This window comes from Musa acuminata, chromosome BXJ2-7 (assembly GCF_036884655.1).
Source record: "Musa acuminata AAA Group cultivar baxijiao chromosome BXJ2-7, Cavendish_Baxijiao_AAA, whole genome shotgun sequence".
Lineage (NCBI taxonomy): Eukaryota > Viridiplantae > Streptophyta > Magnoliopsida > Zingiberales > Musaceae > Musa > Musa acuminata.
In genome coordinates, this window is record NC_088344.1 from 1,154,586 (window position 1) to 1,224,350 (window position 69,765).

At 39.1% G+C, this 69,765-nt stretch overlaps 9 protein-coding genes, 1 long non-coding RNA gene and 2 other non-coding genes across 19 annotated transcripts in view; 7 read left to right on the plus strand and 5 right to left on the minus strand.

Moving 5' to 3' along the window:
* The first annotated feature begins 771 nt into the window (after window positions 1-771).
* Window positions 772-845, plus strand: TRNAN-GUU (transfer RNA asparagine (anticodon GUU)). The gene has a single exon. It is a non-coding gene; the product is annotated as a tRNA-Asn (tRNA).
* Window positions 846-5,904: 5,059 nt separating this feature from the next.
* Window positions 5,905-5,978, plus strand: TRNAN-GUU (transfer RNA asparagine (anticodon GUU)). The gene has a single exon. It is a non-coding gene; the product is annotated as a tRNA-Asn (tRNA).
* A 2,049-nt stretch (window positions 5,979-8,027) lies between these two features.
* LOC135616519 (uncharacterized) lies at window positions 8,028-8,670 on the plus strand. The gene has a single exon (XM_065115793.1). The coding sequence runs from the start codon at window positions 8,067-8,069 to the stop codon at window positions 8,592-8,594; it is 528 nt and encodes a 175-aa protein (XP_064971865.1). The 5' UTR covers window positions 8,028-8,066; the 3' UTR covers window positions 8,595-8,670.
* Window positions 8,671-17,132: 8,462 nt separating this feature from the next.
* Window positions 17,133-17,928, plus strand: LOC135616520 (uncharacterized). The gene has a single exon (XM_065115797.1). It carries the CDS (start codon window positions 17,423-17,425, stop codon window positions 17,780-17,782), a length of 360 nt encoding a protein of 119 aa, XP_064971869.1. The 5' UTR covers window positions 17,133-17,422; the 3' UTR covers window positions 17,783-17,928.
* A 934-nt stretch (window positions 17,929-18,862) lies between these two features.
* On the minus strand, window positions 18,863-22,592 carry LOC103990926 (uncharacterized). 2 transcript variants are annotated; one of them, XM_065115795.1, is made up of 5 exons: window positions 22,298-22,592; window positions 21,874-22,203; window positions 21,174-21,369; window positions 19,775-19,906; window positions 18,863-19,248 (listed from the first exon to the last, which is right to left on the minus strand). In XM_065115795.1, the coding sequence occupies exons 2-5, from the start codon at window positions 22,200-22,202 to the stop codon at window positions 19,126-19,128; spliced, it is 780 nt and encodes a 259-aa protein (XP_064971867.1). In that variant the 5' UTR covers window position 22,203; window positions 22,298-22,592; the 3' UTR covers window positions 18,863-19,125. The 2 variants fall into 2 exon arrangements, with proteins under 2 accessions (XP_064971867.1, XP_009408500.2); XM_009410225.3 differs by having other exon boundaries at window positions 21,874-22,592.
* Window positions 22,593-25,252: 2,660 nt separating this feature from the next.
* Window positions 25,253-26,902, minus strand: LOC103990925 (zinc finger A20 and AN1 domain-containing stress-associated protein 6). Of its 2 annotated transcripts, none has more exons than XM_065115796.1 (2): window positions 26,719-26,902; window positions 25,253-26,081 (listed from the first exon to the last, which is right to left on the minus strand). In XM_065115796.1, exon 2 carries the CDS (start codon window positions 25,982-25,984, stop codon window positions 25,475-25,477), a length of 510 nt encoding a protein of 169 aa, XP_064971868.1. In that variant the 5' UTR covers window positions 25,985-26,081; window positions 26,719-26,902; the 3' UTR covers window positions 25,253-25,474. The 2 variants fall into 2 exon arrangements, with proteins under 2 accessions (XP_064971868.1, XP_009408498.2); XM_009410223.3 differs by having other exon boundaries at window positions 25,253-26,143; window positions 26,719-26,901.
* An 8,649-nt stretch (window positions 26,903-35,551) lies between these two features.
* LOC103990924 (NADPH-dependent aldehyde reductase-like protein, chloroplastic) lies at window positions 35,552-36,521 on the plus strand. The gene has a single exon (XM_009410222.3). It carries the CDS (start codon window positions 35,585-35,587, stop codon window positions 36,377-36,379), a length of 795 nt encoding a protein of 264 aa, XP_009408497.2. The 5' UTR covers window positions 35,552-35,584; the 3' UTR covers window positions 36,380-36,521.
* A 653-nt stretch (window positions 36,522-37,174) lies between these two features.
* On the plus strand, window positions 37,175-44,996 carry LOC103990923 (TATA-box-binding protein). 2 transcript variants are annotated; one of them, XM_009410220.3, is made up of 9 exons: window positions 37,176-38,031; window positions 39,116-39,203; window positions 40,535-40,606; window positions 42,897-42,947; window positions 43,080-43,124; window positions 43,209-43,301; window positions 43,672-43,773; window positions 43,850-43,923; window positions 44,546-44,996. In XM_009410220.3, coding segments are annotated over exons 1-9 (603 nt in total). In that variant the 5' UTR covers window positions 37,176-37,954; the 3' UTR covers window positions 44,547-44,996. The 2 variants fall into 2 exon arrangements, with proteins under 2 accessions (XP_009408494.2, XP_009408495.2); XM_009410219.3 differs by lacking the exon at window positions 44,546-44,996 and having other exon boundaries at window positions 37,175-38,031; window positions 43,850-43,927.
* Window positions 44,997-45,364: 368 nt separating this feature from the next.
* On the minus strand, window positions 45,365-49,549 carry LOC103990922 (YTH domain-containing protein ECT2). 3 transcript variants are annotated; one of them, XM_065115799.1, is made up of 10 exons: window positions 49,386-49,549; window positions 48,851-48,924; window positions 48,566-48,722; window positions 48,273-48,349; window positions 47,518-48,105; window positions 46,607-47,179; window positions 46,309-46,521; window positions 46,089-46,235; window positions 45,647-45,805; window positions 45,365-45,549 (listed from the first exon to the last, which is right to left on the minus strand). In XM_065115799.1, the coding sequence occupies exons 1-10, from the start codon at window positions 49,417-49,419 to the stop codon at window positions 45,523-45,525; spliced, it is 2,049 nt and encodes a 682-aa protein (XP_064971871.1). In that variant the 5' UTR covers window positions 49,420-49,549; the 3' UTR covers window positions 45,365-45,522. The 3 variants fall into 3 exon arrangements, with proteins under 3 accessions (XP_064971871.1, XP_064971872.1, XP_064971870.1); XM_065115800.1 differs by having other exon boundaries at window positions 45,658-45,805; window positions 48,851-48,927; XM_065115798.1 differs by having other exon boundaries at window positions 48,851-48,927.
* A 5,028-nt stretch (window positions 49,550-54,577) lies between these two features.
* LOC103990920 (uncharacterized) lies at window positions 54,578-63,669 on the minus strand. Of its 3 annotated transcripts, none has more exons than XR_010488364.1 (4): window positions 62,551-63,553; window positions 57,682-57,982; window positions 55,086-55,214; window positions 54,578-54,986 (listed from the first exon to the last, which is right to left on the minus strand). It is a non-coding gene; the product is annotated as an uncharacterized LOC103990920 (long non-coding RNA). The 3 variants fall into 3 exon arrangements; XR_010488365.1 differs by having other exon boundaries at window positions 54,578-54,991; XR_010488363.1 differs by lacking the exons at window positions 54,578-54,986; window positions 55,086-55,214 and having other exon boundaries at window positions 57,422-57,982; window positions 62,551-63,669.
* Window positions 63,670-65,357: 1,688 nt separating this feature from the next.
* On the minus strand, window positions 65,358-67,847 carry LOC103990919 (small ribosomal subunit protein uS13z/uS13y/uS13x). Its single transcript, XM_009410215.3, has 4 exons — window positions 67,742-67,847; window positions 67,492-67,652; window positions 67,189-67,377; window positions 65,358-65,679 (listed from the first exon to the last, which is right to left on the minus strand). The coding sequence occupies exons 1-4, from the start codon at window positions 67,742-67,744 to the stop codon at window positions 65,574-65,576; spliced, it is 459 nt and encodes a 152-aa protein (XP_009408490.1). The 5' UTR covers window positions 67,745-67,847; the 3' UTR covers window positions 65,358-65,573.
* A 602-nt stretch (window positions 67,848-68,449) lies between these two features.
* Window positions 68,450-69,765, plus strand: part of LOC103990918 (FRIGIDA-like protein 4a) — a 4,247-nt gene continuing 2,931 nt past the window's right edge. Inside the window, exon 1 of the mRNA XM_009410214.3 lies at window positions 68,450-69,452. Coding sequence (XP_009408489.2) covers window positions 68,576-69,452 — 877 coding nt within the window. The 5' untranslated portion in view covers window positions 68,450-68,575. The remainder of the gene's footprint in view (window positions 69,453-69,765) is intronic.

A 69,765-nucleotide genomic window follows, 5' to 3' on the forward strand; every position in this document is an offset into this window, starting at 1 on the left:
ATTCTTCTATTTGCATCAATGTTGATTGGATGAACTGTTTGGTGATAGTGGCCTATTCTAATTGTCTGCAGACAATGCAACAAGTATTTCAAGGTTTACTTGGCAGAGTATTTTTGGTGCTGCATTCAGTTCTTATCATAAACTACTGCTGGTCAAAATTATCGGACCTTCAGAACCAAGTAAGTTTTGTGCATTCCATGGAAGCATCCTCTATCAAGTGTTGTCTGCCATAGCATACTTGGGTTTTTGTCTTTGGTTATTCTTTTATCCTTTCTTCTAAAGTTTAGTTGCCGTTGATTGCTTCAGGTCACCGTTTTAAGGAGTCACAATGTTCAATATTGTCATATGTCCAAACCTGAGGGAGATTCCATTTGAAAAAGAACTAAATGTTCAGAATTTTCCAGACTCAGTTGCTACATTTGTAGATAATTTATGTTACAGTAAGGTACTTCATGTGTCCATTTAAAATTATTTTTAACTGTCTACAGGTGTTACGAAACTAAACACTGAAGAATTTGGAACAAGCATTCAAGACTCAGTGCATCAATGTATGATTGTGATTGTTCCTGTCCAGCAAACCAGGTTAACCTTTCAGTTATCTGCAAGTAAACAAATATTTATACTTCTCCTGAAGTTGCATATGAACCTTTGCTCAGATCAGTGGTAGCTATTCTTCTCTTAAATAAGATTACTGGAATCTAATATATGGGAACCAAGACTTTGACATATAGAAAATGTATAAAAATATATTAATATCATTTTTATCAATAAGCTGGAATAGCTCAGTTGGTTAGAGCGTGTGGCTGTTAACCACAAGGTCGGAGGTTCAAGCCCTCCTTCTAGCGAATTTTTTTTTTCTACTTTTAGAAATAAATATTATGTTTAGTCTTCCATCGAATACTGCTCTTCCATTTTTTTTGTCCTTTTGAACAAATATTATTTTGAGTCTCTGATTTCTAGTTATGTTTTATATTTTAAGGCAACTTTATCTCTTAAATTTGATAAACATTATTATGTTTTTAATGCTTATTTTTAGTCGTTTTATCCTGGGACTATTTTCTAGCATTAATTTCTTCTAACAGATATATCTTAGTCTTTTCAGGATGTGATTTTCTGTCACCATCCTAATTATTTATTTATTATATAATTTTTTTCTAATTATTTATTTATTTTATATAATATTTTTCTAATTATTTATTTATTTTATATAATATTTTTCTAATTATTTATTTATTATAGAATATTTTTCTATTTTACATTTGATGCAGTTTTGGCAGCCTCCTGCAAGTGAGATTTCTACATTAAATTATTTCTAGCAGCCTTTCAGCATGGTAATCTTCTCACATGTTGATTTCTAATTATTTTGGGATCTTAGAGTTCTATCTTAAATTTGATTAGCTTGATTATGTTGTATTCATTTCTGTTTATTTTGGGATATAGAGTATGATTATCTTTTATTTTGCTCATTTCTATCTTAAATTTGATGAGCATGATTATCTTTTACTATGCTCATTAGTCATTTCTATATTAAATTTGTTGAGCATGATCATCTTTTATTAGGCTGTTTAAATACAGAGTATGATTATACGTTGTTCATTTATGTCTTAAATTTGATGAGCACTCTGTGATTTTAACTTGGGACTATTTTTCTATCATAAATTTCTTCTAGCCAGTGTTCTCTTTTAGTCTCTTAGCAGGGTGATCTTCTGATTTGGTCATTTCTACTTTCTTTTGGATTATAATGTATTTTTGTATGTTAATTTTTTTAGCATTATTGTCTTTCATGATGCTCTTTTTTAGTCATTTTGAGATTTTAACATGGGACTATTTTCTGTCATTAATTTCTTGTAACAAATTTTTATTTTTCTTTCAGTTTTTTAGCAGATCTATCTTCTCAAGTGCTCATTTCTAATTTAAAAATAATGAATGCATTTTTCTCATAATCATATACTACATCTTCATCTTCTTTTCTTACAATCCAGTCTTTATGTTTTGAAGTTAAAAATAATAATATTGAGAAGTCTTCTATTGACAATTAATGGGTTTGGCTCAATTTAGTGATAGATCCAATTGAAGTTGCATCTTTGAGTCTATTAGGGTTCAAAATTAGAAAAAAAAAAGAAGAAGAAGCTACATCTTTGAAGTTTAGTATGACCAAACTAATGATTATAAGACAGGAAGTAGACACAGTGATTCTCTTTATTCTTGTTTGGCTACAATTCTTATACATATTTCATTTGGCCGACACCTTCTATGGCTTATATATAAAAGAAAAGTATTCTTTTTTCATGAATAATATATTATTTAAAAATGGGCAGGACCATCTTTCCTAATGCAGCTGAAGCCAATCTGATAAGCTTTTCCCATCCTCCATATCTTCTCAATCACATCCAAAATTATCTTACAGTCAATGCTGATAGTAAAGCACTGCAAAATTGGTGATATTGACTGTCTGCTAGCATCTACTTTCACTGAAGGTGCAAGCTGGAGAGAAGGTGAAAGTTGTAAAGCCTTTTCTCCATGAATTTTTCTGGCAAAAGAAACAAATAATCATGTATTGACGTCAGTCAGTCAGTCAGTCTCTTGGCATACATTTTGTGCCAGTTATATATAAACAGTCCTCTCTTTTTATCTCTGATCTGGTTCCAAGCTTCAAGCATACAAATGGAACACCTCCTTATATCAGGTATTATGATAGTATAGAACACCTCAATCTATTTCAATTGTATATTTCTATACATGAATGTGGATTATTATTATTATTATTTTTTGTATAGCAGCAATATGACGTTTCTTGTTATGAAACATCTTTTGGTAGTTTTATATATTTGCTGTAGAAAGTTAATGATGGATGGATGGATGTAACTGATCGATCAATCATTGTCATAGTTATTTATTTATATAAAAAAACTATTTTATTTATTGTTATCATCATTACAATCATTTATCATCACCATCACCGGTTGTCATGCCACAAAGCAATCATGATCATCGTGGCAATCGTCATCAATTATCTCAATCATAGTTGTCGTTCTTGTTATCATGATCATCGGTCACTTCATTCGCTAAGTCTTATTTTCTACACTTATATGAGTGAAAGATGAGATGGAAATTAATTTAAACTTTCGATAGGAAAGTTGTGATCTTAGCTGGAGCGGCATCAAGCACGAATCTCAAAGACCACTCCCTCGTTTGACTTCCCGCCTCAACCCTCTTTTTTATCTTCTGATAACCCTCGTCTTCTTTTCCGGTTGTATTCTCTCTTTCCCGCCCCCTCTCTCGCTGGACCTCAACGAGGGGTAACTTCCTCTCTCCAATGGCGAATGATTGGTTCGAGGTAGCCTTCATACCCACCGTGGAGGAGTCTATAGGATCCGCATCTTCTCTCCAGTGGCGGCGATTCGTCGTGAGCTCCCTCATAAACCCTAATCTCGCTCCTCTTTTCGCCCAAGATTGATGCTAGTCGCCGATTCTGGATTCAGGTTCAATTGTGGTCCAAAAGCTTCCTCCATCGGCTAAGGTGATGGATATCGATGTGTGCTGCAGAGAGAGAGAGAGAGAGAGAGAGAGAGAGAGAGAGAACCTATCCTCTTTAAATCTTAGGTCATTTCGATACAATTGTTCAAAGTCTCGGATGTTATGGCTTATAATTATTACCATCTTCTTTATCCCCTCCCACCCTAATTATTTTCCATGCGTGAAGTTCCTTTATGCCGTAGGCAATACACGATTCACTATCTTGCAACATATTGATAATGTTTTAGATTGTCTCTTGCTTCTACACCTACAAAGCTTGTTAGATATGCATCCACATGCCCATGTGTCTGCCTCTTATTAGATTCTTCAGTTATGGTATTCCAATATCATGATATAATAATCATTGCAACTGGTTCTTATTTTACTATTCCATGCTTCTTTGAAAGAGAATTTCCAATGTTTCACCAGAACAACTCTAATCATATTTGTATCATTAATTTCTCCCTCTTGCTTTCCTCAGGATTCCCTCTCAAGGAATAAAAAGGTAGAAATTAAAAATTATGTCTTCCCTCCTTGTTTGAAGAAATATCCTATTGCCTAGGTGATAATTGCATGGTGACCTAAATCACTTTCTTGTGTCTTCTTATTAATTCTGTCTGCAGTATTATCGGCAGCAAATTATATGGTGAGATATTCTTTCTGCGACACATTTAACTCATTATCCACTTGCCCTTTTTCAGTCTTTTCCTTACTCTTCATTAAAACATGCTTGTTCTAAAGTTTTCCACTGGTCTTGTTCTAAAATTTTCTTTTGCTGATAGGAAAAAACATGCTTGATCTTGTAAGCTGACTCATATAATCATTTGTTGTACCTGCCATCAGTATGAATACGGAGCTTAGGTTAATTGTTTTAGATTTCTAATGTTGCTTGGAGCATGTTCTTAGGTCTATTAGCTTGCATATTAATGAATGTTTGATGTTTTTCATGCACTAATTTATTAGCTTTTAGTCTGCTGTATTTTTTTTATGAGGATCTGTACAGAAGGATCCTCAAATAACATCCATATTCAGAAAAGTAGTCAATTAGCTTTTCTTAAGAAATATTTTATATGCTATCTCATCAAGGAAGTACATCAAAAATGCCTTCATTGTTCACCCTTGTAGTGCCATGGATGATATGACTGAAGTTTTTCCAGAAGAATCAGTTTTTTCAGTGTTGACATTCTGCAGACTGGTGACATTGGAAGAGTTTTTGAAGATATGATTCTTTAGCTATGCAATTCTTCAGTATAGGCAATTCTGTATTGGATCAAGTTATTTGGTGATATTGCAAGAAGCACTGACCATTCAATATGGAAGCTTGAAAGTCTGGGTGGCTGTCGTTTGTAAGTAGCTTCTTGCTGTCCTTGTTCTAATGTTTACATAACAGTTTAATGTCCGTAGAAATCTCATTGCCACTATTCAGCTTATAGAAAATGAGATTGGTAGGCACTAATAGCTTCTTCTATTTCTTTGATGTTGATAGTATGAATTGTTTGGTGATAGTAGCCTGTTCCAGTTGTCTCCAGACAACATAAGTATTCCAAAGTTTACTTGGCACAGTATTTAAGGTGTTGGATTAAGTTTGCATAAACTACTGCTGGTCAAAAAGTTTGGAACTTCAGAAATAAGTTGTGTTTTCATGGAGACACCATCTATCAAGTATTGTTTGCCGTAGCTGAGTACTTCGGGTTTTGTCTATGGTTATTCTTTTATCCTTTTGTTAAAGTTTAGTTGTCATTGACTGTTTCAGGTCACCATTTTATGGATTCACAGTGTTCAATATTGTGGTAGGTTGAAACCCGGGGGAACTTCCATTTGGAATGTGTTTCAAGAACATAATTTCTGGGTTTTCAAGACTCACTCGCTATATTTGCAGATAAGGTACTTCATGTGTCCACTTTAATGTTGCCCCATTATTCATCACAACATCAAACTGTCTGTAGGTGATCTTTATCCTCGTAAGAACTTAAACACTAAAGAACATAGATCAAGCATTGAAGATTCTCGGTACATCATGCATGATTATGATTGCCCCTCTTTCCATCTCTTTAAGTGAGGAAATATATATACTTCTCTTGAACATACATATAAGCCTGTGTTTACGATCAGCTATAGCTATTCGTCTTCTCTTAAATGAGATTCTTGGACTCTAAATGATGGTAACCAGCACTAGAATGCTTTACCTTCTGAATAGGCAGATATAAGGTGCTTGCTTGGAATAGCTTTGTTCATCATTTCAGTTCAAATTTGTGTGATATGGAAGTTACTTTAAATTCTGCAGATCCTCTACCAAATGGTTCAGCCTCCACTCCAGTAACATGTGGTGTATGGTGTTCGGGGAACAATAGCTTAGATAAGAAATTAGTGTCACTAATTTAATAACAAGCTGGAATAGCTCAGTTGGTTAGAGCGTGTGGCTGTTAACCACAAGGTCGGAGGTTCAAGCCCTCCTTCTAGCGAATTGTTATTATATTTGATTTTCAATTTTAGCCTTTTCTGAGTCTTTTCATCATGGCTATGTTCTCACATTCTGATTTCTAACGATTTTAATATTTTAGAGTAATTTTCTGTCTTAAATTTGATGTTCAAGCCCTCCTAGTGAATTTTATTTTTAATTTCTAATTTTATCCTTTTTTAGTTTATCAGCATGGTGTAATTTATGGTGCTGGATTAAGTTCTTATCATAAACTCCTGCTGATAAAAAAGTTTGGACTTTCAGAGACCAGTAAGTTTTGTGTTTTCCAGGGAGACATCCTCTATCAAGTGTTCTCTGTCATAGCTAAATACTTGGATTTTGTCTTTGGTTATTCTTTTATCCCTTTTTTTCAAAAATTTAGTTGCTATTGACTGCTTCATGTCGACATTTTAGAGATTTACAATATTCAATATTGTGGTAGGTCGCAACCTGAGGGAGCTTCAGTTTGTAATGTGTTTCAAGAACTTAATGTTCAGGGTTTTCCAGACTCAAGTCACCACATTTGCAGATGACTTATCATCCTCCACATGAGGTGCTTCATGTGTCCATTTTGAGAATTTTGCCCCATTATTCATCACTATCAAACTCTGTCTACAGGAGATCTTCATCCTTAAAGGAAACTAAAGGACTGAAGAATGCAGAGCATGCAATGAAGATTCTCAGTGCATCAATGTACGTTGATTAAGAAAAAATTTCCAGAATTTTCTATGTTCTGCTGACTATGATTGTCCCTGTCCAGCAAACCAAGGCAACCTTTCAGTTGAGATGACTCCCCTTTCAATTTCTGCAAGTAAGAAAAATATTTATACTTCTCTTAAAGTTACATATGAACCTGTGCTCGGACGAGTGATAACTATTCATTGCTCTTCTGTTAAATGAGATTCCTGGAATCTAACAGACGAGAATCAGCACTAGAATTCTTTACTATGTTGATAGGCAGATATAAGGAGCTTCTTTGGAATACCTTTGTTCATCATTTCAGTTCAAATTTGCATGTTTTGGCAACCAAAATTCTGCAGGTCCTCTATGATGTGGTTGCCTCCATAGGAATTAACGTTGGTTTAATATTTAATTAGCTGGAATAGTTCAGTTGGTTAAGCCATTAAAACTTGTTTATTTTTTTTATTTTATTTTTAGACACATATGATTTTGATATTTTTGAGTAATTTATATTTGATATTTTAGAGAAATTTTTATTTGTAGATACATATTATTTTTTAGTCTGTCAGCATAGTGATCTTCTCATATTCTGAGTTATAATTATTTTGAAAATTTTAGAGTAATTTCTTGTCTTAAATTTGATGAGCACTATGTTGTTGTTATTTTGAGTTTTTAACCTGGGACTATTTTTCTATCATTGATTTCTTGTAATAGATAATGTATTTTTTTAGTCTTCTCGGCATGGTAATTTTCTGACATGCTTATTTCTAATCATCTTGGGATTACAAAGTAACTTTGGATTTTAAATTTGACGGAGTTTGAGGAAGCTACACGTGAGTGAGATATCTATTTGTTTTGATATTTTAGAGTAATTCTCTCTATATTGTAAATTTTGTGAGCATCGAGTATATTTTTCTATCTTAAATTTGATCAGCATGATTATGCTTCATTCATTTCTAATTATTTTGGTGTTGTAGATTTATTTTTTGTTTTCCATCTTAAAATTTGATCTTTTTAGTCGTTTTGTGCAAATATTACTTGTTAGTCTCTCAGCGGCGATTGATATCTAATAATTTAGAGATTTTAAAGTTTATTTGGCAAAAAAAAAAAAAAGACTAAGAAACAACAGGTGGGTCCACGGCCATGTTGTTTTGGTTGGCATGGGGTCAACCACCGACCCCCAAATGACTTGTTACTCAAGGCAATTGGACTAGTCTTGGGGTCAACCACTGACCAATCTTTATCCCTTCCGTTGAATCGGTCAAAGAAAGAAGGCTCAAATGAGTGATCCCCTAGGTTAGGTTAGGTTAGGTTAGGTTAGGTTAGGTTAGTGGGATCTGGGTTTCTAGAAGGGTCTATGAGGGCTAGATTTTAACAGTCAAAGCTAGCTTGTCGGATTGCAAGAGCCAAGATGGCGGAGGAGAGGGAGACGGAGATTACCCTGCGCCGGTTCGACCTCTCGGACCTCGACGACTACATGGTGTGGGCGTCCGACGACAGGGTGACCGCCTTCTGCCGGTGGGACAGCTACACCGACAAGGAGGACCTCCGCCGGTACATGCGGGAGACGGTGCTCCCCCACCCGTGGTTCAGGGCCATATGCCTCGGCGGGCGGCCCATCGGCGCCCTGTCGGTGGAGCTGGGCGTCGGCTGCGACCGCTGCAAGGGGGAGCTGGGCTACGTGCTGGCGACCGCCCACTGGGGCCGAGGCTACGCGACGGCGGCGGTGAAGATGGCGGTCCGATCCGTGTTCCAGGAGGTGGAAGGGTTGGAGCGGGTGGAGGCGCTGGTGGACGTGGACAACAAGGGGTCTCAGAGAGTGCTGGAGAAGGCGGGGTTTGTGAGGGAAGGGGTGCTGAGGAAGTCGACGGTGTTCAAGGGGAGGACGAGGGACTCGGTCATGTTTAGCTTCATCTCCACTGATGCTTCGGTGGATTGATTGATTGATGTGTGGATTGATTGTGTTGTGTTCTTCTCGATGCTTTCTTCTTATTTGCTTTCCGAGTTTGAATTCATCCTATGTACCAATTAATCTTCTGTAAGAAATAATAAATAAATAAATAAATAAATAAAAGACGAAGAGGAGGAGGCACAAATATCTATCTTCCTCCTAGTGGCCCAATCCATGATGAGCTCATGGATCATAAACGCCCTATATTTATGCTAGTCCCAATCCTTTTCGTAGGTGTAGGGATGTCCCATCCACTCTTGTAAAATCAGATTTTGATTGATCGTTTTAATGTCAAATTTGGATAGTCTGAATTGAGTGGAGTTATTTAGATCTAATCTAGATCATTTCTTTAAATCGATTTTAATTGAGTAGAGTGGAAAACATCACTAATGAGAGTGAAGTTCAAATTTTATTATTTTTATAATAAATACTAGAACATGATAACATGCAATTGACTATATCACATGACACCAATCCAATCAAATAGTGGAGAGTCAATAGTTATCACCTGAGGCTAGTGTTGCCAATATGGACTATCTAGTATCGAAGTGTTACTCATATAACACTAAGGTAGTGAAGTCTCAACCATGTATTGAAGTCTCAATCATATCATTATACTTTTATCACTTATCAAAATCCTATGACATTAGAATATAGGTAATCTTATTACATACTTAACTGATTTTACCTTAAGTCTTATGACATTCTTGTATATTTATCTATAAATAGTTAATCTTATCGAAACCTCTGGTCTCTCAAGGATATATAAAATAAAAGACGGATTAGAGGAAACATTTAACTCGATATCCTATAAGCAATTATTTTAGTAAACACTTGATAACCGATGCAAATTACAAATATAGAATTCATAAGCTCTAAACGATGATGTGACAAATAGTCCAGGGTAGCCGATTACGATCAAAAATCTCCACAAATGCCTATATGATATTACTATAGAATATGGTAACGAATCAGTCCTAAATACTATCCTAAAGGTTCATCCAACCATGTGTCACTTAAGTAGCTCTTATTAGTTACAAGTATCCTACAAATCAATCACGTGAGTGATGACACGTGTGACACACTATGCAGTCTTTTTTTGTTATTATTATTATTATATTTTTTCACTTTATATTACTTGATTAATATATTATGATGTTAATGGATTTATGCAATGAGAATTAGATCGTAATGAGATCATGATAATGAGACCAACTCGCCTATAAATACACTCTAAATATTCCTGATTAATATATAGTGATGTTAATGGATTTCTGTAATGAGAATTAGATCATGATGAGATCATGATAATGAGATCAACTCGCCTATAAATACACTCTAAATGTTCCTGATCATAGGTTACTCGAGAGGGACATCGAGATAGCCGGATAGACCGATTTACTATATACTCATCCATATGATGAAGTCAACTAGTCTCATAGTTGCTTGTGTCGGGACACTAGGTATATAGTGCAGGTACTCATTGGAGAATGAGTTCATTGAATGATCCGCTCACGGAATGCTAGATGGTTAACGATACATCATCATTAAATAATTGTTCCATAGTCCCAGTTGTATATTTGGTCCTTAGAATTGAGATATCAAGGATGTCTTGTATGAGTATTCCACTCTTTGATATTGGATTTATAGATCTAGAAGTTTCAAATCTAGCATAATTAGTTATCAGGAGTAGTAGCCAATCTTATGAGGGTAATTGAGTGTCAATAGAGGATCATCCACTCTCGATGCCATGAAAGGAATGTCTCATATATTCTCACTCAAACAAATCCTTAACTAGGGTCATTCAGATTGAGAGATAATGAGTTCTTTGGGAGAATCTAATTAAAGTAAAGCTCGAGTAGATTCTATATGGGTCTGATAGCATCATACCCAATATACGATCTTTGGGATATTAGATGGATGAAGGACTATAGATACATAGTAACTAAAGGTAGACAAGTTAAATATATTAGATTCTCCTATACAATTTGGGGACTATGGCGTAGTGGCATAGTACATCCAAAATCGATAAGTTGAGTGAATTATTATTGGATGATAATTCACTGAATCAGAAGAAGTTCTGAGAGATACAACTCATAGCCAACTCGATTTTAGGCCTAGAGAGTCATACAAATATGATGAATGACATGACAAATAGAGGATTAGATATATGATATCATATAAGTCCCTATTTTATTAGATCTATTGGGTGAGACACAATAAGAGCTCATAGTGAATAATTGGATAGAGATCCAATTTTTATTAAGCTAGGAAAAATTGGATGATGATTCAATATCCAATATGTTAGGAAAATTAAATTGAGATTCAATACCCAATAAGATATGATCCATTAGAGTTAACGATAGTAACTCTCTATAAAAATAGATATAGGACCAAAAGGGTTATAAGGCTAGACCCCTTAACTGTCACCTCCCTAACTTCTCTCATTCTTCTTTCTCAGCTGACTACCCCCTCTCTAGTGCAAGAGGGCAGCAAGAAGACTGCCCCCTGCTGCGTTGGTGGTGGTGCACGAAAGCAAGGAAAGAATACATTGTGAGAGAAGGTGTGTCGTCGCTTCATCCATCGTGTGAATCACCGCTAGAGAGGAGAACGAGAGATCTCCTTCATCCACGGACTGAGATTTGCAATCAAAGATATACGCCTTAAGTGAGATTGTCTCGCATTTTATGTAGTTTTAGATTTGACGAGTTTTTCGCTCTCAATCATCGTACGTGATTTGATATAAATTTACTTTTTTATTAACCCTATATTGCTCCATCTCCTAGGATCGTGGCTCCATATATGGAGTCATCCATTGAAGAGGGCTCTATCTCGCAACTGTCTCCGGCGAGGGAGGATCTTCGTGTAGCTTCTTCGGGCCCATATTTGGGTCCACCTATAGCGGTGTCGTCGTTTGAGAAGGCGACTATAGAGCCCTTCGCCCCTTGGGAGGATGACGCCACCAAAGGTCCATAGGTTATACCTATGCCTCATCCCTCTACTGATCCTTCGATAGATTGGAGCTTCATCACATTCGGATCGTTCGCTACTACTGTGCCCGACTGCATGACCTCGACCCCAAACGCCCCCCTGAAGTCGCGCTAGGTGGGGCTGATTGAGGACCAGCAACTATGGAAGGAGGCCGGCTGGTCGCCACCTACTGTTAGGGGTCGCTTAGCCCTGTCCTAGCTGGCTTGACATACCATTACCCACCAGAGATACTAGCTAATATTTGTTCTCGCAATGAAATCTTAGTCAAGCCCTTTCCTTGGGCATATCTATTATTTTCTTTGGTCTTCCTCTTTAACCACCTTACTTTTGCCTTTATACAACACTACCACTACATTATGACACTTGTCGACCATCTACGACATGCGAGAGCACTGATCAATCAGCTCTTTCAGGCCAACTCCATCCTATGGGCCTAAGCTAAGCGACCTGAAGAAGAGAGGAGTGCGATGGAGGCTCTGGTTGTAGAGTTATCCTCACAACTGACTCGGACCTACCTTCAAGTCGAGGAGGCGAAGCAGCACCTCATAGAGGCATGCAGGAGGGAGAGGTTGAGACCTTCGAATTACCCTTAGATTTGGGTTTGGCCATTCGTTATGCTAAAGAAGTCGAGGCATGAATGAAGGAGGCTCGGGATGCAGCGGTTGTCGGCTATAGAGAGTATGGCGGAGGCTGGGGAGCAGGTCAAAGTCCTATGCTGGAAGTTAAAAGATGCTCGCTAGTAATTGGGCAAGGCCATTGAGGAGGGTAGGTAGATGAGGGAGTAGTTGTCGACCAACTCTAACAAGCTAGTGGATGCTCGTCTGGCAACTGAGGAGGCCAAAGGGGCCTGGAAGGAGGAGAAGAACCAAGCCTCCGAGCGAGAGAGGAGGGTCGTGGCCTCCTATAAGGAATCCGAGGGGTTCTGATGCGGCCTTTAGTGCTCCAACCAAGCTGCATACGAGTTCGAGTACTAGATCACCACTGGTTGCTTCAAGGTAAGGTACCTCGAACTCAAGGTTGGCGTGGATCCTTATGTGAAGCTTCCCTTGAATGTCGAAATGCCTACTCCCATGAAGGTTCCATTAGACGATCGCTTGATGTCTCCTATAGCCTGATGCAGTTGGGCCATAGTGACCCTTTTTTATTTTTTGTTACCTCCCACTTTATAGCCTCTCCTTTGTGATGGTACTCACTTTTCCAACTCTTTTAGTCTAGTTTAATGAAAACCTCATTAAAATGTATTGTTCACCCTTGAAATGATTCTTGAGCAGGGTCCAGCATGTTTGGAATCTTTTTTTCTTGCTTTACCTTACTATTTCGTAGGGTAGCAGCCCCTAAGCCTCAGCTATCATTGGAACGTCCTCTAGGGAGTTGTCTTGGGTCTGGCTTTGGCTCTTCCACAAGCGGGGGAGGTTGGGTGCTGGCTTGAAGGGGTCATGGGGCGACATTGCTATAGGTGTGGTAGGAGTACAAAGTCATAAATGTCTGAACCCCTGATGTCAAAGCTTGAGTGGTGCTTGTTACAAGGTAAGCGTGAGGCTCGTCTTCGCATATTGGAAAAGGGAGCAAGGGCTCTCCTTATCTAAAGTGTGCTAGTCATAGATGCCCTACAAGCCAATCACGTCAGTAATAACATGTGTGACATAATACATTTTTTTTTATTATATTATTTGACATTTTATCACTTTATATTGCTTGTTACATATATATATACATATATATTATGATGTTAATGGATCTATGTAATGAGAATCAGATCATGATGAGATCACGATAATAAGACCGATTCACGTTTAAACACATACCCTAAATAATCTTGGTCATAGCTTACTCGATAGGAATATCGAGATAACTAAACATACTAGTGTGTTGTATACTCGTCCAGATAATGGAGATAGCTGGTCTTATAGCTGCTCGTGTGAGGACATTAGGGATACAATGCATGTGCTTATTGAATAATAAGTTCACTAATTGATCCACTTACGAAATGTTGGATGGTTGATGATATGTTATTGTTAGACAATGATTTCGTCATTCCGGTGGTATATCTGATCCTTAGACTTGATACATCAATAATGTCCTATATGAGTACTCTATTCTTTGATACCAGACTTATAGGTCTGAAAGTTCTAAATCTATCACAATTGGTCAGTGGGAGTGACAACCAACATTACAAGGATTATTGAGTATTGAGTGAGGATCGACCATATATTCTCAGTGTCATGAAAGGAATATCTCATGTATTTTTGCTCAGACAAATACTTGGCTAAGGCCATTCGGATTGAGAGAAAAAGTTCTCTAAGAGAATCCAATTAGAGTGAGACTCAAATAGAAACTCTATGGGCCTAACGGTACCATGCTTGATATATAGTCTTTGGGGTATTAGATTGATGAAGGACTATAGATACATGGTAACTAAGGATATATATGTCCAATGGATTGGATTCCTATGTATCGTATGGGCACTACGATATAGTGGCCTAATACGTCCGCAATTGATAAGTCAAGTAAATTATTATAAAGATAATAATTCACTAAGCCAGGAGTTCTGACAGGTATGACTCACGACCAACTCGATATTGGGGTTAATAGGTCACACATATATGATAGACATTGCGATAATAGAGGTTCAAATATGAGATATCCGTCAAATCTCCTATCTTATTGGATATCTAATAAGCCATGAATTATTGGATCCTATGAATAAGATCCAATAAAAGCCAATAAGAGATTATTAGATAGAGATCCACTAATCTAAAAGACTTGGGTAGTTGGATGAAGATCCAATACCCAATAGAGCAGGATCCATTATGGTTAAATAGACATAAGACCTCTATAAATAGAAGAAAACCAAAGACCCATAGGCTAGAGGCTTCTTATTGGATAGTAGGTGTGAATTTTTTAGCAGTGATTTGAGTAGCGTCGTCACAACCCTACTGTGTGGATCACCACTAGAGAAGAGTATACTTAACCTCCTTCATCCTCTCCTACAGATCTGTAGAGATTCAGGGATATACGATCTCTTTAGGTAAGAATTTAAGTTTTATGGTTTTTTACGTACCAATCTTCGCACGACGACGAACACCTTTAGGGAAATTTGGGGTTTTTGTTTTTTATTTTTCCACTATACATATGATGTCGCCCTTAGATTTTCCTATAAAATATTCACCAGGAAGAGCGATGGTACACCTGTGACATTTGACCCTTTCTCTAGAATAATGGTGTCATGAGTACCGTCGACTGATGAGTCAGCATAGTTAGTCCACCATCGAATGTGCATGTTTATCGGGTGCCTCTTCCCGACTGACATGGGAGACATAGTGAGATGAGACCGCATAGGTTGTTTGGTCGGAAGTTGTTCTATTGGTGAGGTTTTGGTTCGGATTAGCTAGGTAGGTGGATTGGGATCTTCCTAGTTGCAAAGTTCCTCATTAAGGCTAGGTCATCTTGGTGTCCTTTGACGATTGGCGATCGTACATGATATGTCAGCACCAAGGGTTGCACGGTGCGGTCCCTCCGATGCTTAAGTCAACAATGGGGAGAAGATAGTAGTGTAAGTTATATAACTAAGTATGTAGTGAGTTCCCCCCTCTCAGCGTGAGCTGATGAGTTCCTTCTATATCTAATCTATGGGCCTTCTTACTGGTTAGCCTTAGATAAGATTATGTAAATCGTTTGATCATTTTGACGATTATTGTGAGTCATTAATACGAAGCATATCATGATACACTGCAACGTTAATTTGGGGCTAATGACTTGGAGCCTTGCTGATAGATAAATTGGTATGGGATAAAATCATTCTTATAAAAATATTTTCTTAACGAAGAAGTGCTGCTGTATTTCCCCAAAACTGTTGCTAATTAGTTATATGAGCTTCTGAAAATGCAATCTACCTAACCAATGAAACTAATTTAATGTAGTTTCTGCAGCATAACCACTGCACAAGGAATATGAGGAATAATAATCTTTGAGTAAGCACAGTGCCATGATCATCGATCATATACTAACATACACAAGCAGTCTAATGATTGAGTTAGGTTTAGCTCCACATTTTGGAGGAGAACAAGTGCATGTGGGGCTGCATGTGATGCAGGGCATCTCTTCCGTGTATCCAATGATTGAAACATGGACCATGGAAATTGACCTTCCTGCTTGGCTTTGCTTTCAGGTTTCACTGTGTCTTCTTCTTCTTCTTCTTCTTCTTCTTCTTCTTCCAAGTGATTTCATGTGCTTTCGCTTACTACGATCGTTCGGTGCAAGAACACTCCTACTCACACGTCAATCTCATTTTGATGATCCAACAGCGAGAAAGATTTGCCTTGATTCCGATGATGCAAAGTACTTTTCGACATCAACTGTTACGCACATCTCAATCACATTCTTTGATGGATATGTAGCTCATCTCATCCACATCCGCAGGTCCTGCAAAAGGAACAGTGACGCAGCTCTACTGGTTTCTGATGGTGTCACCTAACCAACATGGCTTTGACTTGATGATGCATGTTAAATCAAGACGACTTACTTTTGCCTCTCCATCTTTGACATGATGAACTCTTACGCACATTCCAGTCACAATGCATGCTTCGATGGATGTGTAGATTGTTTGCACCCACGAGTTGTGCCAAAAATGAGTAGAAATGATCCAAAGGTGAGAAAGTTAGATAGTTCTACTGGATTTGGACGTCGTCCCTTTCCAACATTATATGGACCAGAGCACGAGCGTCCGATCACTGTCGTGGGAGACGATGACGCACAGGGGAGGAGGAGGAGATATGGAGTCCACAAGATTAATGGCTTCTGCATGTCTCCGGAGAAGGACAAGCTCTTGTGGAGTTGTCCGCAGACCTCTCTCTGCCAAGTCACCAAGACAGTGAGGTTTCATTGTGATTACGATGGCCACCTGGAAGGGAAAGGTGTGCAAGAACAGGTCGAAGACGGTGACTCGAAAGGGTCGCCATGAATCAGCTTGAGCTTCTTCTCCTACTGCTCTGCATCAAATTCAAGTAGATAAGACCTGCCAACAAGCCAAGAAAGAGGTACAACAAAAAGTAGGTTATCCTGGTTGTACAAATCTGTCTCTACATGCATCATTATTGGGGATCACTTCATCTACCGCATCCTTAGCTGTGTCCGCCATGTACTTGTTTGAGCAAGTATCCTATGAATGCAAGCTAAACGATCATTACTATTAGGTCAACATGGAACAAGACACTCTTTAGGTTGCAAACAATATATGAAATATTTCTCATTAATTCTTCCGTTTTACAACAACATGTTTGGGACATAAATCTAACTTCTTCTGTTGTTGCCAAGAATTACAGCAAAACAAGATTTCCAGCTAAACAAGATTTCCAGAACACATCAAAGATTTCCAGCTAAACACATCAAACAAGTGTTTCCAGCTGAACAAGATTTCTCGAACACAGACAGGTCAATCTAACTTGACAACACTGAAACCAGTGTGCAACTAATCCTACACTTGTCTACCCCTCGAATCACCAAAGCAGGCATCCCACCAAAAGTTTCGAGACAGACAAGTGATCTTTAGGCAGTAACAGTCCAAATTGCCAGCCTCAACTGCTCCAATCATTTCCCGTCCGGTATTAAATGCAAGGAAAAGACCAAACATGAGACAACTCCAGCTGACTCTGTCTCAAATCCTACCTTAGAACATGGAGCAAATTGTGGCTTGATCCCTTTCATCACGTAGCTCTTGCTCTCAACCATAAAGACCTGCCTTCCCTCCCCAGACCTCCATTCCTGTATGTCAACAGGCTCTGTCTGCATATTGCTGCTTTCTGTCCAGCTGACATTGATATTGAGCAATGGAGATCGAGCTGGTGAAGTGCGAGTGCTGCGGATTACGGGAGGACTGCACCAAGGACTACATAGGCAGCGTGAGGGAGAGCTTCGACGGGAAGTGGCTCTGCGGGCTGTGCTGTGAGGCAGTGAGAGATGAGCTGAGCAGGGGAAGGAGGAAGTGTCATGGCGTCGAGGAGGCCATAGACGCCCACATGTCCTTCTGCGGGAAGACCAAGTCCAACCCGGCGGTCCGGGTGGCCGACGGCATGCGGCAGATGCTGAGGAGGAGATCCGGCGACCTGTCGAAGACAGCATCCCCCAAGAAGATTGGGAGGACGGCGAGCACGTCGCAGGTGGGGGATGAGTCGTCGCTGTCCTTCTGAAGGAGGACAAGGTTTCAACATGGCTCCGTTTTCTTCCACTTCTCCGAGCTTCGTCTCTGTTATTTGTTTGCTTCCTATGCCATGTACAGAGGATTTGATCTCAGTGGAGTTAGAAACTTCATGAATTCATCTTAAATTTTGCTTGACGTGAATCACTTCTTTGTTGCATGGATTGTCGAGACTGGTTTGGTCTGCTAAAATGAGCTTCTTCTCCGAGTGACTTCATGATAAATGCTGCTGCTATGAAGCAGAGCATCTAAATTAGCTGATACTTGAAGTTTTGCAGTGTTCATTTCCCAATATTCATACAAGAAAAAGCACAGCAAGAACAAAAAGTCCACCATGATGCATATATGCCCATCACACTGAGCTTGTCTTGAGTTGCTTCTTTGTGTTCATCATGTGTTTAAGTGCCCAATACAGGGTGACATGGGACTGTTTATCTCATATACTTTGGTAGATCACAGCAATTTGAGAGAGAGAGCAAATGCTTCCCTCTTGCATGAAGTTTGCTTATGAGGTAGAAAACCTTCAGTGGAGCAGCTCAGGAAATCCCTGAACACAATGAGCCAAAGTGGATGGCTTTTGAAGGAGGTAAAGAACTGCCCTTAGATGCAACCCCTAATTTCTATCACTGACTGATTATTTTGAGGCAATGGCAAACAGAGATCAACCAAACATGATGCATTTGCACTAAACTTTGTGTACAGACACCAAGTTGGATGAACACATCCCTGATCTCAAGTACTGTTTTCCATGACATATATTTGTTCCATTCACCAAGAAAGGCCAGAGTGCAAAGCTAGATTACTCTCATGCAAGCAAATCCTCTTTCCTCTGCAAAATTCTGAGTTATAGACAACCATAATCCTCAGTGGCTGCATTTCAGAAAAACAATTGCCAAAGGTTGAGAAAATTGCTTTACACATACTATTAGCAAATATGAATTCCGTTTTGCAGTGACACATTTTCTCATTCACATATGTTTTTCGCTAAATCCTTTTGTTGCTAGTAACTGAAGATCTACCGCAACGCTAACGATGCTAGCAAGTAAAATAACAATGCATGTTTGCACATCTCTCGTCGAAATGTCTTCATTACCATATAAGATATCCTCCAAACGATGAATGTTTGCACAAGAATTTTCAGGGCCTGAAAGAAATAGAGAATGTGGTTTTGGAAAACACTTGGATATGCTGGTAGAAATCACGCACATCCAAGAATTTGCATGTAGTTGAAACATGCAAATTGAGAGGCGAATTATGCCATCCCAAACTGATTTACTAGCCTAAACATTCGCAGCCACCATCATCATCTGACGTGCTCGAGATGACCAGCCAGGCTTATGTGCTTTGTCCATAAGATGTTTCAAGAACTTGGACGGCAGGACCATAGATTCTACGACAGCGATCGTCGAAAGAAGTAACTAGTTGAGAGACCACCTCCTTAAAAAACATTGATGCCACCTGCCACAACATAAGAGAGTGGCAAACACAAATATATAACCCAATCAGCATAATTAGGTTGAGACAGAAATGTTAAAGTTACAACAGAAGAATGAACAATTTATGAACACCATATCAGAGTCCGACAAGAAAAACAAAGTATTCTGTATAACATTTTTGTTTAAAAAAAACCCGACACAAGAATTTAGTTTGTACTTTATGTACTTAAATGCAAGAAGAAGATTAACCCTTCTCAATCGCATTCCTAAGAATATTTGACAGCACATCTTAAAAATAGAAGGCAAGTAACCAGAAAAAAGTAACTCTCTGATCTTCTAGAAAGGAAATTCATACTAATAAAGCATATAAATAAAACACATTCACTATCAGAGAAAGTTACGCTATTAGAGGTACAGTGTGAGGTTCTAAAAAGTGATCTGACATTTCATCTCAAAAGGAAGTACACCGTAAAAGTAGAAACAAAATGTTGAGAGTCAAAAGACAACCAAATATGTTGAGAAAAAGTGAAAATCTCAATTATATTTACCTGGCGATATAATGGTGACTGAAACTTAAAATCCACCAAGAAGTAAAGGTCACAAGTTCCTGGAACTGGACCAGGATAAAACTCCCAAATGTTAATCAAGTGGTCAAAAATGCCATTTTCTGAAGCAGTGGTCTGCAAGTAATAATAAGGTTACCAATCAATATCACTAACGTTTACAAGAAAACAATGAAATTGAGTTACCACTCTTAAAAACTCAAAATGAGTAACAAGCTGAATGTGTAAGACTAGATCTAGTTGCTATCATACAGAACGGAGGTTCAAGGCCTAGAATCTAACTCTTTTGCGTTTAGAAAACATATATGCATCAGGATCCAACATTATCAGTTTCAATCAATATGGCAATCAAACTAGCATCCTTATGCTTGCCAACATCATAGGTATAATTGTATCTTGCAATACGAAAACAAACAATACCTTGTCTGACTGACATGTATTACACTGTTAATAATTCCCTCAAACAAAAGAGATTAAAACATATCATACTTTTAAGTATAAAATATATACTAAATATGATAAACTGGAAATTTACAAGACAACTAAATTCCAGGCGAAGATTTACATGTATGAAGTCATGAACAATACTTTTGAGATCAAGACAATACAAAATTATGAATGTTTACTAGTTCCAAATAATTTTCCATTAGCAAAACAGCCCTGACTGGAGTTCAAATGAGGGATAAGATCCATGTAATTAATCCCGAACAGTTGGGAGTAACAGCTTGTTGTCATTATATCCAGCCAACGGAAGAGTACCACACAATTTTGAGAAATAAATTGGCCCTTGAAGAACATATGCTGAGACCATATGTTGAAGCAATATATATTGCCTCCACATATGGTTCGCCTTACTGGAATATTGGTATCGAATCGTACCAGCATACTAACACATGGTACAATGGAGTGTACCAACAAATCAGTATGTACCGCCCATACCAATCTCTTATCGGACCGATATATATCACCCATACTAGGCGGTACAACAAACCTTGCTCCATATAAGCCAGGAGACAGATCACAAAAGGAACTAGGTCCTTGAAGAACATATGCCAACAAAACTGTCGAGACCATTGATTCATGCTATGATTGAGTAAATATTGAGCTCTACTCAAGATAGAATCTCTGTCAAGCTAATCTTTTATTTTTTATAAAATATTTATAGGTTTTTTTTAATTTCTCCTCACACCACTAATAGTAGTTGACTTACCTTGTCTAATTACATCATTCATAGGTCTCTTTTGACTTACCACAGCATCTTAGAGAATTAAAAACTATGTACAAAGAAAATCATAAAATAAAAGCAAAAAAAGGTCCTAGATGACAATCTGCCATAAGTATATCAAATAACTAACCAAGTCAGGAAGCAGAGTAAGTTTAAAACCTTAATATACTTTGGTTTCTCCATTTCTACATGAGAAACATAACTTTCAACAAGGAACTTAAAACCAATCTCCAGCTCAGCGTCAAATGAGCCATCACTATTCCGCTTAATAATCCTAGACCTCTGGCACCATGGTAAAAACTCCTCATACATATCAACGGCAGCAACCACATCAAATAACTGTTCTGGAGAGTACCTGATCAAAGAAGACAAATAAGTTTTCCCCTATGGATTTAGAAAAATAACTACTCTGACAAAGGACACCTCCAAAGAGCCCAAAACATGAATAAATAGGACAAGTGATCTAGGAAGTTAACAATATGAACAATTTCTGCCTATTACCCCGTTCTTCTGGGTGCAACATAAGTTAGCATGCGAACAAGCAATGCACAAAAGATAGAGATCACTCAAGATGAAGGATAAATCTAGGCTTGCAAGTTAATTGCTTAAAAATAAGGGGGCAAAAAAAAACATCTATCTGGAAAGTAAGCGATGCATTAACCAGCATTGATTCGTTAGCTACCCTGTGCAAAACAAAACAAGTGCTGATTTAGCAGTCACTGGAGGCACAAGAATGAACAGAGAAAAAGACAACAAAAATGAGAGTGGAGTGTAATGCTCAAGAAACGAACACAACAGTGGCACATAGAGATAAATCACGAAATGTAATTGCCCAGAAGAGCAAGCTCCAGACGCGTACCCAATCACACGTCGCTCCTCATAGATCTTGGAAAGGATGGTTCCCTCTTCTCCATCCTCGCAACCAAGAAACCACCTTCTTTGGTCGTAGCGATGGGAATAACCAACAGAGGGAGCGAGCACTTCACCAGAATGAAACACTTCACCAATGCAGGGACTTCCGCAGCCAGCAAAACTAGCCAAACACCGAGCCTGCGCGAATTTCGCCGTCCTATTTCCTGCCTCAGGGTGGCTTCCCACCAATCCAGACCAAACTCCGAGATCCAAACATCGTTTCTTGCCAGATAAAAACCTGGCAACCGCCTTCGAAGACGATAGAATCGGCGGCATTCTAGAGATGTATATATTATTACAAAAAGAATAATCTTCGCAATAAAAACCACGCCTTTTCACCTGAACCAAACAGTTGATTTCCAGAACCGTACCGACGAACGCCAAACGCTAAAACTTTCCGGAGCAATGTTGACCTCCAAACTCCAATTGTTAACAGATTCGAGAACGAGACCTAGACTTTCGGAAGATTGGGAAATTGAAGAGACGAGGGCCGAAATGCGGATTTGGATCTGTAGTTCGTGGGGCGCGACGAAAGAATCGGCAACCGGAGATCGTGAACGAAGAGGGATTCCAGGGTTCCTGGCGAAGCATCGGCACCACCCGCACGACGTCCGGGTTGGAAGGAGAGCGGTCGAATAAGGTCTACGCCGCTCGCTACCGCGACCGGATTCCGATTTGGACGTCAGTGCTCTCTTTGTTCCACGTGCGTTGTTTACGGTTCGGTTCGAGTTCGAATCAAACACGATTTTTCGGGTTTCAAATCGAACCAAAATCGAATTCTAATTTTTCCGGTTCCATGTCGAACCGGCAATATATATATATATATATATATATATATATATATATATATATATATATATATATATATATATATATATATATATATATATATATCATATTCTCTTTTGTTTAATAAGATAATATTTATTTTTTCTTACAAAAAAATTATTTTGTTGACCCATAATATTTTTACCTTATTTTCTCGGTGGATTCTTATAAAATGATATTTTTTATTTACAGGAAAAGAGAACTCGTGATTTATTCGGTTCACTAATTAAACCATTCAAATTTAAGAAAAAAATTAAGATATATTCAATTCTTTATTTATTATCAAATAATTTAAATTTCTATAAGTATTAAATTATTTTTTATAATAAGGTTGAGAGACGTGTTTGATAATATTGTAGAGCAGACATACAACCCATTTGTTAAACCACACCTCTTTCACACAAAAAGACAATTCTCAGAAGGGTCAAAACAGCTCAGGAAAATATAACCATTAGTCAAACAGTTGGTACAACAACAGGGAAGAGAAGAACACCACAGAAGAAAAGATCTAATTGAAAGCACTGGCACAATAAGATGATGTAGGCAAGCTCAAAAAGGATTCCCTCATCAAGTTATGAACCAAAAGATATCAACATCTGCAAACTTGTATATTTATCCTGAGACTGTTTATTGTCAGCCACTGATATAGGGTAAGCATTTAGATGAAACCATGTCCCACACTGATGACAAGAGAAAGAGACTAATATTGTCTGCAAACACAAGGTATCCAGATAAATGTGGATGATCCAGTGATCTCCACAAGATGAGCATTGCAGAAATACCCACTATGATGGAGATGATATGAAGGATAGCTTAATTAGCCAAGATAATGAAAATAAAGTTTGGTGCATGGTAAGCCTTTCAGCAGTAAACAGAACAAGCATTATTATGTTCAGAGTGAGTAGAAATTGCTGTGTACACTATGTCAAAGCTGTAATGTCTATGAGCAGTTGAATTGTGCTTGAAACATGCATGAAATATTACTCATATACATGTAGATACAAGATATTAATTTGCAATTAGTAGTACAGCATTAAGAGAAACAATCTGTGGTTTCACAGACCTAACTTCCTTTGCTTTTAGTTTCTATTATTTGACTCCATGTAGGCAGACTAGAATGAACAACAACCAACCTCTTTAATTTTGTCTGCAATGGTTGTGTTTCTATAGAAATAGGCAGTGGCTGTTATGATAAGGTCCCTGAACCAAAGGAGAAAGACCATATACAATATACAAGTGATGAAATAAACATGCAATCATGGTGTACAATAAGTTATAACAAGGTCCCTGAATCCAAAGAGAGAGAGAGAGAGAGACCATATACAATATAGAAGAGATCAAATGTCACATGCAACCATGGTGCGCAACAAGTCCTGAAGGAATATGTTCAGCAAACCTTTTAGAAAAGAAGTTTAGTAATCATGTTTTGTGAAACTAAGCTTCTTTGTCCACCCTCATAATTTGAAGTTTCTCATCCAACAGCAACAGTTCAGAAGCACAACTCAAGAATTTTATTGCATTGCATTAAATAAATACTGTAATGTTTTTGAATTTTTCTCAACTATTTTTGGATATGGATGTCAGTCCCAAATCTTATGTTGCTATTGGATACAACATCTCTTTAGGTGATGAAAATAACTTACTTAAATATGAAGCTCTAGAACCAGAATGTTAGGTAAAAGACAGCTTGCATTAGGTTGCCTAACATGTCCTTTCTGTAAAATTGCATATCTATGTCGTCCACATACAAAACATAAGAAATCATGTGAACTGTTAGCTAGACTCTTTTGATGGTGTAGCAGGTGCCAATGCAATGATATTCTAAGTTCTAGTTTAAAAGTAGCATAAACCTGTCTGCCATAGTGTATCTCTCACTCATTTAAACTATCTGACAAAATTTACTAAATAAATTAAGAAAATAGTCATTAATGAATTAAATATATCAGACAGCTTCCAAAGTCAGCCAAAATGGTCATCCAGCTGCTGTGTTTTGTCATTCCAACTCTAGGACCAAAAGAGCAGGACAAATCACCAAGAAAGTTAATTCTTTGTGTTATAGCAATAGTCACCAATTTTCAAAAATAAGGATGATTAACATCCTATCGCATCAACCACCTGCCGTTTCACAGTAGACGAACCACATACAAAGTTTAAAGAACTGAACCAGAAAATATGCAAATTGTGATGCATCAGAAGTGTGGAACATACAAAGATTAAAGAACTGAACCAGAAAATATGCAAATTGTGATGCATTAGAAGTGTGGAAAAGAGTCGCGCAAGAATGGGAGATGATTGACAAACTATCACAAACATCTCAGAAGACTGAAGCAAATTTCTAGTTGGAAATTTCATTTCAGATTCTCAGTTTAGTGTTTATCGATATTGTCCCTCTACAGTACTAGTTGTGGTTAGTGAAATATTAGAACATAAAGTTACTGAATTTGTTCCTTATGCCACAAGAAAAAGATTCAGACAGAACAAACCCAAAGTTCAGAACATTTCGCTAAAGAGTGAAAGGATATTTAACATCAAAGAAGAAACACACAGTTTCTTTTTACATTATTTACTGCTGAAAAGCACACGGACATTACCATCTAACAATATAAGGTATCATGACACTCCCTTTCATCTGATATGACTATGAGAATTCAATGGTAATATGCCATCAAAGACAGACAGTGACATTTATACCTTTCTCAAGAACAGCATCAGCAACAACTTCAGATTTTCTCAATCTTTTCTGCCTTGACAACGGGGTTCTCCTTGGATATAGCCTCTCGACCAGCAGTCTTGTAGTCAAATGAGCATTCATGAGTTTCAGGGTACCTGTGAGCTGAGCAGAAGGTGCTGCTGCATCGGCATTTGAACCCTGTTAATCCTACCCTTTTCTTGCACTGGAAACAACGGTTAGCTGGCTGTTTGTTGCACGAGTCCTCCGCTCGATCCTTAACCATGTTCACCTCACAGGGTCCACTTATCTTATCCAAAACTTCAACAGTAGGTTCAATTTGCACCGAAGATGAAGGAATAACAGTCATTTTGCCTGACTCAGTAACAGATAGAGTTACCATTGACTTATGCTTCATGACAAGGTCTTTGTAACACTTGGAACACAAGTTATTGGTCATGGCACTCCCGAAAAAGCCACAGTTATTTGCACATAAAATTGGGCCTTCAGGTGTCTCACATTCAGTCTGATCAGTCTCCTTCTTCCAGCTTTCCTGTGCCATTATTCAGTAGGTATTGCGTTGCAGTATCTCACCAGATCTCGAGAACCTTAATTGGTGTTCTCCAACTCAGGATTAAGCACTTAAAGCTGCAGCAGATCTGATATAATCCCAATATCAGATTCTTCTGTCAAATGTGAAACGGATTGCATCTAACAGTACCTACATGATCGATTAGGAAGTTACCACAAACAAGGTTTCAACAGTTACAGAAAGTTGATTATTTATAGGATCCTTGAAGCATAACTCTAGCATTTAAAGTTTTCCTGACCACGGAAACTACGAGGAAAATTTTCAAAAACATTAAATTCTCTTAGACATCATCGATTACAGAAATCAACAAGACGAACACCATCAAGTCAGTACATCACAGAACTAAAAATGAATATAAGATCAGGTCAATACATCAAGATCAATTAGATGAGAACCAGGAAACCCAGAAAAAGGACCAACCTTTAGCGTTATATCTGAGGATACACACAAAAAAGGGCTACCTTTAAAAGTCCTGATACATCTAAATTTCCACAGAGAAATATCAATTCCAAATACAAATCCGATCTCCCTCGAACAACAATCAAATCGATTGACTTGACGCCAAAAGCAAAATCCAACATCAAAAGATGCCAAAAAAAGCCCAGAATTACTGTGAGAAACGGCAATACCCGTCTTGATCCCCGCAACAACATAAGAAAGTTCGATTATTTGCAATTCAACCGCATAGCAGTGATCAAGATTACCAGAATCGCTACCGATCTACTTCCGGGAAGAGAAATCGGGCGCAGGGAGTTGATCGAGGAGAGGCCAAGCACCTCCTGAATCTGCTTCGATCGATCTGCTTCGAGGCAGATGAGATTTTTATTTGGAGGATTAGGGTAGGGTTAGGGTTTAGATCTCTTTCTCGGCCGATTTGGGAGCCCCTTAATAGGAGCAAAAGCATCGAAGTTCGTCTCAGTACTCCTTTGTCTACCCAAGCCCTCATCGTAAAGAATGATGGGCCCCACGTGGAAGGTTTTGGGCAGGTACTCGAGCGGGTAGCAGACGTCTTGGTCGTCAAGCTCCGACTGTGATTTCGGATCCGAACTTAACACCGCCGCACTCCGTTTGCGTTTCGGAGCCGCATCTGCTTCGGACTCCGTTATTTGCTGCCCAAATCAGTGATGATGGGGTGATGAGAGAATTACGTAGTGGTAGGAGGACAAAAATGTAATCTTCGAGAAACGAAATATTAAATGTAATTTCTTTAACTAATATTTGAGAACAAAATTTATGATTATCAAAAAAATAGAATAAGTATATAACTCAATTACATATTTAACGATGAAATCAAGACAACATTCTTGGTTTAATTAAACATCATTCTAGGGATTAATCAAATAATTATATGTTTCTCGTCATGATATAATAATTATATGTAGTAGGAGTAAATTTATTATTTGAATTAAAAGTTATACCAAATTTGTCGATCAATAGAATCAATTAATATTAAAAAATCTGTGAATCAAATTAATATTTACCAAATTTGCCATAGAATTTTTGGGTATCATAATAAGTTCCCTACATGTATGGCAAGTGGACATGACTTTTCTTTGCTCCATTAATGCTTGATAAAGTTATGGTGACAATTTATTCATATCTTGTTTGTGGAATTTGGTATTTGATTTCACATGGATCGCTTTTTTTTCCACATGACCTCTCAAATGTTTGACTTAAATTTTCATAAGATGGTAGAGCTTATTTTTCCAGATGAACTCAAAATTTTCTTACAATAATAAAAAAAGGCTTATTGGTAATTTTGTATAAGTTCCGAGTTTTTAAATTTTTTAAGCATAATATCTTTTTTTTCTTTATTATGATATAGTATTTTTTTTTAAGATAAGATTATCCTTATACGATGGACTACCATCATATTCTTCTTCGAGTGAGTATTATTGATCGTTGTCTCCGCTCCGTTACCTTACTATTACGAACTTAACTGATTTTAACCGGTGCCCTTGTGTGTTCCTCTACAAAGGATTAGTATCCATATAATCTTTTAAATCTCATAAGGGTTTATATAAGAGAAGATGAGTTACAAGGAATATTTAATATAGAATCTCATAAATAGATATTTCAATAAATAATTGATAGATAATATAAATTACAAACATAGACTTCGGAAGCTCTGAATAATCACGCGATAAATGGTCTAAGATGGTTTACCACAATTAAAAGTATCCACAAGTACTCACATGACATCATTGAGGAACAAAACAATGAATTAGCCATAGACAATACCCCAAAGGCTCATGATGCCACTTGGATAGCTTTAGAATGATGTACCGATTGACATTTTGCATTTCTCTATACATCCAAAAACTATCCTAATTGACTACTTGAATGGTCTATTTTTGGACAGTTTTATCTTTGTACAATAATCGCACATAACCAATGTGTACAGACTAGAAATGACCATAAAAGCTAACCCAAATAAAATTATCTAACCCATATTGTTCTCTATATGATATTCAAAGTATAAACAAAATTGAAAGACAAATACACAAGAACATTACAGCAAAACATATTATATACAAACTTATATATAACATTCTCTGATACTTATTCTTTCGACATCTTCGTCAAAGCTTTTGCTCATGGTATCTCTCATGTGAAGGTTGGTTATTTTTCTGAATATTAATATCAGATGTTTGCTCATTTGAGTAACTCATTTCCCTATGTCTCTATGCTCGTTTCCCCTTAAATGGTCATGCGTGCTAGCTACTTTCATATAGTCCTACTAGGTTCTTCACAATTGCATGCTAAGTGTTTCTCAATATGCTTGTTCCGCTCTGATAACATCTATCATGGTCTTAATTAGTTTTGCATAAATCATGCACTACCCATGCATATCCATCTGTAAAGGGTTAGCGTCCCTATAATATTTTAGGATCCCCTAAGGATCTGCATAAGAGAAGAAGGGTTAAAAGAAACATTTAACTCGAGATCATATAAGTAGACATTTTAGCAAATATTTGATAGACAATGCAAATTACAAACATAGTGTTCCTAAGTTATGAACGATCATATAACAAAGGATCTAAAGGTGATCCATCGCACTCAAAAGTCTTCACAAGTGCCCATATATACTATTATGAAACAAGATAACAAACCCATTTTAAATAATAGCCCAAAAGACTTATCTTGTCATGTGCTACTCTAATAGTTCTAGGGTGTTATAATAGTTGACATTTTGTATGGCCTATTTTTGGACAGTTTTACCTATGCATGATGACTGTATACAATTTACGTACATAAACTAGAAATGATCACAAAAGACAATAAAAATGAGATTATGTAAAACATAAACAAAAATAAAATATACAAGCACACATAAATACTACATTGAACTTGTTGTGTATAAACTTGTTCATGACACCTCATACGGTATATTTTGGCCCAAGACACATCAGAATCCAACATCATCAGCCACAATCGGAATTCGTACTAAGGTATTGCTAGACATCGGGAACCCCGAGACAACATCATCCCTAAGACACGCCAAGTCAGAATTCGTACTAAGGCACTGCTCGGCCTCGGGAACCTCGAGGTCGAGCCGCTCTCGAGACATGCCAAGTCAGAATCCGTACTAAGGCACTGCTCAGCCTCGGGAACCCCGAGGCTAAGCCACTCCCGAGACACGCCAAGTCAGAATCCGTACTAAGGCACTGCTTGACCTTGGGAACCACGAAGCCGAGCCGCTCTCGAGACACGCTAAGTAAGAATCTGTACCAATGCACTGTTTGGCACGTCCACCATGCTAACCCGTGTACGACCGACCCACGTACAGTAATATAAAGGCTTATGGCCAGCATCTGGCCAGAGGAGGCAAAATCAATTGATCACTCAACTAACTTGCTCGTCGGAGGGGCCTCGTTGGGTGATCCCGACAAGGGCCATTTTTACAGGAAAATGTGGCAACCTCACGAAGACGAGCCACCAACCACCTAGGAATCGCCATCTAGTGCACGAAGGAGAGCATCCAACTAGCATGGATCCCGACCAATGCCAACCAGCACCCCTTCCCGAGGCCACGACCACCTTACGAAGATGAGCTGCCAACCACCCCGGAGAAGGAGAAATGCAGCTTGGTATACACAGCGCTCGGATCGACACACCAAGGAACGCTGATCAGCACCTCGTCGCGAGGGCACGGTCGACCTCGGCATCCAGCTCAACCGATAGAAAACTCCTAACATTGACCCGTGGACCAGGCCTTGCTGACTCACTAGCCACGGCACATTTGTTCACTAATATTTTGGTGCTAGAAAGAGGGTCATGTCGCAAGAGCATCCCACGGGAGCTCTCCCCGAGGAAGAACCACCGACCGGTCACCCTTTTGTCGGGCCCGGAGAGTAGCCCCTCCCTATCCTTCGAGATAGGGGGATCCCGATCTTGACGCCAGATCGCTGCTAGCGCCCGTTCAATGACCCGGGGTTACCACCTCCCAGACTTACCATGGGATCCTCAGTCGCGTCGCCCGAGGCGTTCCTCAGCCTGACCAACCAAGTACAAGCGATGGCAGGGATGATGCAAATGCTCATCCCACTTATTCCCCAAATCGTGTAGCTAGCAGCTCCCTCGATTGACCCGACTCAGTACAGGTCAAGCAGGGAGCAGGTCGAGACGACAGAAGCCCGCAACCAAATGATGGACCCGAGAGGTCCACCCAAGTAGAGCATACCTGCACCCTACCAAGTCACACTACCCTACTTCGAGCCTAACACCGTATCATCTGACTCGGCGAACGACTCACTTAGGGCCCAATTATCCCGGGTCAACCAATTGTCTAGATGCGTTCCAATGTGATTTTCGAAAATCACAGGGCGAGTCCAGCGAAGGCGGCTCAGGCGGGCCCCCTTTCACTCAGGAAGTATAGGACAAGCCGGTACCTCTCAACTTAAGGCTGCCAACATTGGAGACATACGACAGCGACTCCAATCCCACGGAGCACGTCTCCACATTCCGGGCTCAGATGGCCCTCTATGGCACCTCCGATGATTGATATGCCAAGCATTTCCGACCACTCTAAGGGGACCAGCACGAGCGTGGTTCAGCCGGCTGCGCCAGTCCTCACTCTCATCCTTCGACCAACTCGCAAGAGAGTTTGAGCAGAACTTCCTCGCTAGCATGCAACTTAGGCCTTCCATGGCCACCCTGCTCGCGCTATCCCAGTACGAAGATGAGTCGCTCTCTCAATTAGTGACATGTTTTGCCATTGAGATACGGGGATTCCCGGATGCTCACCCTTCTCTTATCATGCAGGCGTTTTTGATAGTTTTGAAGCCTTCAAGGTTCTTCTGGTCACTGATTGAGAGGCCACTAGTAGCCATCCCCGAGATGCTCTAGCGTGCCAACCAGTACATCGCCGCCGAAGCTCTGGTGGCGGAAAAGCGCATGAACAGCAAGAGGCCAAGGGCGGAGCAATCCCGGGGAACAACCTCAGTAGCCCCGGTGCAACCTCGCCAGAGGCCCGACTGACAAAAGCTATTGCTCCCGAGGCCTCCGCCTCTCCCTCTGAGCACGTTCCACTGGGAATACAGCCACGACACGGAAGATTGTTGTGACCTCCATAATCGAAGCGAGAACTTCATCTTAAAAGGTCACCTCGGGCACTATCTCGAGAAACCCCAAGAAGTAACTCCAGGTCCCAGGAGACCCATCGAAAGATGCTAGCCCAGCTCTTGCCCGAGCATCTCCAGATTAGTTCTAGACTTGCGGCTCGCTGGCCTAACTCTTGCCCGAGCCTCTCCAGATTGATTCTCGACCTGCAGCCCGCAGGCCCAGCTCTTGCCCGAGCCTCTCCAGATTGATTCTCGACCTGCAGCCCACAGGCCCAGCTCTTGCCCGAGCCTCTCCAGATTGGTTCCCGACCTGTGGCTCGCTGGCCTAGCTCTTGCCCGAGCCTCTCCAAATCAGTTCCCAACCTGTAGCCCGTAGGCCCAGCTCTTGCCCGAGCCTCTCCAAATCGGTTCCCGACCTGCGGCTCGTCGACTCAATTCAGAGCTGAGCTCACAACTCGGTCTCCATACTCAATTTGGTGCTGAGCTCACAACTCGGTCCCTAGACTCAATTCGATGCCGAGCTCACAATTCAGTCCCCAGGTTCAATTCAGAGTCGAGCTTGTGACTCGGTCCCCAGGTTCAATTTAGAGCCGAGCTTGCAACTCGGTCCCTAGGTTCAATTCGGAGCCGAGCTCACGACTCGGTCCCCAGGTTCAATTATGAGTCGAGCTCGCGACTCGGTCCCCAGGTTCAATTCGGAGCTGAGCTCGTGTCTCGGTCCCTAGGTTTAATTCGGAGTCGAGCTCATGACTCGATCCCCAGATTCAATTCGGTGCCGAACTCAGAACTCAGTCCCCAAACTCAATTCGGTGCTGAGCTCAAAACTTAGTCCCCATACTCAATTCGGAGCTGAGCTCACAACTCGGTCCCCAAATTCAATTCGGAGCTGAGCTCACAACTCGGTCCCCAGACTCAATTCGGAGCTGAGCTCACAGCTTGATCCCCAGACTCGATACCGAGCTACATCTCAGCCAAATCCAACGTTCGAGCCATGCATCTCGGCCAAATCCAACGTTCGAGCCACGCACCTCGGCCATCCAACGCCCGAGCCACGCATCTCAGCAAATCCAACATCCGAGTCGCATCTCGGCCAAATCTAGCATCCATGCCACGCGTATCGGCCATCCAAACGCCCGAGTCGCATCTCGGTCAAATCTAGTGTCCAAGCCATGCATCTCGGCAAATCCAATGCCTGAGTCACATCTCGCCAAATCCAGCATCCGAGCCACGCATCTCGGCAAATCCAACGCCCGAGTCGCATCTTGGCCAAATTCAATGCCCAAGCCCCTCACATCGTCCGTCCAATGCCCAAGTCGCATCTCGACCAAATCCAGCATCCGAGCCACACACATCGGCCATCCAACGCCCAAGCCATGCATCTCAGCCAAATCCAACACTCGAGCCACGCCTCAACGCACCTCGGCCAATCCAACACTTGAGCCACACCTCAATCGCATCTCGGTAGCCGAGCCATGTCGAACCCGTTATCCGACCTATGACACCTCGTTTTTGCCTCGTCGGTTTCGCCTCACCAGGCCTCTACCGTTCGACCAGCAAGGTCAATCTTGCCTGAATCATGGAGCACCACCCCTCTAAAACGCTCCCCGACGAGTCAATCTAGCCTCGTCGCGCATGTCTCGCCTCGCCGGTTTCGACGCATCAGTTTCGCCTCGACATGCCCTTACCGTTCGACCAGCAGGGTCAGTCCTGCCCGAATCACGGGGCACTACCCCTCTAAAACGCCCCCCCTGACGAGTAAATCCAACCTTGCCATATAGGTCTCGCCTCGTCGGTTTTGACGCTTCGGTTTCGCCTCACCAGACCTATATCGTTCAACCAACTGGGTCAGTCCTGCCCGAATCACGGGGCATTGCCCCTCTAAAACGCCCCTCTAAAACTCATTGGTTTTGATGTTTCGGTTTCGCCTCAATAGGCCCCTATCGTTCGACCAGTAGGGTCAGTCATGCTCAAATCACGAGGCACCACCCCTTTAAAATGCCCCCCGATGAGTCAATCCAGCCTCGCCACGCAGGTCTCGCCTTGTCGGTTTCGACACTTTGGTTTCGCCTCGACAGGCCCCTACCATTCGACCAGTAGGGTCAGTCCTGCCTAAATCATGGGGCACTGCCCCTCTAAAATGCCCCCCGACGAGTCAATCTAGCCTTGCCGCATAGGTCTCACCTCGTCGGTTTCGACGCTTCGGTTTCTCCTCGACAAGCCCCTAACATTCGACCAGCAGGGTCAGTCCTGCCCGAATCACGGGGCACCATCCCCTCTAAATCATCCCCCGATGAGTCAATCCAGCTTCTTCGCATGAGCAGCTAACACAATCGCGTCATTCAGACCCAGGCATACCTCCCGGCTCTTCAAGGACCCCACGACATGCCTTAAAGGGGGGGGGGGAGGGTAGTGATATGGTATATTTTGGCCTAAGATATGTCAGAATCTGACGTCATCAGCTATAGTCGGAATCCGTACTGAGGCATTGCTGGGCCTCAAGAACCCCGAGACAACACTGCCCCTAAGACACGCCAAGTCAGAATTCGTACTAATGCACTGCTCGGCCCCGAGGCCGAGCCGCTCCCGAGACACGCCAAGTCAGAATCCGTACTAATGCACTATTTGGCACGTCCACCACACCAACCCGCGTACAATTGACCCACGTACAGTAATATAAAGACTTATGGCCAGCTTCTGGTCAAATGAGGTAAAATCAATTGATCACTCAACTAACTTGCTCGTCGGAGGGGCCTCGTTGGGTGATTCCGACGAGGGCCATTTTTGTAGGAAAACGTGGCCACCTCATGAAGATAAGCCGCCGACCACCTGAGAATCGCCATCCAATGCACGAAGGAGAGCAGCCAACCGGCTCGGATCCCGACCAACGCTAACCAGCACCCCTTCTCGAGGCCGCAACCACCTCACGAAGACGAGTTGTCAACCACCTCAGAGAAGAAGAGACGCAGCTCCACATACACGGTGCCTGGATCGGCACACCAAGGAACGCTGATCAGCACCCCATCGCGAGGGCTCGATCGACCTCGGCATCCAGCTCAGCCGATAAAATACTCCTGACATTGACCCGTGGAGTAGGCCATGCTAACTCACCAACTACGATACATTTATTCACTAACAATACCATATAATTGCCTCATCCCATCGCCTCCGCCTCGTGACCCCATGGTTGTCGCCATCGTCTCGCTACCCTACCGTGGTCGTTTCTACCCTACAGTGAGACTTCACTTACAGATCTCCATCGCCTTCGCCCTATTACAAGGCCAGTCATCTTCACATCGTTCGTCATACTAAATATTTTTTTCTCACCCGTTATATCCTTGCCTCATCCTATCACTAAGAGCCCGTCTATTGTTGCCGACATCGACCACCGGCCTCTACACCACCAGCTTTGTTCCCATGGCCTCTACCCCCTCCAACACCCTTGCCATGCCTTCCACCTCCTACTCCCAACAACTACTCTATGCTTGCGCCCTCAAGAACAGAAGAGAAGAAGGCAGGGTAGAGGCCATGGGGCCTTGCGCTAATAGTGGCATGGAGGCAATGAGGGCTCCAAGTAAGGGCCATTGCCATGACGGAATGAAGTGGTTGTTATGATAATATTATCGTGGGAGGTGATTCCTAAAAAGATTGTGAAGGTGATTTTTTCAGGGTGAAGATGGTTATAATGCGATGACAGACAATTATGATGGGATGAAAAATAACGATGATAAGACGGAGTAGTGAAGCCAAGAATAAAATGATAAAGATGACCAAGAAATAGAGGTAATAAATAAAAAAGGGATGCTGTGCATAAAATAATATAAACTTGATTTTTTAACAAATTTATACAATAATAAATATATTTTAAATATTTTATATTTTTTTACTTCGAATTAAATATTAATAATGATGGTAATTGATTAATTTTATTTAATGAACATAACGGGAGAGGGATATATATATACTATATGCCGTTTTCTACTCCGATCCAGGAACCGTAGACCAATCCATGGCCGCGACAGCCCCCGCCCTCCTCCTCTCCGGCCGCATCGCCATCGTCACCGGTGCCTCCCGCGGCATCGGTCGCTCTATTGCTTCCCACCTTGCGTCCCTCGGCGCCTCCCTCATCATCGGCTACGCCTCCAGCTCCGCCGCCGCTGACCGCCTCGCCGCCGAGCTCAACTCCTCCACCTCGTCCTCCACCAACCAGAAACCCCGCGCGGTGGCCATCCGCGTCGACGTCTCTGACCCCGACAACGTCAAGTCCCTCTTCGACGCCGCGGAGTCCGCCTTCGGCGGCCCCGCCCACATCCTCGTCGCCTGTGCCGGCGTCCTCGATGACAAGTACCCGACCGTTTCCGCCACCGCCGTCGAGGACTGGGATGCCACTTTCGCCGTCAACACCCGGGGGGCCTTCCTCTGCTGCCGGGAGGCGGCGAACCGGCTCGCCCGCGGCGGCGGCGGGCGGATCGTGTGCATCACGTCCTCGACGACGGCGTCGCTGCGGCCGGGGTTCGGAGCGTACGTGGCCTCGAAGGCGGCGGTGGAGGCCATGGTCAAGGTCATGGCGAAGGAGCTGAAGGGGACGGCGATAACGGCCAACTGCGTGGCGCCGGGCCCGGTGGCGACGGACATGTTCTTCGCGGGGAAGAGCGAGGAGTTGGTCCGTCGGACTGTGGAGGAGAACCCGATGGGTCGGCTGGGGGAAACGGAGGACATCGCGCCGGTGGTCGGGTTCCTGTGCACCGACGCCGGGCAGTGGGTGAACGGGCAGGTGATTCGGGTGAACGGCGGCTACATTTGATCGATGCTGCACTCGTGTAGCTTCTTCTCTATCGAATAAACGAGCTTGATTGCTTTAGCGTCCGATGCTTTGTGTAACTGTGGGGAGGGAGTGGTTGTCGTGTAGCTTCTTCTCTATCGAATAAACGAGTTTGATTGCTTTAGCGTCCAATGTTTTGTGTAACTGTGGGGAGGAAGGGAGTGGTTCTCCGAGGCATTTCGTCGAATGGGTGGTGGAGGCATTGGTGTGTTAGGGGTAAGATGTGCATCTTACCTACGGATACAGTATCCGTGACTTCTGTAGAACCGTGTCATCGTACGTGGCCTTTCTGTATGACAGCCCACACTGTCATGGGCAGCCACGTAGGATATTAAAAAAACAATATTATAATCCAAGAAACATATTGCTAAATGATTATTCCAATCATAGAAATTTATCATCTAGATTTCATCATTTATAAAAAAAAAAAAATCAGGATATACCTGAGGTCAAAATATTTTCCAAGTCAGAGGTCCGAGTCTTGTTATAAGCATCTAACCATGATCTTAATATTTACATATAAATATATATAGGAAAAAATACAAAACACCTAAAAAACCATTAAGGTTTTATATGTATTTCTTATTCAAGACGAAATGACAAAAATGACACTAGGAAAGTTCTAGAACCACTTCTCACCCATCACTAAATAGCCCAGAAACCGCCCACACCCGTTAAGTCGTTTGGAAAACCGGCCCAAAGCCCTCCCTAGCCGGTGACCATCTATAAATACCCGACCCTCACGGGGTAGAAAACCCCACCCCCTCTCGCACCGCCGCCTCGACGTCCCTTGACGCTTCTCTGGCACGCACGCCAAACCCTAAAAGCCACGAACCTCCATCCCCATCGTCCCTATAAAAGACCCCCCCCGTTTGAATTCCCCCGTCATTAAAATCCATCTCCCCTCCCGTCTCCCGCTTCGATCTGCCCGTTTGCTGCTCCTGATCTTCTCGGAGCCGCCCGATTCCTCAAATAGACACTCGGATCTCGTGCGCAGGTCGCCGCGATCGGTAGATCTGTTGCTTGTGCTACGATCTTCGTATTTCTGACGAGGACTCGATCTTGCTAACTGTCCGGTTTCGTGGTGGCCGATCCGTGTAATGTTTTGGGAGTCTTTGGTTGGAAATCAAGGAAAGGCGGTAATTTGGGGAATCTTTGTTCCATTTGGTTGGAAAGGGAGAGATGGACTGCACGAGGGTGACTTTTGGACATTGATATTTTGAGGTAATCGAGCTGGACGTTTGGAGGTTCTTCTGTGGTTCGGCTTCTTGAGGAAAAAGTTGGAGTTTGTGGAGGGTGATACTTGCTGATTCGATTGGAAAAAGGAGAGCGGGATTGTGAGGAAGTGATTTAAACATTTACAAGTAAGATCTACTTGAGCTGGGACTCTTGAAGATCTGGCAAGAATCTATTTGCTGATTTGGTTTGGAAAAGGAGGGAGGGATTGAAGGAAGTGATTTAGACATTGACAACTAAGATTTACTTGAGCTGGAACTCTTGAAGATCTGGCAAGAATCTGTTTATTGAGGAAAACGTTGGATTTTGTTGTGGGTGAACATGGCGGATCAGGAGTTCGTGGGAAGCCAACCTGTTGAACTTTCGAAGCACCCATCTGGCATTATTCCCACACTCCAGTAAGTCCCTCTAACTGGTTTCTTCTTAGGATAAAAGGGGACAACTAAATCTGGTCTGAAGCTTCATCAGGTTGAAGTGATGCGCCCAATAATAAAGAAAAAATAAAAGAAGATTGAAGTGCTTCGTTATTACTTGATCTCCAGTGCAGATTACTGCATGGCTTGTATCATTACATAAGACCACCATGCTGATACTAGTTGACTGTTGTGGGAATCTGTTTGGCATTCTTGAACAGTGGATGTATTACAATTTTGTATGTAATATTCTAAATGGTTTATGTATTAAAATTTTAACACATACAATTAAAATTTTGTATGAAGTGGCAAAACGAGATTGGATCTTTCATGTATTAGATGTGTATGTTGTTATAAGACACTTTGTTTAAGGAGCACTGAATTTTCTTATAATGAACTACTGTGAATAACTCAATCTATGTTTGATTTGACACTGTCACAAAAATTTTCTTGATTACTCCAGGACTTCATAATGTATACATTCTATGTTTTCTCACAAATGAAAGCATGTATTTACTTTTATAGCACATAGTTTTATTAAACAAGTTTAGATTGATTTCTAGTTTCAAAATAAGAGAAAAAGGCTCCTCAATATGCTAGGTATGGTGCATTTTTGTTATGACAGGTTTGGGTCGAATTTGTTTCCTGTTCTTAGCAGAAAAAAATATTTTCCAGTTCTGATTCTAATAAAGAGAAGCTTTATTGGTGCTATGTGGCTGTTCGTAAATGTGGTTCTGTTGAATGGGTTTGATAACAAATACAGAAGCTAAATGTAAATTTTGGTTAGATCAGGAGCTTATGAATTAGTTATGCAAGTATCTCTTTATTGAATATCATAAGATTATTTACAAGATTATTTACATTGTTGATTAATGGTAGCAATGCTTGTGGTAGTGACTTGGCTTGCCAAATATCAAGCTTTGACAACTTTTGCTCATGACAAGTTCTATTGTATCACTAGTTTTAATTTACAAGATGGTGATGATTCTTGTATTTCTCTAGTTGTACGAATATATGTTACATGATGTGAATTGGCTATGCTGATGCAAGCTGTTGGTTCAATATCTAGGAATATTGTTTCTACAGTAAATTTGGATTGCAAACTGGACCTTAAGGCTATTGCTTTACAAGCCCGCAATGCAGAGTACAATCCCAAGGTATGATATAGATGTGTACTCTAAGAGTACACATCTTGTTTTCCTGGATTGCTTTATCCTGCATGTTAGAATATTTTTTTTTACTCTTGAAATTTTCATTTCATAATGATTTTTGTTGCTTTTAAAATCATTTTTCTGGTTTTTTTTTCTACCCTTCTCTTTGATATATCCTTATTGTAGTTTAGTACTTGGTGAGTTGTGAGATTGAGGAAATTTTCATTTTAACAAAAAGTTGAATAGCCTCAATTTTAATGTGTGGCACTTCTTGCCTCTTAAAGCAAGGTTTGCAATATTGTCTAGTATGATACAGTCCATGCGGTATTTAGTGATTTGTCAACTTATCAATACACAGATTGGTGTAAATCGGGTGGTGCACTAGTTATACTATGGCATAAGCCTTATATCGAGCTGTTATTTTGTTTTTCATATTTTTTTCAGAACTTGGTATGTGCTAGTGTACTGGTATAGATTCCCACCGCTATCGTTCTGCTAATGTGTTGAGGTTTAGGCTAATGCAGTAAAGTCTATTTCCATGATTTAAATAATATCTCGATTAGTCCTACATCGAAAGTGAGTTAGATTAAGATTAGTTTATAAGGGTCCGATGAATGTACTATTATCAACTTCAGCTTAAGTATTTTGATTAATGGTTTGAACCAAACGAAGTTGATAAGTCGGTTAGCCCATCATGCTTGAACCGTGATATTTGGTATTAGAATCGACTTAGTATTTGGGCATGGTAAAGGAGTTCAAGTAGGAAATAACTACTCGTGGATGGAGTCAGAGGACTCATCACAGCGTGGAGCCATCACTTGGCTACGTTTCATATGCACAATGTTAGGATTTGATCTGGGCTATGTTAAGCCTTGACAAGGATGTCAAGTCCTTGAGTGGGAAAAATTATAATACCTCAATTAGTCCCACATCAAAAGTGGCAAAACTAAGATTGTGGCTTAAAAGAGTTTGATGAGTGTACTACTATCAATTTCAGTTTACGTATTTTGGGCTAAACGAAGTTGATAGGCCAATTAGTCTATTAGGCTCGAGTCATGACATAAATACTACTTACGTTGAAACCATTATAGTTCATAAGATCAATTGATATACTTTTGCATGCCTTGTCACAAAATGTTGATTAATTTTGGTTTTTGCATCACTTATATAGATTCTTATTTCCAAGTTGGAATATATATGAAGAATATGCCTATTATATTTCTCTAAAAGTATACTGATATGCTTCTAGTCATTTGCATTTTCTTTGCAAACTTCTTATGTGTTGAAGAAATGAGTGTTGTTAGAAATATTCTTATAATTTATTTTTTTCTTGATAGCGTTTTGCTGCTGTCATTATGAGAATAAGAGAACCAAAAACCACTGCCTTGATATTTGCCTCTGGAAAGATGGTAAGTAAGCTGAGTACCATACATATCACATATCCATGTTCTTTGGTATTTTAGTTATAGAGTTTATTTACTAATAATAGTTTGTCACTGTTAAAGTCTATAGTATTAACAGTGGCTCTTTTCACAATTATTTATGTTTGGAATATTTAAGGAAGACTTCTTTGATTTACTTACTTTTTGTGAATTTTGCTAAGTTAGCTTATAATCATGAAATTTCAATGGTGCATATGCATTGCATGTATTCATCTTGCAATTCAGTGTCTGTGATATGGATTTCTTTTATATGTGAATCCCTTTCTCATTTAATCCAAATTTAAATGTTTCATCAACATAAACAGATCATGTGGATATTTTGGTCTTGTTCTCTTTATTTCGACTTTTTCTTCTATGCTTGGTGATTAACTGTTGAGAATTGTGAGATGGTACATATGATGTGTTTAACACTTCAAATCCTTTTTAGGTATACTTATGGTTTCTTTTTTTTTTTTAATTCATTTTGTGGCTGCAATAAGAACAAAAATTGAACTCATTTGAAGATTCATCTGTGGTATCTTTCTTTCCATGTCTTTTGAATGATAATTAATTGACTAATAGATGGGATCATGTATAATCACTGCAGCACAGTGCCATCACTCATTCTGCATGGTGAGGACTGTTGCATGCATTGATGTGCCATGTGTTGCCTGTTGCAGATTGGCGTATGACTAGTGTTCTTATATGAATATGGTACTAGCATATAATTGCCGATGCTGGTGTTTCACAAACACAGGTGGTCATTTATGGCATGACAATCCATTGGAGGGAGAATGATTCTAGACCTGTAGCAGTTATACACAAAAGAAATGAGTTTATAAATTGAATATTAGATTGAGGGGTGATAGTTGTCTTCTATCTTGGATTTATGTGACCAAGCGCCGCCTGGCTCTACAGTTTCAGATTTCTCTCTTGTCAGTTTTAGGCTTTGGTTTTGTTAGTATATGTCTCCTGTGATGTAACCTTTAACATCTTAAGACTAGAAATTTATAAAGATGCAGGTTTGTATAATATCATACATAAAGTGCCAAAGATTACTGTAGAGCTAGCAGTCCATTTCCTGCCTGTGTTATTGGAAGGACCCTATGCTACCTTGGGATTTCCAAATACTATTTTTGGTTGAGAAACTAATTGTGAATATTTTCCTTGCATTGAGGGGGGCAATGTCGGAGGATAAACCAAAAAATGCTGTTTTTCTATTGAGAATGGTGTAGTGTCAGTTTGAGTGTCTTTTACCTTGGAGGATGAGGATGTGTTGTGCACATTGTGACTTGTTGATAGTTTAAAGGTTGAAATGGGATTTGAGAGTTTATAATTCAGAAATTTGCTGGTCATCTCTCTTAAATAATATCAAATGTTGGTGTGGTTTTTATTTTTAACTATCATATTGGTTGCAAAGCTTAGGTTCTTGCCAACTTGTATAATGGACATATATTTGTTGCATTGTATACATATAATTTTTTTGTATCTGCTTGTTTGAGTTTTTCTCAGAATCTTAATTGTCAGTATGAGCACACAACTTTTCTCGTTGAAATATTTAATATCATTTTAGTAGATATATATTCTGTCATGAGAGCTTTCTATCCTGTTAGCTCTTGGGAAAAATGATGTTGAACAAGTTGTTGGTTGTCCAACCAAAATACTGTCCTGTTGAGATGGTGGATGATATCTAGTAGCAGAATGTAGGATGTCTCCATCAGATTATTGTGATGGTGTTTGTTAGTAAGAGTTTCTTTGTTCCACGAGCAGTGACTTAACCTAGTATTTGCTGGCATGTCTGATTAAAACATCCCTGAAGCAGAGTGTAATAATAGTTTGAATAGTAGTAAATCCTTCTCATTTAGATGCCTGCTCTTTCAAGCTTTAATCCTTAAGATAGGATGTTTGCCACATTTTTAAGCTGTTGCAGTTTGCTTGAGGTCATAATGATCAATACTTGATAGCAAAATGTGGCGTTGTGATTCTGGATTTGATCTTGCTCCACATAATTTATCAGAGCTATCAGCAATTTTCATTTATTGCAAGGAAGTTGCTTGTCTGTTTTGCAATGGAAGTATTTGTTGATAGAAAAAGCTACTTGACTTGTTGTTATTGATGTAGATAAACAAAAAATAGTTCTGGTTAGTATTAAGCAACAACAACTGTCATTTGGACAAAAATATCTGCTTTTTCTTTCTTGATCTTCTGTTGTCTTTGAAAATACTTGATTATTGTAGTTTAATAGTATCCTAATCTGCTTTTGTTCGTTTTTTTATAGGTTTGTACAGGGGCCAAGAGTGAACATCAATCAAAACTTGCAGCACGGAAGGTACCTTAGAACAGTGAACCTGATGTTTATGCTTCCATTATCGATCTTTTCAAATGCATTGTTTGATAGATATTTATGCACTGGGTTTTCTAAGAATATAACTATGTATTCATGATACTTCTCTTTTTGCAGTATGCTCGCATTATTCAGAAGCTTGGTTTTCCAGCAAAATTTAAGGTATTTAGTTGCTTGTGAATTTTGGTGTTTTCTCATCGTTATATTCTTCTCCTCGCTCTCTCTAATTGTTGCTACCATTTCTAGGATTTTAAGGTCCAGAACATTGTCGGTTCCTGTGATGTGAAGTTCCCTATAAGACTCGAGGGCCTTGCTTATGCCCATGGTGCTTTCTCCAGTGTAAGTTATTATTAGTATATCTAAAAGTTACCTAAATTCTATTTTTATCTTTCATGGAATTTTTGACTTCTTTAGTTTCTTCGTTTTTCAAACAGCAACAAATAATTTGTTAGCATTAGAATATTCAGGTCAGTCCTGCATGGACTGCTATCCATTAGATATCAAGCAGAGTTATGATACATCTCTATTTTTTAAGAATGAAATATTGTGACTTTTTGATTTGCTTAAAGGTTGATGCTATGTTGGTTTTGCAAATCATTTAATAATTTGAACATTTATTTCCATTCTGTTATTATAAGCATCGTTAGTTTTTGGACATGCAAGCGGCTTCTTGATCTGAATTCATCTCCCTGTCTATTTTCTTTATTAGTATGAACCAGAGCTTTTTCCTGGCTTGATATATCGGATGAAGCAACCAAAGATTGTGCTTCTCATTTTCGTATCCGGCAAGATCGTTCTCACTGGGGCGAAGGTAAAACTTTGTCCACTCTGAAATTTCCATAAATAAATGATTGTGCTCTGTCTTATGGTGTCCGTCGGTGAGACAGGTGAGGGATGAGACATACACAGCATTTGAGAATATATATCCAGTCCTCACAGAGTTTAGGAAGGTCCAACAATGGTAAGAGAAACTGTTGCAACATATTAGTCATATGCTCATGCAGAGACATACTTGTATGAGCCGATGCAAGCTAGTTTAACTTTTCACTCTCATATTAGTCATCTTTTGGCTTGTTCCTACCTTTATTATTTTCGATGTGACCAAAACTTTCATACAAGTGAATATAGCATACTCTTGAATTGGAATCGAAGGTTCTAGTAACTGTTTCTGCAGTTGAGTCCCTGCTTCAACACATTTGAACTGTTGTTTTTGATAGTCTTAAGGCCTTTCCCTGCAATACTAAGTGTTCCAATAGATGATTTTTCCTTTTTCAAATGCGTGGCAGACTTTTTTTTTTCCCCCTCCTCTTTGCTGTTGTTGTGCTATTGACTTTTCTTGATGCCGAATTGTTTCTCATAAAAAGCTAACCAAATGATTAGTATGCATATCAACGCCAGGTATCATGCTGCCATATCTGTTTTTAAGTTTTGTAATTTTCATGGGTGAGTTATAAAGATTTTCATTTAAGGTGCTCTATTTGATCCTTTTTAAGGATTAGGTGTTCTATTAAAACATCGTCTTCATACTAATCATATGTCATATTCATCATTTATTTCTGTCTCTAATTTTATGCTTTATGCAGATACTGTCATGAGATGGAAGCGGCAAGGATGGAGTAGCCATCAATTCTTTTAATTTTCGATTGTACATAGGGTGAAGAATCTGCAGCAGGGATATGCTTCAGGAGCTGTCAATGAATTGATAGCTTTCATCATACTACCCCCAAATTATACATTACATGATCGACTGGTAAAAGTGGTAAACCTCCCTCCATGAGGCAAACACCAGAGGCTGATTTGAAGTTTTCCTATCGAAGGAACAGTTCTTCTTGTTGCCACTGTATTGAGATACAGAGCGACATGACATGCTTTTCCTTTTTGACGAGCAACCAACCATGGGAGGTCATGTTTGTGCTGTTCGTCTGTGGTCATCCGTATGTATATGTGGATCGAACAATCAATCTTGACAGGGGGGAATAAGGTATTTAGTGTTTAATACAACTATTTATCTGATGGACTAGATTTTAGACGCTACAGATATTCTCAACCAATTAACTGCTTGCTGATATTTAGTGTCTTGAGGCATCATGGAACACAGAATCATGCTGCAGTTATTTCGTAGACCATCGTCATCATCATCATCATTTATCATTTACAACTAGTCGATGACTTTATCCACCAATCAATCACACCCTTGACGAACTTCACGAAGTTGATGTGCAAGCAGATTAAAAGATGAACCAACATTCGCAACATCAGTAGCAGACATGAAGGATGAACCAAAACAAGTTTGTTCCTAAATGCACAACTTAATGGCAACCCAAACCTAATACAGATGCACTGCTATGGCTTCTTCTTGCACATAAAGAATGAGCATCTGCCACCGACAAACAGCTTTCCAATACAGAAAACAAACAAAAACACATTAAGAAAGTCCCTAATACAAAATTCTGTGCCAAAGATGTTATTCTTGCAGAAAACGAAAAGAACCAAAAATACACTATTAAGGAGAGCACAGGGAACAGGTTGATTACCTACCTCTATTACCTAGGATCTCAAATCACCAATCTCCCACCTTGACTGAAAACTACAAAAAGGAAAACAAACTAAAATCAATATTAAGGTGGCTTCATGAACCTAGCAACAGTTGGCAACACCATTTAACCACACACAACATCAGCTACCGTAGCCACACCATTCGTCTCTGATAGCACATCTTCTGCAAGTGCAAGAAGACCACCCTGTGCTTGTTCTTTCTTCATGACTGTAACCACTTCCACAGGGTTCTGTGACCCAGGCTTTCCGTTAGCCCCATCCTCATCTTTCTCATCGAAATCCATAACCTGAAATGGAAATCATACAAATGAGCACTGGAGAGGATATCTTAAAACATATAAAGCAAATTAAAATTTTCCAAGCTGTCTAAACGAGCAAGTTTGATGAAGTTCTATCACTGCAACAAACAAAATGAGACCAACAGAAATAGGAAGAGGCAGAACCACACAGTAAATTAACATTTTCAAATGCACGAAGCTGAAAACCATTGATCCCTGGGTTGTGCCATACGTCACAAGTTGAAACATCTAATGAATTTTAGAATTTTAGACATATATAATCTGATCATGCCTTTTTCTGAAATTGCTCTTGCTTTCTTCTCTTCTCTTGCATCACGTTCTGGCGGGTTTCATAGAAACTGAAATCATCCAAAATGGATGTCTTCCTCACATGCTCTTTGAAAAGCTTAAGAAGTTGGAGACCTTGCTCGAGCTTCACCTGAAAAAAAAAAGCGGGTCAGAATGGTTCAAATTGAAAAGCCAAACGGTTAACACTAGTAAAAATTCCTCACCTCCTGAGTGTCTCGACTGTTTGTGACTGGTTTATTGTCATTGTTCTCCACTTTGATGTGCTTTAAAATGCTATTGGGAACATCCTTTACAATATGCCACTTGACAGGAAAACATCCAATCCACTTGTCCTGCTGCCAGAAATCCAGTGTTTTGTTAAAATCAACTGGACCTACCATTTCTGCCACACCAACAAACTGTCCACTTGTATTGACCTGTAAATCAACAGTGAAACACTCATCATCCTGATGAGATAACAAAAAGGGGAAGAGATTGCTAAACGTTGTAACTAATGCTTACAGAGAAAAACAAAAAAATAGGGCATCCACTTGTCTTCTCCTTGGACTCCAGATAAGCAGCATCGAGCTTCTTGTTTCCGTGGAGAGTACTAGCCCAAACATTGTACTTGATACTCTTGTGAATATCATCCTCACTATATGACTTAATGATGAAAAACTTAGCATCTGAATATGTTTCAGGGAAGTCTGTCTTGTTGTACTGATCTCCTTCAGGAATAACAGTAGAATCCTGAACATTTACATTTTCAGGCAGGCTTTGTCCCCTTACTGCAAGAGTAATAGTAGGTCCCAACCCCCTCTGGTTTCTGAAACGACCAGCTCTTGGTCCTTTATTAAGCTCACTCAGACCATCCAAGTTATCATTACCATAACCATAGAATCCATTGCCTCGGGCCCTTGGCTTATATTTGCTATCCACAGACATCCCCCATCTTCCATTCATTCTGGAGTCATACATGTTTGAACAAAAACCATGACCATTGCCAAATCCATTAGCATTCTGGCCATACATTCGATTGTTAGGATACATCTTGTTTGCAGTTCCAGGACCTGCTGGCCTCGGGGAATGCATTCCCTGTCACAAATAAAAATAAAATCCGTCATAACACTGACACAATATGTCTTGAAAGAAAGCCAAAATAAACTAAGTCAATCAATTCAGCTCCAAGTATTTGCCCAAAAAGTATTCCAACAATTGATTTGACTAAAAAAAAATTGCAAAGTAAATAAATATACACATTAACAAAGCATTTAAAGATCAGAAGCAGCTCTTGGCTTGCTGCGGAGTGAAATTTCTATATCAGATAAGATATGCATAAAAGTGATTACTATGTCTCCTGATAAGTACTACAATTCTCATCAGCAAAATTTATAAACATTTCAACTAACAGAAAATTGCATCAAGCTACATACCATCAGATGAGGAAGGGGGCGGAAATTCTGACTTCTTGTGGGCATAGTATTGCGATCATGTGAAGTCATAGAAGAGACAGCATTCGTTGTAACTGGTCTCTGTTGCCCATCGGGATACGTAGTACCATCAAACCACGGAACAGATGACCACACTCTGTCAAAACCAAATCTTGGATCCTGGTAGCCCGAAGAAGGAAGCCCACCGGACAAAGCACCTTTACCAAATGAGATGCCTGGATTCAACAATGAATTCTGTTGGCCTGGTCTTGTCTTTTCTGATTCATTGTTGCCATTTGTGCTTCCTTTAGCTGTTCCATTTGAATTAGATTTTGTGGTATCCACTGGAATAGGAGGAAGGTCGGCAGCAGCAGATGTAGAAACCTCCCCTTCAGAAATAGGAGTTTGATTTGTTTTGTATGGTGCGCCGGTGGGTATGGGTGGCTGGTAATACGTAGCTGGATACTGGTAATGTTGAGGCCCATATAGTTGACTATTGTGTGCCAAAGTCGGAACTGTGGATCCAGGAGAAGGATATTGACTATAAGGAGCATAACCATATCCATGCTGATACATGTCCCCATAAACTCCCTGCCAGTAAACAGGAAAAGTCATCACAACTTGCTATCATAATCATATAAATTCAGAATAAAAATATGAGACTTGGAAAATAACTGATTGCATTAAAATTAGGAAACTAACCTATCATAAGTATGAGAATACAGAATCAAGAACTGGAAAACAGCAAGGAAACTTACAAGTGGAGGCACCTCCACTCCATTGGGGGTGACATACCTAGGGTAGTCCTCCCACTCAGTCATTGAGCCATCATAACCTGAAAAATTCTCGAAAATAGTGAGATGATTCCTTCATAGTAGGAGAAAAAAAATACTAAAGCAACCAAATGGTTTCATCCTAACCAAAGCAAACATTCTGAAACAACAACACATATTGTCATTGATCAGATAAGTTTACTTAACATCACCAATAATCAAACAATTCAATAAGTTCTTGAAATCACACAAATAAACAGAGTTGAAATCAATTTAACCTCCGTAGTAGAAAGATGAAGCGTATCCATTCGGTATGTAGCACATGCTAGCATCCATATGCTCATGAAGTAGAGGAGTCAGAGACCGTTCGGCTGTTGGGATCGGTGCCATTGGCAATTCACCGCCACTAGCTGAACCATACTGAACTCCAGAAGGCTGCTAGGAATCGAAAGGCGTCAATACTTTCAATATTGTAATCTGTAATCTACAGAGTGAACAAAAAAGAGAAGAAAAAGGTACACTCGTCATCCACAACTACTAATTGGCAAAGTTAATAAAGCTACCTTCTTTATAACATCTGAAGCATCATTACTCTGGTCCTTTGGATCCAAGGATAACTTCTGCATCAGATCCGTAGCTGCTGTAACAGATTGATTAAGGAATAACAGTTCAATGAAAACTCATATATCACAACCCAAAAGCATACCAACAACAAAAGCATCAGAAACCTCAGAATGATTTCAAGAACGTCACGGATAGCATCGAATCCAAGTTCATTCCTTTGCGAGCTTAAGAACAAAGGCCACGTACAATATCTTCACAGAAGGAAAAATTCGACAAGACCGAACGACGAATCAACAAATTGAAGACAGGAAAACACTACCGCTCAGTACTGATAAATCAGTTCAAAAACACGTTTTGACGACACTAAAGACCCACGGAAAAACGAACAAAAACCCTAAAAGACCAAATCCGCAGAGCAAAATTCCAGTATTTACACAGAAAAATGAACCAAGAAACCATCGAACAAACTGATCGCATCGAAGCCGAGGCGAAACAAGATGGAAACAGTATGATGTCCAGCCGAGGCAAGGATACAGTCGGAAGGAGTAGCGGGGGCGACAGCCGCCATGGTTGGATCTGGAGGTCGCGGGGGCAAGCACGCGATGACGCGATCGCCCAAACCTATAGAGGGCTTAAGGGGAAGAAACCCTAGGAGAGAGAAACCGGAGGGCGCCGCCACGGAGTGGGGGGAGAGAGAAAGGGGGTTACGTTCAGGACGAAACGTTATAACACGTGAGCCCTGATTTACTCATCTCCTTACACGCATTTCGTATTCCTGCATTATTGGATGATTTATATGGGGTCCACCAAATATCATCTGAGCCGGTTCCACTGATCAGTCAGGTACGCGAAACGGGTTCGTGTATTCGAGAATCTCAGAATTATTATTATTGGATTCTCTCTTTTTTTCAGGTTTTTGTTATTATTATTATTATTATTATTATTATTATTATTATTATCATCATCATCATCATGATTATTATTATTATTATTATTACTACTATTATTATTATTTTATATAAGGATAATTTGGATCAATCCTTGAATTAGTTCCTTCCATGCACCCCAATTTAATTCACCAAGGTACATAATATACTAAAATTTCATAAATCACATTTTAATAGTAGAAAGAAGATTGATAGAGGATGTTGATGAAAATAAATTGATTTTTTCTGGTTATATTTGGATTTTAAGTAATTTCATTCAGATTGTGAATACAGAGTGGAATCAGATCATATATATATATATATATATATATATATATATATATATATATATATATATATATTTATGTTGGACTAAAATAATTCCTTCTGGAATTGTCTTATTGTTTCTTTCATAACTGGTCAATCAATTAAAATATTTATTTTTATATAAATGCATAATAGTATAATACTCAGAAAATTATAAAAAAGTGATATAAGTATTCAATCATTCTCTTCAAATTTTTATGATTTATTATGCATTAGATGCAGGGTTACATTATTAAAAAGATGAAAGATTACAACTAGCATAAAAGTATATCCCATCTCATAACATAGTTCTATAATCTAAATAATTAGTAAAAATACATAAATCAAATATTAGATACTATAATATAAAAATATGAATAACAAATAATGAAATATATACAAATAACATAAAAAATAAATAATATAATCACCAAATGATATAAAGATAGAATATAATTAATGATAATTATAATACATAGATAAGTAAGATATCAAAATTAATAACTTAAATTAATTATTATTTCCGAAGGTAATATGCAAGTCCCCATCCGATTTCGATCATAGAATGCATGAATCAAACATGTTAAGGGATTTAGCCATTCTAATGTTAATTTCAGTGAAATTTTAATTCAGAATCTAACAATAAATAAGTGCCAGCTCAATAATAGGATACATAAAGCATATTACTAATTAATATTAATATATCAACTCCAGTGTCATTAAACCTTAAATGTGGATAAATATTGTTCACAGAGTGAGCTTAACCTACTGCAATGAACTCCAATTTACAAAGTTGGATTAATCATAATCTTTAAATAAGGGGCCAAAAGTAGCTTTTTGCTTTAGAAGAAACATTAGGAAACTATTTGTGGACCTTCAAAATGGAGATTATGACTCCTTAATTAAGAAATAGAGATATGCCCCTTCATTAAGAAAAAAAATATATATCAATTAGCTTAGCCGTTAAGAGATTAAGAAAATATTAATTTTCACAAGTATCGTGATCCAATCTCATCTTCGCTATTTATTCTTTGTAAACAAGAAAAAGAAGAAAAGAAATCCTCTTACCATGTTAAATACATAATCCTTATAATATTATTTAATAAAAAATTTAAAAATAAAATATAGCTATGTGTTATGTAAAATAAAAATAAATTATTATAGTATAATAAAACATGATGGTAAGATGAGGCAAACATGTCGGAAGGATGACGGAGTAATGAATATAATTGGATTTTTTTTCTTTTTAATCCTTATAATGAAAAGATTTAAAGATTTTTGTGAAAATTCAAATATTTTTTTATAATAAATGAAGAATCGAAGGTATTTCATTTTTTTCTTAGATTTTAAATGATCTAATTAGTGAACCCAATCGGCAAAAATGCGATATTTTTGGTCCGATGATCGGTTTGATCTGGGTTTATAACTATGATCCAAAAGTCTGCCTTCTCAGCTTTCCTTAGGCACTCAATCAGTGAAAGCCATTCTGCCAATTTGGGCTTAATTGCAGTGTGCATACACCTATCATAGTTATAAGGAAACCTTTCTTTTGTTGCAATGTTACTTCAGTGTACAATGAAATGTTAATGTATGGCTGATGAATTCCACAATGGCCTCATCTGCAACTGGAGAACAAATTGTTTTAGATTAATCTATTTAAGTCATCAATTCTAGTTGCTCTTTCACATATGAAATCTATCAAATCCATATGCTGACAGCTTTCAAATAGGCTATTGATCTTAGTGTTGAATCTTAGATGGTAATAAGTGGTAACATGTATCATTTATATGTTTAATGTTACATGTACACTCTCTTTCTGCCTTCAGTTGTTTTGTTTCATTTTTCTTTAGATGAATCTATCAAAGCAAGGAAAAAGTAAAATGAAAATTTTTGGATGAAGATAAAGGAAGCATGTTTTGCAAAGATAAGTAACAAAAATGTCGCGGTAAGATGTTCGACAAATACATCCATCCAGTTAGTTTGGTGGTGTATATCCAGATCTCTTTCCCTTGGATGGAAGGTTTTAAATCATCACCATGACATTTTGTGTGTCGAAAACAAAAAAAATACTGACAAAGATTTTACCCACAGAGACTGTTAAATAAGTTTGGTTGCTTCAGTTATAACCTGACTTGCAGTGTTGAATAACTCTCCCAATTTTCCTCTATTATGTTGTTTATAATTTGCATGTACTGAAAAGTAAACTTTACTGCTTGCCATATATTTCATATCTCAAGTCCTCTCCCTGTGCCAGAGCAGTTCAGTTCTTATCAACTATTCTTGTTGTTCTTCTTTCTTCTTTTGATATTTTTGGAAAAGAAGGTGGGCAGAGCATTTCTATCTCAATTGCCACAGCTTGTGCTTTCTTCCTCCATCACATTTATATTTTTATCTGCTTTTACAAACTAAATTAACCTCATACACAGCATAATTGAACCAAAATTTCTCAAAACAAAGATATACTGTTCATGTCATATGAAAACCTATTGCTTTGAGAGGATCTTAATAACAAATCTAAGCACATGCAAGCATACATCCATTATATCTTTCATTCCTCGATGAGTTCTAATGTTTGAATGGTATTTATGTTAGATTATGTGATCTTATTTAATTAGGTAAGATATATTATGAATATAATTGGATTCTGATTATGGTTATTGGCTAATAAAAAGAAAATTTAATTAAGGTAAGATTCATTAGGAGACGACTTTGATGGTTGGAACTTTCCTAATTATTTATCCTAGACCCTTTGCTCTCGCCTATAAATAGGCAAGGATCTCCTAGGGATACATCACAAGAAGATAACAACATAAGAGTGCGTGACATAGTGAAAAGATTATAGTTCTTCTCTCAATCTCCCTTTAGTCACATAAATCAGTCAATGAGAGATTACATATCTTCTCTCATGTTCTTGCGTTCCTGAATCCATCAATTATAGTGACCTATGAAAATATAGGAAGAGAGTTTAGTTCTTCTTGCAAATTGACATCACAAATCCGACGATGATGTGTCTGTAGTTCAGATAAAGTTTATTTTTCTGAACAGCAACGAAAGGTACATATTATAATATTGTTTAGATCTATTGTTGTTTGATTTTATATTCTGACATGAAATTTTTTTACATAACAAATAACATGATTATAGATTTTATGCTAACAATTTAAGCTTGACTTAGAATAAAATAGGTATGTTAGGCCAGATTCTCGTCCACACCTTTTGAAAGCTAGTTTAGAACTTTCCAAGTATCAAACAAACCATGAAAGCTACACAAATTTGTCTCTCACCCTCAGGAGACAAGAAATGAGAGGAATACTTTTCTCTGAAGTGTGTTCCGTATGTGGTCTGCTTACGGGTCTATTCACAACGGTCAGGAAAAATTTTCTCCTTGAGAACAGACAAAGTCTAGTCTTCCAAGTTGGGCACGAACATATCAAACAGATGGTCTGTTTTTGAGTTCAGTTCTTCTAAAAGGCAATTATGTTCACATTAATGAACATGACTCTGCAACTTTCAAGCAAACAGGTCTTGAACCATTTCAGAATGATCAGTTTTAGTAGGATTTGCCGAAAACAGGAGTCTAAAGCCATCCGTTTGCATATCTTAACGAGCTGGTCTATTATGCTTCACTATCTCCATGCTTTAATTGTGGTTTTTGATCAAATAATTGTGTAGAAACTACCAATGAATATTCTAGCTGAGCTCCATCCAACACGTATAGTGTTCAATTCCAATTACGCATCTGCAAGCGTCATTTTCTTTGAATCTAACTTCGATGACTAGTGATCGGTACTATGTTGATGTAAAACGAGTTGCTGAGGAGTAAATGGAAGGGATTAGTTGTGAGAATTCAGGCTGTAGGAGGGAAAAACTTCATAGATTGGCAAACCAGTACAATCTTGACATTTCTGGTCATTTTCAGTGATCTATCAGCTGGAAAGCCAGTCCAAACTTAAGAAAATGTCTTGTTGACGCAGTCAACTAGAACCTCATGTAGATCAGATAAATACAAGGACAAGAAATTTGTGTGTCAGATCAGCTTGAGCAAATTGTCAGAATAGGCAGATTTCGATCGTAAATCTAGATCATCTTCGGTGCAGCAGATAGTTATTGATTGAAGAAGTTCAACCACACTTCAAATTGGTATTTGATTTAAATAACTTTGAAGTTTCTGAATTCAAGGTTTCATGACCATATGATACTTTAAGTGTTCCTTCTCTCTATCTGCTGAAAGCAAAAGATTTTCTCATGATCATTGTCGAAACCGATTAAAAGAGTTCGATACTCTTCTGCATGTTCCGAATTCACCTCTTTCCACAAACAAGCTACTGAATTTGCTTATTGACTCCAAAATCAAATCCTAGACAGGTGCTGTATACCACTGAATCTCTTCTTGAGAGTATTAAAGTTTACCAGAATTAGACATGAGTATACGCTTTAGAAGTATATATGCTTTCAGATGCCACTGACATTTAACTTCAAAGTGGAGCAAAAGAATCATGGAAGGATTGAAGTGAACTTTATTGATTGTATAAGATTGTTTGATACATACATTCTAAACCCATCAACAGCATTGTGTCAGACATCAGAGGAAACCTATAGATTGACATTGGCAGATGGGCTTGCTATACATCAAGGATTGAGATCTATACAAATACATGTGAATTCCATTCCATGCAAATTCTTAAGAAGAGACTAAACCTGCTGAGTGCCATTAAGTTGCCCTAAAACTTGGTTGCCAAGCTCATACTGGTTTACATCTACACTGTGAACCTGCTCAGCATCCGAAGGAGACCGGTGATCATGCATTCCGTCGTAGATAACTCTCAAGATGGTTGGGTTAGCAGGAGACCATTCCAGCCTCTTCCTTGCGTTGCACTCTTTCCGCCGGCATCTGTAGTAGCTTCTGCACTTAAGATGAAACAGTAGAAGGAAACAAGATGAGCTTTCAGCAATTCAATTCTCTTTTACCTGCAATTAAGATCAAATAAATAGATATCCTCACCTGATCTTCCTAATGTTTTTGATGTATTTTTGGCCATACTTGTTCCACTCATAACCATCTTCAGGAATTGAAGGTTGCTTGTTAACTGTTGGTATTGGCTGCTCTTTTTTATCAGTATCTGTTCCTCCTCTGCATACACAAGTAGCAACTTCTCATTACATGCATGCATATGATATTGGATAAATTATGCTAAGCAAGGCCAAAGCACATGGAGAAATGAAATGAACTCATCTTCTCCAAATTGTCAAAGGCCTGCAGAATATGTGAGATGATAAGCAAGCTAAATACATATTTCCCCCAAACTCGTGAACGATATCACAAATATGCAAGGCATTGTCATATTTAAGTGCCACTGAAGGAGCCTTCAACAATTAGAAGAACATGCGCTGCTGCTCAGCGAAAAGAGGCAAACAAGGAGGACAACAAAATGTGTGTGTGTGTGTGTTGTTGTTGTGAGAATAGAGAGATAGAGAGAGCTTACAGTGAAGATGAGGATGGATTAACCTTAGACATGACACTAGAAAACTTGAGAATGGAGGGTGTGGAGGGGAAGAAACAGGAGGTGTACTTTGCCCAGAATGTTAATTAAAGCTACTTTGAGGCTTCTGAGATGGAATGATGGTTGAACAGTCAATAATGTTGTCATTGAGACAGAGTTGCGTGCATCATAGAATTACTGTGAGTTCCATTGACAACTCTGTGCTCTTCTCCTCCTTTCATCCAAAGACATGAACAATCGTCATCCTATTGTTTGGTCTCTTCAATCTCGATCACCAACTACACCTGTCTTGCAGAAAATAATTCATAGCACAAATTGCAAGTCTCTTTCAGCTATTTCTTTCAGACAATTTCTCATCTCAATGAAATGCTTGAATGGCTTTTATTGTGGAACACTTACAAGCTAATTAAGGTTATGTTATGCTGCATTCAATAATGTTAGTATCATGGTCTGCAGTACCGAACTGTACCACCTGATACGGGCGGTACATACCAGTCCGATAGATTATCGGTACGCGGACCGCCTGTTATCTGTCCGAGCGCACTGTAGTACTGTAGCAGAGCTATAGTACTCGGTACACCTGAGTATACCGCTCGATACACCTGGGTGTACCACTTGGTATACCGTACCGTACCTTGATTAGTATAGAATAAATCTCACAATACTAACTTGATTTAAATGTTTTGGTCCAACTTGAAGTATTCTTTGGGTGGTCTGTGCACTGTGTTCCATCAACTTCAAGTTATTTGAAGCTCCACTTTCTTTCTCTTTGAACCTTTCCTGTACAAGTCATTCATATAATTTAGCTTTGTTAAGATGACTTAATCTAATTATTTTGACTCACAGAAAGTAGTAATGAAGTTTCCTGTGGTCAAAGAATGATCAGACTGTGTGTTCAGAAACAATTGATGTTGTTAGATGTGAATGTGATTGGAGTTGGGACTTTGATAGGTTTTGACTACATGCCAATTGATAAGCATGCAATGCAATATGAGTGGCCAAGTTCTTCTGTCTTCAGTCAGCAACAACTTTTCCCATTTGCCTATGTCATCATTCAACCCATTTTGCAAGTAAACATGGAGTTCCCCAAAGAAAGAGGGAGAGGTGATGTGACCAAAGATTGACTTCTCTGGTTGTGCTCATTGTGCTACTATTGTTTGGATCAAAGGTTCTAATCATCATAACAACATATTATGCATGCAATTATATGTGAATTGATCATTATTCAAGCAGTAATTATCAGACAATGTCTCTCTTGTTCAAAGTCTAAAAGAGATATAGCAAGTAAAGGATGCCAGTTCAGACCCATAGCAAGTATAAGAAACATCATTATGTTGGCAATGAGTGAAGCCAACAAATATAGAAATAGCTGTTTGAGATATACTTGTAATATGTCTAATTCTTGCAGAAGAATGCTTCAGTGCTTCCAACTTATACATGAAGGTGAGAAAGATATAGATACTGTGATGTTTGGACATGAGCTTAGTAGGAATTATAGTTAGTGGTCTCAACAATTCAAAGAAAGTTGAAGAGTTTTTTCTTATTCTATTGAAAACTGTGTAAAAAGAATACAATTCTTCTGTAGGAGCCCTGAAAATGGTGAAACCCTGATGCATCCCTCACTGTGATTCTATCTCACACTAAGAATGTATAAAGATACTCAAGAATGTCTGGGAACATACATCACAGAATAAAGAGGAGCAAAAACCCTTGAAAAACAGCCTTTTATTGACAGTTCTTCTCGCTGTATTCGCGAGTTCTAAGTGAGCGAAATAGATTGAAACACTTGCAATTGAAAGAATCTTCACTAATTTTTCTTGCGTCAACAAGCAAGCAATTGATTAAGTTGTACACATACTTCTAACAATCAGCTGAGAAGAGGTAGATCATCAGATGACATGGATAATTACTACATCCAGAACTCAAAAGGGTCCACAGTGACAAAATAGCAACTAACAGAGCAATCATAATCTTAATGCAAGAAAAAAACACAAATACCAACCACTTCCATCTAAATCCTTTTAACACATGAAATGCATCTGATTTAATTTGCAACATTTACTTCCAACTATATCCAATAAATGAACTGCAACTAACACGTGCAACTCCAGAGCTGGATGACGATGAGCCGAACTACATCTGCATAACTTTGACTTCGATGTATTTCTTCTAAATGTGAAGGGAATTCTGAAGGAGAAGGAAAGCTGGATGCTTGATGGCTCGATCAATTCTCATTGCAAATTCTCGATGGCAGAACTATAACCTCGAGCTGAGGTTCATAGCAGCTGGATAATTAATAATCACTATTTGTTCTCCGTCACAAGTAAATGATTGTCATTGAATGACACAAATGCATGTTGTGTTGCCATCAGCATAACCCTCTGATTCTTCAGATTCACTGTAACCAAGACAAGACTTTATTAAATCATGGAGAGAATTCATCAGACAACTTCACATTTCATATAAATATTTGTTTATAACATTAGTGCATAGTACAAATGCACAAATGTAACAGATCAAGTCTTCAAATTACTACCTTACGCAAAAGAAAACCAAAGTATCTACATTGGAATTGTATATGTAATGGGATTTGAAATGCTACAAGACAATCCAGACAGAAAATTAGGTCTCAGACTTTGAATATATTTAAATATCTCTGTTTGTGGAACAATCCAAGTTTTAATAGAAACTAACCTAGTGAACCATGGTAGTTCTATACTTCTAATTCAAAAGCTTATCTTTGTCAGCTCAAAATAAGTTGAAGTTTAAATTAATGCATGATGGATTTTAGTTAGTCAAGACATGTTTGCTCATCAAGCCAATTGCATTTTCAACTTTCGTAGGGCACAGCTCTCACGGTTTCCATCAGCGTTTCCAATTTCAGGTACCATATCAATGCCCGTTCATAACCAGAGTGGTACGGTTCGAGCACATTCCAGCATATCGTGTCGAACTACATTAATACTGCAGCCTGAACTAATGCATGATGAATTTTGATTTTTCACTCAAATCATGTCCTCTTCCATCAAATCAAAAACCCAGAATACTAAAACTTGTTGGAGATAAGGTTTAGATAAGAAGAATGGGGAAGAAGGATATGGGGATGTTGCCTTTTTAGTTGTCTCATAAACCCTGTTGATGATAGGTTAAGGTAAAAGCTTATTTATTTCTCTACTTGGTTCATGGCACATGAGGCTCTTTTAACTGGGGCATAAACATTGTCTACAATATGAATTAAACAATAGTTTGATATATATATGGAGCAGGTAATTTGTTTTTCATGAACTAGTGCTTGTTCACTATGTATTTCACAATATATTCATCTTATGGACATCTATTCCATAAGTAAATGAAGAAACTTATACTGTTGAGCAATCCGAATCTCTGAGGATGGCACACAAACTATAGTGAATGACCAACTATCAAAATTTTATGCTTTGTAGGACTTCCTTTGCTTGCTTAATTTTTGTTCAACAGTTTTCTATATTTAGTTTGACATACTTTTTGAAGATTATTTGAACAAATTTAACATAGCATTTATTATTTGAACAAATTCAACATAGGAATTAAAAGTTCATGGTCAGTAACTGTGACATACAATTTGATACAAGAATAACCTCTTTTTCCATAGAAGCATTCTGTTAATGAAAATAAGGTTCTAAGACTTCATAAACATATTTCTAGATTTTCATATGGATCTTGTTTTTGTTGGTTAGTAGAGAACTATACCTGATTTCTGTTCCATTGGTACTGAGTGTCTTTAACATGTTCCAACATTTGGCATTTCTTTCATTTCCGAACTGGCAAGTATATGGGCACATTTCTAAACATGAAGATGAAGTAAATTTTTCACATGACAAAATCAAAGAATCATTATAAGGCATGTCCTAATCACTGAGACAACTATATACCCTTGGAAACCTTGACAATGGTCCACAACTGATTTTCTTGGTACTTTGTGCCCTGAATTGGTGGAGGTACATGATCCAGATATTTCAAACTAGAGATCCAATAGACACTAAATAATTGGGACCTTATTGCTTGTTGTTGTTGTCGTAGATACAGTGTCCATAATAATGTTGTTCAATTTGTAGCTATAAATCCACGATTCCCACTTCCGCATTTGTTCAAACATAACCGCAAAACAAAAAACTACTAAACAATTTGAAACTATCATAAGGTTCAAAACCTTTTATCTGCCACAATTTTTTTATCTTAAATTAAATACGAAACTAATAAGTTGAAAGTCCAGAATATTTTATGTAAACTAGTAAATGGCCCAAGTGGTTCAATGCAAACCACAACCCAAAAAGGCGAACCAATTATCTGCACCCACTACCCACCATCAAGTTAAGATGTTATCAGACTCCAAAAGCAATCTATGCTCCAGATAAATTTGAACCAAATTAATGGAGCCTTAAAGTAAGATGATTGTGGAGTCAAATTCATCATGTTTTCCACACTACAGAAAGTGATTTGTGAAGAAGAAATCCATATTTACTCATGCTGCATAGTTCTAAGTTAATGAATGTCTAAATAATTGAGTTGGTAACTTGCTGATCAAAACTAATAAAAGACAGCAGAATTACCTGGAACCAGTTTTTTATCAGTTAAACCCTAACAAGGGTCCATGTGGTTGAACTAAAACCTGGGCATGTTAAACTCAATAAGAGGGCTAAAGAGGGGGAGGTTATTGTCAGCTATGGAATCACAAGGGCGTGCCAAATTCAGTTGTGCCAGATGAGTGATGTCAGTCAATTTTATATATAGCATTAAGTTCTACTAAAAAAATAGATATCAGATTAAACTCAGTCCTTGATAATTGTATAAACATCAATAGAATAACAGTTACGTTAATAGTGGCTCAGCTAATTTGACTTCTACTCTCAGCCACCTTTCACAATCCTTAAAAACCCCAAAGTTGTAGTAGTAATTGTAGAAACTAACAGCAGTGACCATTTTTCAATACTGAATACATTAGTCAAGAATGAATAGTTGATTGATGCAACATATCCATCTGAAAATTTTCTTGTTCCTGTTCAAAATGATAAATGATTTTGTGTCGAACTAAATATCCCTAATCTGATACCTTCCATTTTACTGAGATGACTTGTATCTGCAAATAGCTACTTCTAGTTTTCCATTTCCACATAAAAATGTTTGCTTAGAATCTTTGTAAATAAGGATCAACTATGATATTTTCAATACATTGAAGATGCTAGCTAGCTAGCCCAGCTGGTAAAGACCTTACAGATAACCACAAGGTCTTGATATCAAATCCATCTTATTCACTTACCCTTGCCCCAAAAAAGAAAAACCAATTCATAATCAAACAGCAAGCTATGATTACAGTGAACACATTGAGCAACAAATGCTTATTATTAAGACAACATGACAACATCAGCTATTGATATCTAGAGTTCATGGACATTCATCTACACAACAAAGTAAACCAACTCAATTTTAACATTATCAAGCCTCAGTCTCGGTACTTCCCAGCAACTTTCCATTCTTTGTGTTGTTTTTCTCTTCTGAACCAACATATTTGTTACCTTTCATGAACCCTCAAGAACTTGAGAGAAGATTAACTGATTAACCCAAACTATCCGTTTCAAAGCCCTACAAAACCTTGGATATGAATCTTTTGTATACATCTTTTAAATATTTCTTAAAAATAAAAGAAATTCAAACCATAAATACAATTGTTATTGCTCCAAAAAATGTTTGAAGTTTCAGATGAGACCAAACTGAAAAAATAAAATTTTAGGAAATAAAATATAAAAAAATGGTTTCACTTAGATGAAGATGCTGAAATGGATTCTGGGGTGAAAACCACAGAAAAATTCATATTTGAAATTGAATAAGAAATACGGATAAATGGCCTGTGTGTTTGAGAAAGAATATAGGTCCAAAAGATATTTAATTCAAAATTCTGACTAGTCTTGTCAAAGACCTGTCAACTTTGTTAGTTCTGGTGGTTCCAACAATTTAGGTCTAGATTCTGTAATTTCGATCCAGCTTCACAAGCCTAGACAGTTTCAGCAATTTAGGTCTATTTTTGGATTCAACATCTATGGTTCCGATTTAAAATGGGTTATTATAAAGAAATATAGTAATATAAGCTGACCAAAAAATTGTAGATATTTGACCTTCATGTTTTTTTATCATCTATTAATTAAATGAGTAATTAACAGGCCACGTGAAGTTTTACTCTTTAAGTTCATACAAAATCTAATACGTAATATGTTGCCAAGTTTAAGGAACATAAAAAATAAGAATACTACTCGTGTTCTAATTCCTTATAATCGTACCAAGTTTTAAGCTTTCAAATAATTTCTCAAACAAGATATGATAAACGTTTGCTTGTGTTCACGTGGACACAAGTATGCCACATTCCAAACAAATATTGGATGTATACAGTCCCATATTGTTTCCAACTTCTGGTCATTTTTACATTCCCTTGTTCAGTCTAAAATTAACAAATTTTATATATAACATTTTCTGTAATAACACAATTATCCTTTGAAATGTTGAACAACTTTGCTTCCCTAACTATCATTAAGTGTTACGATTTCATATCTTTGAAATTTTTTCCATTTAATTTTTGGTCGAAACTGTCGAAACAATCCAAGGGTCAAAGTGAGAATGAGACAAAAAAAAGAAGAAGCAAATCTTAACTATATTTGCCACTAAGAAAGGTAACAATATCTCGTAAACTTTGTATCAGGGCATGCATGCAAAAGAGAGAAGAGCGATAACATCACTGAACAACATTGAGAAATTTGAGGAACAACTGAAACAAAAATTTTAATGGGAACCCAACTATTTGCAACGTGAAGCCCATGACCAATATGTCAAGTCTCCTAAATGGAATTTAATCCAAAATCTGCCGTAACTTATGAAGATGAAGACAGTAAGAAACATTTCAGGAAGCAGCGCACTAAAGCATGACAAGAAAACACTTACATTGTCTCAAATTCCCTGATCTCAAGAAGTTCCTTCCCCAACAAGTCCATCCATTTAACGTTTCTCTTTTCGACCTGTTCTGAATCTGATGCTCTTGGCTTCTTTAGGCTGCTCTTCAGAGAGATCTCAACTTTCCCATCCTCCTCAGTGTTCTGCTCAACCACAACCTTTTCTTCAGAAGGCTTCTCCTCCAACACAACAGAAACTGGAGCTTCGGTCGGGGCAACGTTTTTGGCATCTGCCCATTGCGACTTCGGAGGGCAAGGCGGGTAACAGCGGACCGACGACCTCGAGCAGCAGACGAGCGTATAGTGGCAATCGCAGGATAAAACCCTCATGTCAGATCACAACCATCGAAAGCCCATTTGACGAACCAAAAGGGGAACTTCCCGACAAAAATTGCTCTCAAAACTCAGAAACTTTCGATCAAAACCAGCAGCAACTTCCTCGATGGTAACCTCACAATAAACTCGGCATCGGACTGGAAAAAGATCATAAAGGGTTGGAATCCGAAGCAAGGAGCAACCTTACCCCTAGGGAATGAAACTCCAGAATCCAGAACACCAAATCCGGAATGAAGATAGGATTCTGCTGCAATTTTGGGATCGCTCTAAGCCACACGGAAAGGAGAACTCCAGGAAAAGCAGAAGAATGGCATCTGGGTGGAGATACTGCCAAAGAAAAGAGAAAAGGCGAAGAAAAGGAGTCCCCCAGCAACCAAGATCGCAACTTTTCTCGCCTTGCGGTCGATCCACACTTGTGAGTCCCCAGAATTCACCAGAAGATGGAAAGTTTTCAGAGACCGGGTGGAGAAATCAAGAACAACGGAGGTCGAGAAACGTAAAATCGACTGGGCTAAGGAGCAAGAGGATAATAAACCAGAATCGGACGGGCTTCTTCCACAGCCACTCGGTGTAGGGAACGCAACAGACCGACGCCTCCTTTTCGCGCATTGACCGCTGCTTTATGGTTATACTGCCCAACTGTGATTTGATAGCCACCTTTTGCATGCTGTGTTCTTGTCGGCTGTCGTGCGGTGAAGCCATCGATTAGCCCTTTTATCGGATAAGTTTATATAAGTAAATTTTATCCCTCTTTTATTTCCACACTCTCTCGTGATCATTTTTCTCAGTAATAAGAACTGATTCAATAAATTAAATCAAAACAAATCAATGATGAAATTAAATTTAAAATTCAGTTATAAATTATATTTAAAAATAATTAGACCATATTTTTTTAAAAAAATATATATTTAATTATATGTATGCAAAAAAACATTATGCAATGCAATTTTAAAATATAAATACATATGAGAAGTCATTCATTGTTCAAGATAAGACAGTTCGTGATCTACTGAGGTGAGGGTATCCAAATATTTGAGACATTCTGCATGTACCTAATGCATCTAAATCTTTGGACTGATGATTCATATGTCCCGAGAACCAACTTCTACAACCAGGCAGCAATTAAAATCTTACATATTTGAACTACTTTCAGATTTAGAGGGAGGGAGGCAGGTGGTAGAAGATGTTGAGAGGCCATTTGTGCATCTGTCAATCTCAAATATGATGTATTAGTTGACAGAAACATGTATTCATTTAAGATTACATCAAACAGTGACCTGACCTAGATAATATCTGCAAACACACTTGTTCACCAGGCATGGATAATGAAATGCATTTGGGGGTTTTACCAAACTCAGTAGATCACAAAGGCACTGCAAAATAGAACATTAGATAAGGAAGATCAACTCTCTAAGTAAATTCTGAAAGAGTTTAAGCTCAAAACAAAAAGGGAAAGCATAGTACAAATTGATCCTGATACAGAGAAGGCCAGTCAGAATAAGGGAACCAGTAAGCAAATTGGGCATAAATGACAAACAATGGCAACTAGAACACAGTGGGTTGACATATCAACCTCTACTAATTCAATGTGGAACTTGTTCAATGCAAAGATGATGGCAAAGCATAGGATGTAATGAATAAGAATCTGTTTGATGGACCACTAGAATATCTGTAGCAGCACAAAGGAGACTCCAAGGCCTGGAAATTGCATTTCAAGGTTGTAATTGTGACAGCACTAAATTATTATTTTCTTAAACACTATTGGCATCTGGATTTTGATAGTGTTAAATTAAATGTGGCAACTTCTAAATCATCCACAGCAGCAGTGATAACAACAGTGACAATGGCGACAACAATACAAGTATCGTTACATCACAGACAAATAATAAATTTCTTGATATGACAGCAGTAACTGATAACAGCTAATACAATTGAAACAAGTGCACAAGGAAAATTAAAAGTATACATTGTGCTTATCCAAAGTCTCAATGATCAACAAAACTTTTGACTCCCTGACAAAATTTTGTCCTGAAGCACAAAAAGCACATGCAGAAATACTTTCTTTAATCAGCTACTAGAGAATGAAACATACCCCAAAATACTTTCTTGCACTTTGCAGAAACCAAAAAAACAAGTCCCGCAAATATTTAGGTGCCACAATTTATTGAGCATGACATTAAAGATTCTCAAGTTGAAAGCACACCAGGATCAATTTGGAAATATGACTATTGTTGAGCCTTGTGAAGCCAACAATTAATGGCCTAATCAAGTGAAAGAAAAACAAAGGTGTACATTTCATAGGTACTTACTAGATCCCCCATATGATTATGATCATGAGACCAGTTTCAGTAAAGAGTAAAGAGTGGGCATTATTTACACACATGTACAGCTATTTTTCAGAAGATTGAATAGTCACCCATCAAGTTAAGACCAGAATACATCCTTCATGTAAACAAGCATCCATGATATCCAAAATATCCCCGAAATGCACTGCTGCTTTAAATCAAGAGAAAGGGTGAACCATGACAATAGTCCAATTGACAAACAAAATTGTTGCCTAAATGCAGCCACATAGATAAATTGACAGTTTTGTCTAAATTATGAAATAAAAGAAACACCAAGAAGTGGTCTTAAAGATCCAAACAAAGACCATCGATGGGCAAATTGAAGTGATTAAACTCATCGCTTCTTTGAGACACCAACAGTCTTTCCCCTCCTGCCGGTGGTCTTTGTGTGCTGACCACGAACACGAAGACCCCAAAAGTGACGAAGTCCACGATGATTCCTGCAGCAGAGGGGAGTGACTCTTAAAACTTAGTCTGTACAATGCAGAAGTTCATAAATCAATAAAATTGTACAAGATGCCCATCCATGACATAAACGCAGAAGTCAGAACAAAATGTGCTCAATCCCAAAACCTGCGGCAATGGCGTTATTGACCCCCCTTTCTATCAAAGTATATTTTAATATATAAAAAATATGGTACAATTTAAAACAATTAACACCAACCAGCACCAAAGTTCAGCCACAACATGACTTGCCTTCCTGCAAGGCTATCTGGATAAAAGGGTGACTAAAATTTCATTTACTATCGATACCATCATAGAAATTCAATTCGTGTTGCATCGTTCAGCAAATGATATAAAGAATTGATATCAATAAAATCTACCTGGTCACCATATGCAACATTTGTTCAACATCGTCACAAATCACAGCCCATGACCCAATAACTTAAGAATTTAATTAACGGCACCAGTAACAAGCCATAGAGTGAACCATATGCATCATACCTTACTTGAAAGTGTAAAATAAAAGACAAACGTGAAAGGATGACCATCAAGAGTAGCAAATCTTACAACTCATGACAACAATCCCACTTGCACATAGAGTTACACAAAGAAAAAGTTCACTCAGGAATGCTCTTCATGATATCATTAGCCGCATAAAAATATAAACAATGCAGTCAAAAGCAACCCAGGATAAGAAAAGATGATAAATAGACATTTGACATGCCAATTCGAGGAACTAGCAAATAGGAGAACATTTAATCTTATTAATTTGATTTTCAAAGGTTTGTTGCGCTTTTCTTGTCCACTAATACTCATCTAGACCCACTACAACTTACACCTAACCAATCAGAAGAACAATCACTAATTCACATTGACCTATACTCCTCAAACCTGACATCTGCAAAAGCCTAGTGTGTCGGGTCACCCATTTGCATTAATATATATTCCCACAACCTATCTAGTAGCCCAAAAACAAAGTCTACCAATGACGAATAGAATCAAGATAATTGATCAACCAGAACTTCTTGTATGACTAGCCATGCAAATAAAATATGGTAAGAACAAAAGGAACTCCGATAAATCACAGAGAAATAAAAGGGAAAAAATTCTAGACCACTTGTATTACTTGTCATGCTTCCTTTCCCTTCCACAAAACATAACTAGCAAAGTAAAAAAGAAAAGGTTCAAAAGAAAGTAAATACAACATGTAAGGGTTTTGTCCCATAAATGAGAAGACACTGAGAAGATATAAATGTGTCAAACATTGTCAGGTGAACTAACAAAGGGGTGAAAGACAATATAGAAAATTAAACGTTAAATAGATGACAGAATGCACCTAAGAATGGATAGAACATTTTGACCAGACAAAATAGTGAACAGAGTATGATTATGAATAAAATTAGATTTACATATTTCATGGTGACGAATTAAATGCATATTAAAAAGCAACACAATTAAATATTCTCAAGAGAATCAAAGGAACTGGAGAGCCAGGAGTGGCGAACCTTATCTTCTTCAGCCTCTCAAGATCATCCCTCAGCTTCATGTCCAAGCTATTCGAGACAATCTGAGAGTACCTGCCATCTTTATAGTCCTTCTTCCTGTTCAAGAACCAATCTGGGATCTTGAACTGGCGTGGATTAGCCACGACCGTCATCAGGTTCTCCAGTTCAGCAGCTGAGATCTCACCGGCCCTGCAAAAAAAAGAGTTAAAACCAATATCTAAGGTGCAAATACTAAATACAAGCTCTTAGACTAATATCGAATCAAGATTTTCCAAAAAGGAGGAAACATCAAAGGAGAACAACCTTTTGTTCATGTCCACGTCGGCCTTCTTGCAGACGATATTGGCGAAGCGGCGGCCGATACCCTTAATGGAGGTAAGGGCGAACATAATCTTCTGCTTCCCATCGACGTTCGTGTTCAGAACACGAAGAATGTGCTGGAAATCCTCGTTCGCGACCAGAGACTGCAGATCGAAACCGGCCACCAGTAATTGAAACACGAAACGAAACGATCTCGATGTCAAAAACAACTTGATTTGCATGAAGCACTCACCATGGCGACTTTGCCTTCCACTGCGATCTCTCGAACGGCGGGACGGCAGCAAAGAGCAGAATCTAACCCTAGGAAGCGTTAATATAGAGTCGGACCTGTGGGCCACAAGCCGGGCCCATGTAGTCCATCGAACGGGCACTATGTACCACGGGTCGGGCCCATATAACCCACGAGATGGGCCTCACAAAGAAACAATCATCTTATTTTGACATTAAGATTCATAATAATAATAATAATAATAATAATTTATGAAAAATAATAATATATTATCTTAGATCTTAAAAACATATCGATTCAAATTATGTTGGATGTCACAGTTCTCGGAGCCCAAGATATTTTGATGTATCTTTTTATGAGTGATATGAAACGCATGTACCAATAGCGCTTTAGGTGCCACGTATGACCACGTAGGATGCCACAGGCATCATCTACGTGTAAACGACCGATCGGGGAGGTTTTACTGTTGGGCCCCTGTGCGAGCCCACGATACCTTTGGGCCGTCGCCATCGAGGCGGTGAGCGCACCGCTGTCATCGGAGTCTCCTTCGCTTATTTACGACCGGCGTTTTCACCCGTCTTTAACCGACTCTACTTTAACGCTTTACAGTAAGCGACCGCCACCTGTCGCCTTTGGATTGGCTCTTCGGCATCCGTACTGGCTCGCTCCATCCTGCCCTCCTTTTTCTCCTCCTCGCTTTCCACTTCTCTCTCTCTCTCTCCTCTTTCCCTTTCCTCTGGTTAGGGTTAGGGTTTTCGTGTTCCTTCTCTTCCGCTTTCCCAGGAGCAGAAATCGTGTAGAGAGCGAGGTTTTTGAGGGAGATTTGGCGGATCCGAGATGGGATCGGAGGCGGCCGCCGTCGTCCCGACCTCGCTGGTGCAGGAGAGCTTCGAGGAGCTGGAGAAGCAGCGGGAGCTCATCACCTGCTGCACGCTGCTCTGGAAGGAGCTCTCCGACCACTTCTCTACCCTCGAGCGAGGGATCGAGATCAAGTCCGAAGCCCTCCGGTCGAAGCGCGAGTCTCTCGACGGCTCCACCCGGCGCACCCTCGACTCGCTCCGCCGCCGCGAGCTCTCCATCGATAGCGCCGTCGACCTGGCCCTCGCCAAGCTAGACGAGCGCCGCACGGCCGCAGTCCAGGCCCTTGCGGCCTCCTCCGCTGAGGCCAACGAGCTCGATCTCGCCGGAAAGCTGCGATCCTTTTGCACGAAGATGGATTTCGGTGGATTTTTCGACCTCGTGGTCGCCAAAAGAAAGGAGGTGGAGCTTCTTCGCTCGCAACTCCCGGCAGCCCTCGGGGACTGCATCGATCCTGCCAAATTTGTTATCGATGCGATCTCTGAGGTATTCCCTGTCGATAAGAGGCCGGTAAAGTCACCAAATGATTTGGGGTGGGCCTGCGTGTTGATTTTGGAGTCGCTGGTGCCGGTCCTGGCGGATCCGGAGCTGGGATCGGCGAGGCCATTGGTGACTCGTAGCATAAGGGAGCGGGCCAGGGAGATGGCAACGGGGTGGAAGGAGGGGCTGGAGCAGCACGGAGGGATCGAGAGCGTGAAGCCACCCGATGCACACACGTTTCTCCAACACGTGGTGACTTTTGGAGTCATAGAGAAGGACGACAAGAACCTATACAGGAGGCTTGTGGTTAGTTTTGCATGGAGGAGGCAGATGCCAAAGCTGGCTATTTCATTAGGGCTCGAGGATAGTATGGAAGGTGCAGTTTTCTTATATCCTTCATTTTTTTTATACTTGCATCGTTTGAATAATATGTTGAACATTAATGGGTCTCACCATAACTTAATTCAGTTTAGGATTTTCTGAAATTAGACCATAGCAGTTGTAGGATGACAAATTTGCACATCTGTTGTTCCATGATATCTTGGTTGTAGTTTCTTGTAATGTGTACATGTACAAGAACACCAATACCTTTATGGTCAGTTCTGACTGCGAGACCATTTTGTATGATAAATGGTTTGTCAAAGAGTTAATCGAGGTTGATGCAGATGACATGCAATTGTTCCTTTTGA

Bases quoted from the DNA above. Each gene is read 5' to 3' on its own strand.
- LOC135616519 (XM_065115793.1), top strand. From the start codon at position 8,067: ATGGCGGAGGAGAGGGAGACGGAGATTACCCTGCGCCGGTTCGACCTC.
- LOC135616520 (XM_065115797.1), top strand. From the start codon at position 17,423: ATGGAGATCGAGCTGGTGAAGTGCGAGTGCTGCGGATTACGGGAGGAC.
- LOC103990926 (XM_065115795.1), bottom strand. From the start codon at position 22,202: ATGCCGCCGATTCTATCGTCTTCGAAGGCGGTTGCCAGGTTTTTATCT. The intron at 19,907-21,173 runs GTTTTAAACTTA...TATTACTTGCAG, and splicing joins AGAAACCAAAGTATATTAAG to ACCACTGCTTCAGAAAATGG. The intron at 19,249-19,774 runs GTAAATATAATT...ATGTTGTGGCAG, and splicing joins AGTCACCATTATATCGCCAG to GTGGCATCAATGTTTTTTAA.
- LOC103990925 (XM_065115796.1), bottom strand. From the start codon at position 25,984: ATGGCACAGGAAAGCTGGAAGAAGGAGACTGATCAGACTGAATGTGAG.
- LOC103990924 (XM_009410222.3), top strand. From the start codon at position 35,585: ATGGCCGCGACAGCCCCCGCCCTCCTCCTCTCCGGCCGCATCGCCATC.
- LOC103990923 (XM_009410219.3), top strand. From the start codon at position 37,955: ATGGCGGATCAGGAGTTCGTGGGAAGCCAACCTGTTGAACTTTCGAAG. The intron at 42,948-43,079 runs GTACCTTAGAAC...CTCTTTTTGCAG, and splicing joins CAAAACTTGCAGCACGGAAG to TATGCTCGCATTATTCAGAA. The intron at 43,774-43,849 runs GTAAAACTTTGT...TCGGTGAGACAG, and splicing joins TCGTTCTCACTGGGGCGAAG to GTGAGGGATGAGACATACAC.
- LOC103990922 (XM_065115798.1), bottom strand. From the start codon at position 49,419: ATGGCGGCTGTCGCCCCCGCTACTCCTTCCGACT. The intron at 48,723-48,850 runs GTAGCTTTATTA...GATTCCTAGCAG, and splicing joins CTTCAGATGTTATAAAGAAG to CCTTCTGGAGTTCAGTATGG. The intron at 48,106-48,272 runs GTAAGTTTCCTT...GTTTACTGGCAG, and splicing joins GAGTGGAGGTGCCTCCACTT to GGAGTTTATGGGGACATGTA.
- LOC103990919 (XM_009410215.3), bottom strand. The intron at 67,378-67,491 runs GTTGTTCTCCTT...TTTTTTTTGCAG, and splicing joins GACGTGGACATGAACAAAAG to GGCCGGTGAGATCTCAGCTG. The intron at 65,680-67,188 runs GTTCGCCACTCC...CCTCTGCTGCAG, and splicing joins GAGAGGCTGAAGAAGATAAG to GAATCATCGTGGACTTCGTC.